Genomic DNA, 72,089 nt, shown 5'->3' with positions numbered 1-72,089 from the left:
TATGACACCACAGGAAGTTACTGAGGGATTAGGTAAAAAAGTAAATCACATCTAGCTATACTCTCATATTAGATAAGTATATAAATCAAAGACTTGTTTTTGAGAGAATAATAGACTCATATGGTAACAGGGCTTTAGGGATAGCTAAACAGTTCTATAATAATTAGACACAGAAAAAAAAGAATGATTGTTAAGACCTGAATCTGAAAAAAAATTATTTACTGACTTCATCAGTTCATATTATCCACAGACCCCAGAAGCAAACTCTCATTTTAAGAAACAGCCCTACCTTTGTCTACTTACATTACCAGTTAAATCTAAACCTCATATAACTACTCTCTTCCCCCTTATCACTTCAATTAACTAGAAATTGCTTTCTGCCAATTAATATTATCACTTCATCTGTTCTATGTTCCCATAATAGATCATTTTAATATAATGCCACTTTATTCATTCAAATTCAATAAATATTTAAATTTTTACTGGATATCAAACACATTGGTACATGCTTGGGACAAAAAAATGAATACACTTGGTCCTTGGTCTCTTTTAGATTTTAAACTATATTAGAAAGACTTTAGTGAAAGGAAAATTAGCAAACATTTGTCTTAAATTCATAAATCCTACTGAAAACTCAAAATGCTCTAATATATATCAAATCCTGGAACACTCAGATCTAGAAAAACCTGTTCTAAAATAATGACATTACTGACTTTAACATAAGGCTTTCCACTTTCTCTTTCTTATTTTTTATGCCATAAATACTTATTGAAAGAAAGGACAAAGCAACTAGCACAGCTACTAGAACATAGTAATTCTTCTCCTTCTTTTCTTACTCCTCCTTATTCACCTCCTCTTCCTTTTCTTTTCACTTTTTTCTTTTTATCTCCAAGTTATAATTATTGTTTATATATTCCATCATTATCATCATCACCATCATAATTATAATCCTCATTAATCATCACCTAATATCACCTCTATAATAGCAGGGAATTTCTAACAGCAGCTAGTAACTGGATGGAAGGCCAACAGAAAAAGCTGAAGGGGCATTGGTAAAAGCGATTCAGAAGACTTTAGGGCAGGGACATCCATGACCCTTTTCAATCACCTCACTTTTTTTTCCAATTTTTTTATGTGGCAAATATGTATAGCATAAAATTTGCTATTGTTAGGGAGGAAGAAATTTTCCTCTACCCTTCTAGGTTCTTCTGGTTGGTCTAAGAATTAAGTTGACATGAAACGAAGTAACAGGAGAAAATTAAACAAAGTTTAAGATCATGTATACATGGGCAAGACCCAGGAAAACTGAGTAACCCACCAAAATGGCTGAAACTATCACCTTAAATACCACCTTCAACATCCAAAAGAGGATGTTGGGGGTAGTGGCTTGGGACCTCAAAGGGGAGGAAGGCAATTGACATGGATACGGAAAAGTATGTGTTTGATGAACAAATGTTTGCTGGGCCTGCAGAGACAATGGGACACAGAGAGGAATTTTAACACACAGACTTTGCTAGGTTCCTCCCTGTCTGCATACCTAGTTCATACTATGGTTATGTGTGGTGATAGCTCTCTCTCTGAAACAGGTCTTCTATCTACATTCTTTAGGCAGTTAGAGGAAAGGTCAAAGTTTCTTCCTGAGTCTTTAGGGTCTTAATTGTTTTCAGCTCAAAAAACCACATGCCAAGGAGCCATTTGGAGGTGGCAAGCCATTTGGGGGTGGCAAGTTTTGTTCCCCTAAACTATCATTTTTAGGTGTACAGTTCAGTGGTATTAAATACGTTCATATTGTTGTGTAAGCATCACCAACATCCATCTCCAGAACTCTTTCATCTTGCAAAATTGAAATTCTGTGCCCATTAAATAATCACTTACCATGACCCCTTCCCCTTGGCCCCTGGCAACCTCCACTGTGCTTTGTATATATTTTTAATCTCCCCTTTCCCACAAGCCCCAGCCTCTTGTAATCAACCTTCTACTCTGTTATTATAAGTTTTTTTTTTTTTTAGATTTCATATGTAAGTGATATCATACAATATGTGTCTTTCTGTGTCTAGGCTATTTCACTTAGTATAATGTCTTCAAGATTCACCCATGTCTCAAATATGTGCATATATATGTGCGTGTGTGTGTGTGTGTGTGTGTATATATATATATATATATATATATATATATAAATATAAAATATAAATTATAAATGTATTTCTTAAACATATACATACACACAAGACACAGATACACAGCTCTAGAACTAAACCTAATAGTTAATTTCAAACAAAAAAAATATGACTTTAGCTAATCATATCTACTGAATAGAATATCTAGAAATATTTCTATTGGAATTGATATCTGTAGCTTAACCTATAAATAAACTCCACTTATTTGATTTGAGAATTGTTGGGTAAAAGGGAAAAGGGAAAAATCAATAGTCTCTTACTAAGGGGCAAACGACAAACCCACAACAATCCTGCTTTGAGTAAGACTTGGATCTGATGATGATGAACAGATCCCTTTTAAATGCTGTGTCAAAAATAAAAGGTAAGATACCTGCCAGAAGACTAAGCATGAGCTATGGAGATCATAGTTATTAAGACAACTGTAGAATTGGTACACCCTAAGTTCCTCCACTTTTTCCTTTTAAAAAAGTTATTGTCTACTCATGCAGTATGCTCAGTTATATGGAGTATATGTGGAGTCCAATGCTAGGTTACTGAGCAATGGCCATTTATCATCATCCAGAAATATTTATTCATTTATTATATATTTACTTCTCAGTAACATGAAGTAAATTATATGACAAACTGCTATATGACAAACCCTTTACTATGCACTGGGAATATAAAATGTTTCCCTACTCTGAGAAGTTCACATGCTGGCAAATAAGATAAAGCAATTATAAAAAGTATTACAGCAGAAATTGGTGGAAAAAATGTAGAAACCCAAGGAAGAAGAAAACAAAGGCAAAGAAAGGTACAAGGGGTCAGAGAAATGCCATGTTGGACAGGTCTTTAAGGACACAGACAATTTCATGAGACTTTAGAAATGTCCCTCATTTTTCCTCTGCTTAATGGATAGGAATAAGCCTTCCTGTCCATAGGAGATTGGAGAGAAAGAATATCTGATCAAAGTTGGGCCAATTATCTTCGCTCTGTTGTCTCTCAAGAATTTAAACTGAAAGATATAGAAATGACACTGGCAACAGGATCAAACTAACCATGAAGGGCCACTATGAATTTCCAGAAATCTCTACCCCTGAAATCCCCTTATTGTTCCCCTTTTTGAAGACTTCTTGTCAATTATGTCAGCATTTCCCTGTACTTCGTGACATCAGAAACCTGAAAATTAACTTTCTTTTATTAGAGATTTTGGATCCTTTCAATCAAACAAGGAGGAGAAAGGTAATTCAAGCAGAATGATATATGATAAAGCAACTTATATTTGTACTGTTAAATTAATTAAACAAGGAGACCATTAGACTGAGGTGGCTCTAAGCTGTGGTGGTCTATGTAAGCAAACCAAAACCTAAGCCTGAAAATGCCTCAAAGTTACAAAACTGAAACCTAAGGACAATCAACAACAAACAGCCAACTACACTTTAATCTATAGCCAATCAATAATTTCTTTACTTTGCTTCAGCCTTTTCTCTGTAAAATTCTCTCCCCAAGCTCCTGTTGGTGGTGCACTCCCAGCCACTTTTGGTTTGGTGCTGCCCAACTTGAACTGATTTTTGCTCAAATAAACTCCTAAAATTTAAATATGCCTCAGTTTATCTTTCAATAATTCATACCAAAACATTATATATAATACACACATATATACATCATGTGTTTATGTATATGACTGCCAACAACATGGGATAAATATATAACAAAACATTTCTGTACTGCAAAGAAAACTCTGTGGTTTTATTTTTCTCTCTCTTTCTGTTTTCTTTTTACTTTTCCCCTTTGGAAATGTATGTTGTTGAGTTATCCATCTAAGCTTAGCTTATTGTCTAAGCACCAACAGCTTTAAATTCAGTATTTTGAGATTCTCATTTAAAGTCTAATTTCTGATTTTTCTTTTTATAATTATATTCATTATTCATAATGCAAACACATAATAAAATTATCACCAGTTTCCTAAACATTTTCAAAAATTTTGATGCTTGTAATGTAACTTGGATTAATAAAAAATGATTGTTTATCAAAAGTGGTCATATTAAATAAAAAGAGAAACAGAAAGTAACCCAAAATTTAGCCATGAGTGTAGCTGTAAAGGAAAAGGGTGGGCAGGAGAGAGAAACGATGCTTTTTTGTGTGATTTTTTTTACTCATTTCTTTAGTACCATAATAAAAGAATTAAGGTTATACCAATGAATATGTTCATTCAAAAATATATTGAACATTAACAATTTTGAAAATTATTAAGAAGGATTCAATAATAGATTCTAATGTGGCAGCCTTTAAAAACTTACTATCGAGCGGAGGAACTATCAAGCATGCTTAAATTTCTCATTAGCTAATTTTAACACAAGTCTAAAAATACTAAGGGCCATACTGGCATAAAGACAGATATAGACCAACAAAACAGAATAGGGAGTTCAGAAATAACCCCACACAAATATAGTTAAATGATCTTCTATAAGGTTGCCAAGACTACACAATGGGGAAGGATGGTCTCTTGAACAAATAGTGCTTGGAAAATTGGATATCTATATGCAAAAGAATGAAATTGGACCCTCATCATGTGCTATACACAAAAAGTCCACTCAACTTAAGACCTGAAACTATAAAACTCCTAGAAGAAAACAGAGAGAAAGCTTTATAACATTGGCCTTGGTAATGATTTCCTGGGTATGACACCAAAAGCACAAGCAACAAAAGTAAAAAAAGAAAATAAAAAGAAAATTGTATTGTATTTAACTAAAAATCTTCTGCACAGCAAAGGAAGCAATCAACAGAGTGAAAAGGCAATCTACAGAATGTGAAAAAAATTTGCAAATCATAATCTGAAAAGGATTTAATGTCCAAAACATATAAGGAATTCATATAACTCAATAGCAAAAAAACCCAACTGAAAAATGGGTAAAAGATTTGAGCAGACATTTTTCCAAAGAATACATACAAGCAGGCAACAGGTGTATGAAAACATGCTCAAAATAATTACTGATCAGGGAAGTGCAAATCAAAACGACAATGATATATCACATCACACCTGTTAAGGATAGGATAGACATTATCAGAACAGGAAAAAAAAAACAACAACAAAAAACCCCCCAGAAAATACCAAGTGTTGGTAAGGATGTGCACTGTTAGTGGGACATAGTTGCAGCTATGGAAAACAGTATGGAGTTTCCTCAAAAAATTAAAAATAAAACTACCATATTATTCAGCAATCCCACTTCTAGGAAAAAGAGCTGAAATCAGAATCTCAAAAAGATATTTACACTCCCATGTTCACTGCAGCATCATTCACAATAGCTAAGAAGTGGAAACAACCTAAGTGTCCAACAACAGATGAATGGATAAAGAAAATGTTGTTTTACACATGCGCTCACCAATACACACACACACACACACACCGTAATCTTATTCAGCCTTAAAAAAGAAGGATATCTTGTCACATGCAACAATATGGATGAACCTTGAGGATGTTAGGCTAAGTGAAATAAACCAGTCAGAGAAGGACAAATACTGCATGATTCCAATTATATGAGGTCTCTAAAGGAGTCAAACTCATGGAAGCACAAAGTATGATAGAACAATGGTTGCTAGGGACTGAGGGGAGAGGAAAATTGGAAGTTGCTGTTCAGCAGGTATAGAGTTAACATCATGCAAGATGAAAAAGTTCTCAAGACCTTCTACACAACAATGTGCATATAATAAACAATACTGAGCTCTTAAAAATTTGTTCAGAGGGTAGATATCATGTTATATGTTTCTTACCACAGTAAAAAAAATTAAAAGGGTCAAATGAAATGGCAAATAGATGATATCTGAATTCAGAAGAGGAAAAGATTACTATGAGTCAAGTTTATGAGAAAAAGCTTCAAGAAAGAGATTGAATAAGTCACAAGCCTTGAAAGATAGGTGAGATTTAGATTGGAGATTATTTACAAGATTGGTCCAGGCCAAGGGAAGATCACAAACAATAACATGGAGGAACTGGGCTTAGAGCATTCAGGAAATAGTTTATTTGGACTTCAGCAAAATGTGTGAGAGAAAGAAAAGTAGGAGAAATGAAAAGCAGCATCAGAATAACCAGGTTCTGATTATGGAATATCTTGGAAAGCAGGCGAAACAATGCAGATTTCACATTTCTATATAATATTAAGAAATGAACATTCTAAACCTTTAATGTATATGAAATGATAGGAATAAAAGTTAAAACCCTCAGGATATTATTCTTGCAGTTGATAGAAACATTGGCAACGGGGGGGCTTTAAAAGGCAAAAAAATTAACATATATTCATAACATTTAAAATTTTTCTTATTTCTTATAGATTCATTTAACATATTAATAATTATAAATCTCAAATATTTACTGTACCCTTAGGTGTTCTAGTTGCTAAGAAAATATGAAAGGAGCAAAAAATACTGCCTTTGCCTTAAACAGCTCCTTTATCTAGTTAAGAATACAAACCTAAGTCATGCAAAGCAATTAGAATATGACCAAATAATTCACGTAAGAATCATATTAACTTGGTAGTTGTGTCTTTCTAGAAATTTGTGCATTTTATCTAAGTTTTCTTATTTGTTGGCATAAAGTTGCTCCTAGTATTATAATTAGTTTAATTTTTATAGGGTCAGTAGTAATTTCTCTGCTTTTCATTCTTGATTTTGGTATTTCTATAAATTTAAATTTTAAAAAACACTGTGCACTTAGAATGGGTGAACTTCATGGTATATGTAGATTATATCTTGTAAAACAGCAAAAAAGAAGAAATTTATCTGTATAAAAAAAAGAATCAAATTAACATGTAGTTTCAGTGAAGGGAAAAATCAGTGGGGGCTGGCTTACAGTAGGTTAGAGAGCCAGTGTAGACTAGTGATTAAGGAAACGTACTCTGGAATTAGAATGAATTGTGTTCAGATCCTGGCTATGGAAATAACTGAGTGATCTTCGGCAAGTAACTTAACTGAAGGGGATGTTTCTTCCTCTATAAAATTGGGAGGATTCTAGGAAAATATATGTGAAGCCCTAAAATTGTACTTAGTACACAGTAGGAACTCAACATCGAGTAATTTCTTTCCCTTCCCTGCCCTTTTCTTAAGGATAAATCAGAAAAATCAGAAAATATACTACACATTTGGGCTAAAACTAATAAATGAATTTTAAGAATTGTTAAAAAGAAACACAAATAAATAATATAATGGAAAAGATCACCTGTAATTCTACCTCACAAAATAAACAAATTTAGATTTTTGTTCCCTGTGGGAGAGAGAAAAAAAAGAGAGATCCTAATTTATCACCTGATAATATAAGGATTGTTTTCCACATATTAATAGACATATTGGAGCTGTACTATTTAATTTTTTTAACATCTTTATTGGCGTATAATTGCTTTACAATGTTGTGTTACTTGCTGCTGTATAACAAAGTGAATCAGCCATACGTATACATATATCCCCATAAACCCTCCCTCTTGCAGCTCCCTCCCACCCTCCCTATCCCACCCCTCCAGGTGGTCACAAAGCACCAAACTGATCTCCCTGTGCTATGCAGCTGCTTCACACTAGCTATCTATTTTATATTAGGTAGTGTATATATGTCCATGCCACACTCTCACTTCATCCCAGCTTATCATTCCCCCACGTCCACAAGTCCATTTTCTTCATCTGTGTCTTTATTCCTGTCCTGCTCCTAGGTTCTTCAGAATCTTTTTTTTTAGATTCCATATATATGTGTTAGCATGTGGTATTTGTTTTGCTCTTTCTGACTTACTTCACTCTGTAGGACAGGCTCTAGGTCCATCCACCTCACTACAAATAACTCAATTTCGTTTCTTTTTATGGCTGAGTAATATTCTATTGTATATATGTGGCACATCTTCTTTATCCATTCATCTGTTGATGGACACTTAGGTAGCTCCCATGTCCTGGCTATTGTAAATAGAGCTGCAATGAACATTGTGGTACATGACTTTTTTTAAATTATGGTTTTCTCAGGGTATATGCCCAGTAGTGGGATTGTTGGGTGTATGGTAGTTCTATTTTTAGTTTTTTAAGGAACCTCCATACTGTTCTCCATAGTGGCTGTATCAGTTTACATTCCAACCAACAGTGCAAGAGGTTTCCTTTTGCTCCACACCCTCTCCAGCATTTATTGTCTATAGATATTTGATGATGGCCATTCTGACTGGTGTGAGGTGATACCTCATTGTAGTTTTGATTTGCATTTCTCTAATGATTAGGAATGTTGAGCATCCTTTCATGTCTTTGCTGTCAATCTGTCTTCTTTGCAGAAATGTCTGTTTACGTCTTCCGCTCATTTTGGAACTGCGTTTTTTTTTTCTTGATATTGAGCTGCATGAGCTGCTTGTATATTTTAGAGATTAATTCACTGTCAGTTGCTTCATTTACAAATATTTTCTCCCATAATGAGGGTTGTCTTTTCATCTTGTTTATGGTTTCTTTGCTGTGCAAAAGCTTTTAAGTTTCATTAGGTCCCATTTGTTTATTTTTGTTTTTATTTCCATTTCTCTAAGAGGAGGGTCAAAAAGGATCTTGCTGTGATTTATGTCTAGAGTGTTCTGCCTATGTTTTCCTCTAAGAGTTTGATAGTGTTTGGCCTTACATTTAGGTCTGTAATCCATTTTGAGTTTATTTTTGTGTATGGTGTTAGGGAGTGTTCTAATTTCATTCTTTTACATGTATCTGTCCAGTTTTCCCAGCACCACTTATTGAAGAGACTGTCTTTTCTCCATTGTATGTTCTTGCCTCCTTTATCAAAGATAAGTTGACCATATGTGCATGGGTTTACCTCTGGGCTTTCTATCCTGTTCCATTGACCTCTATTTCTGTTTTTGTGACAGTACCATACTGTCTTCATTACTGTAGCTTTGTAGTATAGTCTGAAGTCCAGGAGCCTGATTCCTCCAGCTCTGTTTTTCTTTCTGAAGATTGCTTTGGCTATTTGAGGTCTTTTGTGTTTCCATAAATATTGTGAAATTATTTGTTCTAGTTCTGTGAAAAATACCATTGGTAGTTTGATAGGGATTGCATTGAATCTGCAGATTGCTTTGGGTAGTAGAGTCATTTTCACAATGTTGATTGTTCCAATCCAAGAACATGGTATATCTCTCCATCTGTTTGTATCATTTTTAATTTCATTCATCAGTATCTTATAGTTTTCTGCATACAGGTCTTTTGTTTCCTTAGGTAGGTTTATTCTAGGTATTTTATTCTTTTTGTTGCAATGGTAAATGGAGTGTTTCCTTAATTTCTTTTTCAGATTTCTCACCATTAGTGTATAGGAAATGCAAGAGATTTCTATGCATTAATTTTGTATCCTGCTACTTTACCAAATTCATTGATTAGCTCTAGTAGTTTTCTGGTGGCAACTTTAGGATTATCTATGTATAGTATCATGTCATCTTCAAACAGTGACAGTTTTACTTCTTCTTTTCTGATTTCCATTCCTTTTATTTCTTTTTCTTCTCAGATTGCTGTGGCTAAAACTTCCAAAACTATGTTGAATAATACTGGAGAGAGTGGGCAACCTTGTCTTGTTCCTCATTTTAGAGGAAATGGTTTCAGTTTTTCACCATCGAGAACGATGCTGGCTGTGGGTTTATCATATATGGCCTTTATTATGTTGAGGTAAGCTCCCTCTATGCCTACTTTCTGGAGGGGTTTTATCATAAATGGGTGTTGAATTTTGTCAAAAGCTTTTTCTGCATCTATTGAGATTATCAGATGGTTTTTATCCTTCAGTTTCTTAATATGGTGTATCACATTGATTGATTTGCTTATACTGAAGAATCCTTGCATGCCTGGGATAAATCCCACTTGATCATGGTGTATGATCCTTTAAATGTGCTGTTGAATTCTGCTTGCTATTATTTCTTTGAGGATTTTTGCATCTATTTTCCTCAAAGTTGTTGGTCTCTAGTTTTATTTTGTTGTCACCTCTTTGTCTGGTTTTGGTATCAGGGTGATGGTGGCCTCTTAGAATGAGTTTGGGAGTGTTCCTCCCTCTGCTATATTTTGGAAGAGTTTGAGAAGGATAGGTGTTAGCTCTTCTCTAAATGTTTGATAGAATTCACCTATGAAGCTATCTGGTCCTGAGCTTTTGTTTGTTGGAATATTTTTAATCACATTTTCAATTTCAATGCTTGTGATTGGTCTGTTTGTATTTTCTATTTCTTCCTTGTTCATTCTCGGAAGGTTGTGCTTGTCTAGGAATATGTCCGTCTCTTCCAGGTTGTCCATTTATTGGCATATAGTTGCTCGCAGTAATCTCTCATGATCCTTTGTATTTCTGCAGTGTCAGTTTTTACTTCTCCTTTTTCATTTCTAATTCTGCTGATTTGAGTCTTCACCCTTTTTTTTCTTGATGAGTCCGGCTAATGGCTTATAAATTTTGTGTATCTTTTTAAAGAAACAGCTTTTGATTTTATTGATCTTTGCTATTGTTTCCTTCATTTCTTTTTCATTTATTTCTGATCTGATCTTTATGATTTCTTTCATTCTGCTAACTTTGGGGGTTTTTTTGTTCTTTCTCTAATCGCTTTAGGTGTAAGATTAGGTTGTTTACTTGAGATTTTTCTTATTTCTTGAGGTGGGATTGTATTGCTATAAACTTCCCTCTTAAAACTGTTTTTGCTGCATCCCATAGGTTTCGGTTCATCGTGTTTTCATTGTCATTTGTTTCTAGGTATTTTTTGATTTCCTCTTTGATTTCTTCAGTGATCTCTTGATAATTTAGTAGCATGTTGTTTAGCATCCATATGTTTGTATTTTTTACAGATCTTTTCCTATAATTGATATCTAGTCTCATAGCATTATGGTCTGAAAAGACACTTGATATGATTTCAATTTTCATAACTTTACAAAGGCTTGATTTGTGACCCAAGATATGATCCATCCTGGAGAATGTTCCATGAGCACTTGAGAAGAAAATGTATTCTGTTGTTTCTGGATGGAATGCCCTATAAATATGAATTAAGTCGATCTTGTTTAATGTATCATTTAAAGCTTGTGTCCATTTACATTTAAGGTAATTATCACTATGTATATTTCTATTAACATTTTCATAATTGTTTTGGGTTTGTTATTGTAGGTCTTTTCCTTTTCTTGTGTTTCCTGCCTAGAGAAGTTCCTTTAGCGTTTGTTGTAAAGCTGGCTTGGTGCTGCTGAATTCTCTTACCTTTTGCTTGTTTGTAAAGTTTTTAATTTCTCCATCAAATCTGAATGAGATCCTTGCTGGGTAGAGTAATCTTGGTTGTAGGTTTTTCCCTTTCATCGCCTTAAATATGCCCTGCCACTCACTTCTGGCTTGCAGAGTTTCTGCTGAAAGATCAGCTGTTACCCTTATGGAGATTCCCTTGTATGTTATTTGTTGGTTTTCCCTTGCTGCTTGTAATTTTTTTCTTTGTATTTAATTTTTGATAGTTTGATTAATATGTCTTGGCGTGTTTCTCCTTGTATTTAACTTATATGGGACTCTCTGTGCTTCCTGCACTTGACTATTTCCTTTCCCATATTAGGGAAGTTTTCAACTATAATCTCTTCAAATATTTTCTCAGTCTCTTTCTTTTTCTCGGACCCCTATGATTTGAATGTTGGTGCGTTTAATGTTGTCCCAGAGGTCTCTGACACTGTCCTCAATTCTTTTCATTCTTTTTTCTTTATTCTGCTCCGTGGTAGTTATTTCCACTATTTTATCTTCCAGGTCACTTATCTGTTCTTCTGCCTCAGTTATTCTGCTATTGATTCCTTCTAGAGAATTTTTTATTTCATTTATTGTGTTGTTCATCACTGTTTGTTTGCTCTTTAGTTCTTCTAGTTCCTTGTTAATCATTTCTTGTATTTTCTCCATTCTATTTCCAAGATTTTGGATCATCATTACTATCATTACTCTGAATTCTTTTTCAGGTAGACTGCCTATTTGCTCTTCATTTGTTTGGTCTGGTGGGTTTTTACTTTGCTCCTTCATCTGCTGCGTATTTCTCTGTCTTCTCATTTTCCTTAACTTACTGTATTTGGGGTCTCCTTTTCACAGGCTGCAGGTTCTTAGTTCCTGTTGTTTTTGGTGTCTGCCCCCAGTGGCTAAGTTTGGTTCAGTGGGTTGTGTAGGCTTCTTGGGGGACAGGACTGGTGCCTGTGTTCTGGTGGATGAGGCTGGATCTTGTCTTTCTGGTGGGCAGGACCACGTCCAGTGGTGTGTTTTGTGGTGTCTGTGACCTTATTATGATTTTAGGCAGCCTCTCTGCTAATGGCTGGGGTTGTGTTCCTGTCTTGCTAGGTGTTTGCCATAGGGTGTCCAGCAATGGAGCTTGCTGGTTGTTGAGTGGAGCTGGGTCTTAGCATTGAGATGCAGATCTCTGGGAAAGCTTTTGCCATTTGATATTACATGGGGTTGGAAGGTCTCTGGTGGTCCAATGTCCTGAACTTGGCTCTCCCACCTCAGTGGCTCAAGCTTGACACTCCACCGGAGCACAGAGACCCTGTCAGCCACACAGCTGGAGGATGGGCAAGTCAGAAAGGAATCAGGTTCCTGGACCTTGGATGGTGGCCAACTCAGGATTGGGTCTCCACAGCTCCAGAGTTGTACTATATTTAATGATTGACAGTTTGTCCATAATAGTCAACATACATCCATTTAACAAGTGTTCTGAGCACTCAAAATTGAGCAGTTGACAAGTGAAATCCTTGCTAACAGTTTCCAATAGTTTGAAATTATGTTTGTTTCTAATTATTCATTATTATAAACCATACAGCGACAAATGTCTTTGTACATACACTTTTATGAATATCTGCTTTTTTCCTTAAGAAAACGTTCTGAAGATAGAAATAAAAATATAAACTTTGGAAAGATTCCTGAAACACAGTAAACCTGATTTCTAGACAAGCTGAGCCAATTTTACTTTGACCAACGATATATGAAAGTGCCCAATTAATCATGTTCCTACTAGAGAATTTTTAATCAGTTGTGTGTGTGTGTGTGTGTATAATATATTCATATTCCATTATCATCATTATTCAAAAAAAATATCTAGGCTTATATAATTTTACTAAATGTGTCAGTCATGTTAAGCAGGCTAACATCCTGACATCAAAGGCCATGTCACCTATATGTGACCCAACACTACATCCTATCAGAAATAAGGCATGAACACCTTATTGATAAGCTGGCCAGAAGATCTATAGGTGACAGGCATAACGGAATTTAGTCCAAAGCTTAGTCAATTCTTTGGAATCTGAAATTAGAAATACAGAGAGAATACATCAGTTTTCATGACTGAAATTAAAGAGATATGTAAAAAAAGACTATGAGGGTATAAAAGGTTATGCAAAAAACAAGCCTATTTAGGAAGTAAAACCTTTGAGCCAGTAGAACCTATGAAGTAAAAAAAAATAAGTACAGCACGTACATGTACATAAGCAAGAACTGGATATGAGAAGAAAATTAAACAGACTTGCAAAGTGAAGATAGAGATACTGTGAAAGACCAAGAGTGTCAAATGAGAGAGACCAAGAAGAAAGCCCAACCAATCAAACTGATGGTAGAGCTGTTGTTAATTCTTCCTGTTCGCTGGCCCAGTGCCTAGCTGGAGTCCTAATAGTGGAGGTAAACAGAATGTACCAAAGAAGTGTCAGGATGTGACTATAATAGCACTAGAAACACTGGGGAAAGCAGAGAGAATGGCTGTGCAGAGACAAACGCATGAAAACACTTAGCTTAGCCCTGGAGCAAAACTGCAGTTTGCACCCTTTCCATTACCCTATCCTTTGAAGTTACCTGAACATCACTACTCCTTGTAATTCAAAATGAATTAAAATGATAATGCTTTGGCATTTATAAAATATTTTCTCTTAGAGTACCTCATCTAAATTCCCCAAAAGCTCATGTAATGTTCAGAGCAATTATTACTCTTTTTAATTTCTAAAATTTTTTTTTATTTTTCGATTTTGGCTGCACCACACAGCATATGGGATCTTAGTTCCCTGACCAGGGATCAAACCGACGCCTCCTGCATTGGAAGGCAGAGTCTTAATCACTGGATCGCCAGGGAAGTCCCACTCTTTTTTTTTTAATTTCATTTTATAGATAGTGTTCACAACTCATTCCATTAAGTCTTCTGATTCTAAATTATCTCCATTCAGAAAAATGTATTAAGAAATAATAAAGTAGCAGAAATTATACTAACCAATAGGCACACACACACACACACACACACACACACACACACACACACAATACAAAGATACAATTCCTGCCATCAATAAGCTCACAGCTTCACTGGAGAGACAAGATAACGACAAGTTATGCTACAGTTAATTGCAATGATACTTACGTGCATAGGATTTTAATTACAGATGAGAGGACTCACATCCAAATTTCAATGGATGGCAGTGAATACACATGTCTATTCAGTGGATAGTCAGAAACAAGGGGAATGGAAGCCAAGGAAAAATGAACAACGAGATAGGGAAGGCTTCATGAAGGAGAGATAACAGTATCTGGCACATCAAAGGTGGTCAATCAATTTCAATTTAAAGAAGAAATGAGTTAATAATAACCCTAGAATTTATTATTGAAGTATAATTAGGTATTACCCAAGTAGATAGAGAGACAGAAGGTTATATTTAGAGAGATAAAGAGATTATGGAATCTTTGGGGAAGTTACTTGACCTGGTTGGAAGGGTGGGAGCATGTATTAGAATTTGAATATTCAGAGGTAGTCAGGTGTCAAATCGTGCAGGGCTCTCTTTAAATTCCATTTTAAGAAATTTGGTCCTTATCCTGAGGTCCCTGAAGAGTAAGAAGAGTAGTTATACAACCACATTTTCATTTTAGAAATATGTTCCTGGTGGCCATGTGAAAGATGGACAGGAGGAAGAAAAATTAGAGCAAGTATATTTTGGAAATTAATCCTTTGTCCGTTGATTAATTTGTAAATATTTTCTCCCATTCTGTTTATAGTTTCCTTTGCTGTGTAAAAGCTTTTAAGTTTCATTAGGTCCCATTTGTTTATTTTTGCTTTTATTTCCATTACTCTAGGAGGTGGGTCAAAAAAGATCTTGCTGTGATTTATGTCAAAGAGTGTTCTTCCCATGTTTTCCTCTAAGAGTTTTATAGTGTCTGGCCTTACATTTAGGTGTTCAATCTATTTTGAGTTTATTTTTGTGTATGGTGTTAGGGAGTGTTCTAATTTCATTCTTTTACATGTGGCTGTCCAGTTTTCCCAGCACCACTTACTGAAGAGACTGTCTTTTCTCCATTGTATATCCTTGCCTCCTATGTCACAGATTAGTTGACCATAGGTGTGTGGGTTTATCTCTGGGCTTTCTATCCTGTTTCGTTGTTCTATATTTCTGTTTTTGTGCCAATACCATACTGTTTTGATTGCTGTAGCTTTGTAGTATAGTCTGAAGTCAGGGAGTCTGATTCCTCCAGCTCCATTTTCTTTTTTCTCAAGATTGCTTTGGCTATCTGGGGTCTTTTGTGTCTCCATAATAATTAGAAAAATGCAAATCAAAACTACAATGAGGTATCACCTCACACCAGTTAGAATAGCTATCACCAAAAAATCTAGAAACAATAAATGCTGGAGAGGGTGTGGAGAAACGGGAACCCTCTTGCGTTGTTGGTGGAAATGTAAATTGGTACAGCCACTATGGAGAACAGTATGGAGGTTCCTTAAAAAACTAAAAATAGAATTACTATATGACCCAGCAATCCCACTACTGGGCATATACTGTGGGAAAACCATAATTCAAAAAGACACATGCACCCCAATGTTCACTGCAGCACTATTTACAATAGCCAGGTCATGGAAGCAACCTAAATGCCCATTGACAGATGAATGGATAAAGAAGATGTGGTACATATATAAAATGGAATATTACTCAGCCATAAAAGGGAATGAAATCGGGTCATTTGTAGAGACGTGGATGGACCTACAGACTGTCATAGAGAGTGAAGTAAGTCAGAAAAACAAATATATAATAACGCTTATATGTGGAATCTAGAAAAATGGTACAGATGAACAGGTTTGCAAGGCAGACATAGAGACACAGATGTAGAGAACAAACGTATAGACACCAAGGGGAGGAAGGGAGTGGGTGGGATGAACTGGGTGATTGGGATTGACATATATACACTAATATGTATAAAACAGATAACTAATGAGAACCTGCTGTATAGCACAGGGAACTCTACTTCACTTTGCTATACAATAGAAACTAACACAACATTGTAAAACAACTATACCCCAAAAGGTAAAAAAAAAATATAGAGAGAGCAAGTAGAAAAAAGGAAGCTCTCATAGTAGCCAAGGAATAAGTCATTTGGGTTAAAAGAAGCCAGGGAGAATCAAACTGAATAAGAGGGCACAAATCAAAGAAAGGAATTCAACAATTTATTTGCTCAGGAGTTAATCATCAGTTGGATGCATACAGTGATAGACAGAAAGAATGATAAATTGATTTTCAGGTCATTTTTGGCACTTTCAGGTGCCATTAACCAAATATTGAATACAAAAATAGAACAGATTAAGAAGAAGCTGAGAAACAGAAGGGAAACCAGGAGATGGTAGTGTCAGGCGCTGAGAGAATTTAAAGAAAAAGGGAATGACCACAATGTCAAATGGAAAAGTAATGTCAAATAAAATAAGCACCAAAATGTGTCTATGAGATTTGGTAATTAGAGCACTGGTGGCCTGTGCAACAGCTGTTTCAGTAGAATAGTGAAGACAGATGGCAGAGAACAGCTGGAGTAAGGAGTGAGAAAGGGAAACAAGGGAAGGAAAGCAAAAGCCCAGAGACTTTTTCCTTACACCTTGTTAATGGTGTCTTGCAAAAGTTATCCATACTGGGAAAATATTAGGGTATTCAAGATTCAGCTAGTCATTCAGGGGTCATTTAGATACAATCAGAGCAAACTATGCAGCATATAATTGGACTCCTTCACTAGATGAAGTGCATTACATTTTCAGTGTGAATAGTCCCTGCTAGTCTATAAATTCCAAAACATCAGGAATTGTGCCTGTCTTGTTTCCCAGGGTACCAATGTCTGGCAATTGTTAAGTATGCAGTAGGTAACTTTGTCATCTCTCTTTTGGTTTCCTTTTCATGACAGTAGAAATTTCCCACCTATTCTTCAAGGTTCATAGAATAAAATGACACCCCCTGCATGAAGTCTTTTCCAATCCCTAAGTCTCTCTTCCCTCTCTCCCTCCCTCTCTCCTTCCCTCCCTCTCTCTCTCTCTCTCTCTCTCCCCTCCCCCACCACCACCACTGTCCTGCACAGGCACACTTTCCTGTGTTTCCAATATCATACATACGTGTTATATCTAGGTATACTATCTTACAGTTCCTCTTATACACATGTATCTTTCTGACTAGAATATCAATCAGTCTTTTTCCATCAGAGTAGCAGAACCTCTATGGGTAATATAAGGGCTTACTTAGAGATTTATTTATTTCAGCTCCATCTGTTTCCCCTACACGTAGTGCCCGGCATCAAATAAGCTGGGCCAGTGGTCAGGAAGGGAAAATAAATATGAATGGGGGACAGCAAGGATGAACGAATTCATGAGGATGAGTTTTAACCTTAAGGATAACAAAACTACATGTCTCTCACCAGAATCTGCCTTTGTACCATACTTCCTCCAAGCCTCTAACCCCAGCTTCAGTGGTACAGGTTTCCTGCAGACCTAGTGCACTTCACCATGGAGCTGTGTATTAAGCTTTCTCAGAATTTGAAGAAGCTAAAGGAGGAGATCTAGCAAGACCTGGAGATAAGCCTGCAGGTCTACAACAATGCACATGAGGTGCAAGTGTGCCTGTGCCTATACCAACCTTCTCACTGTAAGTATTGTTGCCGTTTCTCTTCTGCTTTCCAAATCTCAAACAAATTTCTCTTGTGGTCAACCCCAGTCCAGAACCATGGAGGGAAAAGAATTCTGGAAAAGCCGTCCTGTATTAGTCAAGTGGACCCATTACAAAGTCACCATGGTCCACCCTTAATTAACTTGGCATCACACACATCTCTTTTAACTGTGTTTATTTTCCAAATAAAAGTAATAGCAAAATCATTTATTCACTTAACATGATGCCACTAACTCTTGTATAACCAAATGTATGCTAACCCTCCTCCCAAGAAAGAATGCAAGTCGCTCTGTTCATCTTTGGATGATGTTCATCTATCATCTAAGTCATGCTTCTCCTTGATACCCTATAACTTAAACACCAAGATACAAAGTTAGCTATTATTATCACGTTCTGTTAGATCATAGGGGAATGAGATAAGGAAAGAAAAAGAGTTAAATATACACAAACACATTTATATCAAAATAAGGAATAAACATTTGTGATTATTGCAGTCTTAATTTCTGCACCTGGGTGCATGATAGGAGCTAGTATTTATAATATCTTTCTTTCACTACCCATTTCATGTATACTTCGCCCTCAGCAGGCACCTTGGTTTGCATAGTAATCCAAATTTTCATTCCTGAGGGGTCAGGGCCATTGGTATGTGATTGTTGTATTCTTTCCCATTGAATTTAACCACAGAAATTGAAAGTATTAATAAGTGTTCTAGAAAATCTCCTACATTCTGGAGAGACTCCTTCTTAACCTATTGGGGAGTAGTAAACAAATTTCCCCATGATAGTCAGGATCAATCACTATATCCAGTACAGCAACTCTTATTTGCCCGTTGATACACTGGTATGAGAAGCCCAGGAGTCAATATCAACTTCCAGTTTAACAGAACCATTCCTGTGCCCCTCGTGGATGCACTTCTCTCATGGGAACTAGGTTCTCTAGACCAGCAGAGTCCAAAGTTAAGTGGAGAAAAGGAAAATTTTCATTAGAAGATCACTGGAAGTAACAGAATGAGAACTCACTCGTTTCCACACCTTGATTCCTGTACCTATGAATCCTGCTATGGGAGAAACACCACCACACACTGATGGCTGATTTAGAGTATATATCACATCCCGCCAGCCATTACCCCAGCCTGCAATGTGTTGCCCAAACTGGCATTAAAACTGAGTCTTCAAAATGCCATTCTACAAACCTATCAAATCAGATACCTCATGGTAATGGAGAGCAGGGTGAGACCAGAGAATTTCACAATCATAAGACCATTGTCATATTTTATTTGATTAGTCCCTTAGTCAGAAAAAATACTGTGGTGCCAAGACAGTGACTAAGTCATCTGTAGGTCCATGTCTGGTGGTTTTGGATGAACAATTGAGTACAGGGAAGACAAATCCATATCCAGAGTAATGTCTATTCCAGTGAGAACAAATCCTGGCCCTTTCCATCAGGGAAGTGATCCAATATAATCAATCTGCCACAGCTGGTTGGTTGATCACTACAGAGAATAGCACCATACTGGGGGCGAGGAGTGTTGGTCTCCACTCTTGACAGACTGGGCACTCAGCATTGGCTGTAGCCCATTCATCCTTGGTGACTGGAAGTCCATTTGTTGAGTCCATGTAAACCTCCATTGCCACCATCATGGAAAGTTTGTGAGCCCATTGAGCAAGGACAAGAATAGCTGGAGATAGAACGCATTATCTTGTCCATCTTATTAGTAAGCTCTTCCTCTGCTGAGGTTGCTCTCTGGTGAGCATTCAGAGGGGATACAAATGACTTCACACTCTGTGCCCATTCAGGGTTTCATCAAGATATGTCTACCCCTTAGCACTTTGTCACCAACTTTCTAATTGTGTTCCTTCTAAGTTCCTGACTATCCAATCTAACCAACAGCCACTGATGAAACAGTGTTCTAGCTATTTCTCCTTCAACGTTTAAAGTTCTGCTGACTGAGATTTCCTTTCACCACTGTCCCTCAGAGTCACCCCAGAGTGGAACTGTAGTACTGCAGCTATCTACTTTTGAGTAGTGTCAGCATATTGTTCAGAGTCAGATTTGAATTTTTTCAAATCCCCTTAAGGCTGATACCAAACATCTAACACAGCATCTTGTTTGTGGAAGTCACTCAACAAATGAATTTTAACATGAACTTAAAATGCTTAATTGTAACTAATAATTTTGATTTTCTCTTGGGAGGATAAAACTAAGCACCTAGGGGGAAATGAATGGGACAGAAAGTTCTCCCGTTTAATTCATTTTAATTTTAATCCATTTGAATATACTGCTTATTTGTAATTATTTTAAATTAGGGGCAATAAGCTCAAAAACTGCTGATTTTCTTAAAAGAATGATTTTAATCCTCATAGTTTAAAATTTTTAATGTACTTTATTTATATTTCAACTGCTTTGTATTAGAATTTTTATATTCAGTATTGATAGAATGGAGGCAGACTTTCATTTCTAATTCTTGAAGAAAATTTGCACTGCTTTAAAGTAAGCCATGCTTACATAATACATGCATTAACCTTTTGAAAAAATGTCATTATGCATGCATGTTCACATAGTGCCAGTGAATATAAGATGTTACTCAAATCCACCCTACCATTCCTAAGCATGTCAAACAAATTCTTCCAGCTTCTTTCGCTCAACAATTAATTGTTTTATAGAAACTCCCACTAAGACTTCAGAGAAGAGCTGTATTGCAAGAGTTTGAAATAGTAGCTTTCTTCCTTCCTACTAAAGAAAATTCTGGAAAATGTGCTGGTCAATTCTCCCACAGACTGTGGGCATTACTTCCACTCATGTCACTTTTTACATCAAACTTCTCTGATAGTGCAGGAACATTCATGAATACACATGTATTCTGAGATTGATTATGAGATTCCCACTTATTTCTTGTTCTGTACATGTTTTCTTCAAATTTGATTTAGAGTTTCCATACCAGTACCTCTCAAGTTTCTCAAGCACACTCTTAGAATGAATGAATGAGTGAGGTTTCATATAAAAATTATGATCAAGCCTCATCTCTCATCATGACCTATTAATAGCATTTAACCAATTTGATCACTTCCTCTTTAGAACACATTTTTCTCTCGGCTCTTTTGGTACTCTATCTACATTACTGCCCACTTCTTCCCCAGCTCCTTTGTTAAATTCTCCTCATCTCTATAACCTCTAAATGTTGAGGTCTCCAAACCTTGGTCTTTTCTTCTTTACTCATTTTTATTCTTAGATGATCTCCTGCCTCATGATTTTAAATACATTAAACACATAAATTCCCTAATTTATACCAACCCAAAACTCTACCCTGAATTTTAGACTCATATTTAACTACCAAATCAACATTTCCACATGGATGTCTGATAGATATCTGAAACTTAACATGTCAAAATTCAACTCCTGATTCCCATACACTCCTAAAATTCACTGATCCCATAGTCTGCCAATTTTTATAAATGACTACTCTATCCATGTATTTAATCAGGCCAGAATCTGTGACACACTTTTTTCACGTCCACAGCAATTATCCATCACTGACCCATCAGCAAATTCTATCAACTACTTCTTTCTAACCTTTCCCACAGCCATCCTGATTTAAACCAACATCACATCTCACATGGGTCATTACAAGAGCTGGTCTTTTATCTTACATTTTAGCTCCCACACAGTTTCCAGAGTGATCATTTACAATTATGTCAAATCCTGTCACTCAGTCCTCAAAATTCTCCAGTGGGACTAATATTATTACCATTATTGTTATCACTATTAAAATGACAAGATTCTTGGCCTTAAGGAATCCATAATGCAACATAAAATGGTGTATGAGAGAGATTAAATAAGTTATCAATTACTATTGTGGTAAAAAGAAAGAAAAGAATGATTCTAGGAGGAAGAGAGGGGCAGGAAAGATGTTAGATAAGGGTGATGCTCAATCTAGATCTTGAATAATGGATAACAGAAGGCTCTCAAAGCAGACCTACAAAGGGAAATAGCATGTGCAAAGGAAAGAGCATAAGAGCAAGATAACTTATTTCAGAAACTGTAAGACATTCACTAAGATTGGGCCTCTGGCTTCAAGGTAAAGAAAAATTAATGAAAAGGGGCAATATGGAGGTAAGAAATGGGAAAGAGATTGAACCAACAGAATGTTTAGGTCATTTTGAGCAAAAGGGAAAATGGATAATTTAGGATGACCCCAGGTTTCCAGGCTAAGTAGAAATATTTTGATACCTTGTAAACTAAAACAGGAATAAGTTGAAAATGAAGTTGAATACATGATTTCGTTCTGAACATACTATATTTAAGCTTAAACCATTTAATATGGCTGTGGGACATTCCAATGGAATACTCAATAAGCTAAGACAGTTCAGAAGAAATCTGAGTTGCAGGTAGACACGTGGAGATCATAAATATATGTGTGCCCATTAAAACTATGAATATAAGTGAGTCCATCCATGAAATTTGGAGACCATAAACATATGAGTCCATGAAAATGATATTGCCCAGGGAAAATACATAGCAGGAGACAGGAATAGCATCAAGATCCAAACCAAGATCCAAAATACTACTCACATTTAAGGATCAGATACAAGAAAAGCAGCCTAAGAGGAAGAATGGAAACAAAAGTCAAGCAGTAAGGAGGAGAATCAGGAGTGTGAAGTACTAAAGAAGTAAAGAAGGAAAGCCAGAAAGTAATTGGTAAAGAGTCACATACAGTGGAAAGTCAAAGAGGTTGAAAGGTAATGTGTGGCAGTTAATAAATTGGTAGCTATAACACAACTGCTTTACACACCCCACCATTTAGTAGAAACTGATCTTCACTAGATACCAATGGGAAAACCAATTTTCTTTCCATTTATTTAATATGCATTTCCATGTCTCTGATATTTTGTGGTTAATACGTAGCCTCTTGAATTAAAATAGATGCCCCCAAACAAAGCCCTTTTCCTTCATCATTGAAAGTCTTTGGTCCCTAGGATCAGTTGAGTTTTGGCCCATTTCTCTTTACCAATACATTCATCCTGCAATTCAGCAAACATGTCAAACTTTCAAACATTAATTTTAATAATCTTTAATTGGACATATATGTATTGTCCTTCAAACAGTCTTTCATCTTTTCTATAGAAATGGCAGCACCTTTATGTTTTACTCTGCAACCTTCATCAAAAGATTTAGACTTTATAGAAGCTTCCATTGGCCACTGTCTGAGTCATGGCCTTTACCCCGCCTTTCTTGCAGCTTACTCATTTTATAAGCCAGAGAAAGCATAAGATGAAAGTGAACGAGATAAAAGAGGATAATAAAAGAAGTGAAGCTGAAAAAAGGTGGCTTCTAGCACTCCTGTGAACAATAAGAGGACCTCATTCATAATAAGGAAGCACTTTGCTGGAAGCATTCTTTCAAGAATGTAGTAAGGGGCATAACCTTGGAAAGATAAGGTGAAGTCAAACTGCTATAGAGAACAGTTATTTTCCTCCAACCCCAGTATATAAGACAAACTTTCCTTCCTTTCTTGCAATACTCAGTGACAACATGTGTTCTCAACTAATGCAAAGGTTCCATTATAAAAATAGAAAAGGATGCAATCTGAATAAAAAAGAGGGAAACTAAGTAAGAACAACGGTTGTGAACTAGGTTTAGATTAGCAGGATACTCAATTCTTTTTAAAAAGGCGAGAACAGCACAACAGCTTTCAGTGATACTTCAACCACATTGTCCTCACACAGAACATCTGGTAACTTTCAGTTGCAAATTCCCAAAGGATTTCACACTTATTAAATTCTTATTAAAATAAATAGCAGGCCTGCAAGGCATGGCAATATAAGAACAGCCCTTTATCAGGAAAATAAAATCAACTGAGATAATAAAGCTACTTTCTACTGTAAGAAAATCAAGGCCAAATATTATATACAGGAAATCAGTTAAATTTGTTCCTGAAGAATGTTATTCCTTTCCACACCATATTCATACACTGATTATTTACTCATAATGCAATGTCACAGATATTAAAGAGGAATACCTCTGTGTGACTCTAACAGATATTCTCACAAGTCCCAAATTCCAATTATTTCATTTATTCTCTTATTCTACAATTAAATGGCTTAAGTGACTGAAATATTGTTTTACACATTGTCATTGCCACAGTCTAATAAATGTCACCTTTAAAAAAGGTCACCGTTCATATAGCCTAAGTCTCCTTTTGGGACATGTCAATTCTGCCTAATTATGTGACTTATTTACAAATTGAGGTTCTTGTTTACCTTGATTTCATTAATTTTCCATATAATCTTTTTGTACTCCCACTTCAACTCTGATGCCTGTCTTTTACTTTCCGTCTCTCTGTGTATGTCTATGACTATGTATCTCTCTTGTTCTCTGTATATGTTTCTATGGATAAGTTTTTCTTCCGTGTGTATTGTATGTAGCTACTGTATTTATGTCTCTCTCTCTCTCTCTCTCTAATGTTTGTACGTGTGTGTAGTGAGGGGTGTTTAAGACTTTCTCTTTTTTTTTTAAGAAATAAAATTCATGTAGCATAAATTTGCCATTTTAACCATTTTAATGTAGTGGATTTTAGTATATTCACAAAGTTATGCAACCATTATAACTATGTAAATCCAGAACATTTTCAATATTCCAAAAAGAAAGATTACCCATGAAGCAACCAATTCCCATTTCTCCCTCCCACAAGCCCCTGGCAACCGCTAATCTTCTTTCTGTCTCTATGGATTTGCCTCTTCTGGACATTCATATAAATGGGATCATACAATAAGTGGTCTTTTGTGTCTGGCTTCTTTCATTTAGCATAATATTTTCAAGGTTTATCAATGTTGTAGAATGTATCAGTACTTCATTCCTTTTTACTTTTAAACAAGACTGAGCTAGGTTCTTTGTTTTGCCCAGTGTTATGCGTCTGCGTATGTGTGTGTTCTGCTCTGTAGGTGTCTTTGTAGGTCTCTCGCTCTCTGTACATGTTTGTGGTGTCTTCTTACATCTCTATTAAATAAACACTGGCTAGGTTCATCATTTCTGAATGTATTTGTATGTATGTGTTTCTTGCACATATATTGGATTGGCCAAAAATTTCATTCAGGTTACGCAGTAGGATGTTATGTGAAAACCCAAACGAACTTTTTGGCCAACCCAATACACAAACATATACTGCACTAGAGATTCAAATAATTTATTTTTCTTAAATTTAATTGCAGGGTAATTGTCTTCAATAGCTATTGGTTCTTTTGGATTTTTTTTTTTTTTTTTTTGAGAACATTGATTGGCTATCAAGGATAACTGAAGATCCTCTGAAGTGGTCAGTCCTAGAAGACGAATCACACTTCATACCCAGATCCCCTCTGTCATGGACAGTCTCATATAACTGGACACAAAGGGCCTGCCCATTAACACAAAATCACCTGGGCAGGAAACTGCAAAATTAAAATAACAGCTACATGTCAGAAAAGGTGGAATTAAAAAGGTACATTTGCAAATGTTCAAATTAAACTATTTTCAACATATTATATCAGGATCCCTTTTCAAACTATTCTTCACACTCTTCAAAATCACAATCGTAAGTCACAGGTCATATCATGTCATCAACTTCACAATCTCCTTTCGTTCCCAATGGACTACCAAAAAATTACAAACTCCTTACTCCGGCTTGCAGCAGATACATAGTGTATCCATGGTTTACAACTTTAAGATCATCTGGTTTTCTTCCACTCCACCCTAGCCTCTAGTTACTCACCTTGAATACATCCTGTCCCCTGCTGGCTCTAGTTCCTCTACTTGGGAGATTTTTCCATTTCTGGTCTGCATGAACTCCTTTAAATATCAGATCAAATATAACCACCATGCTGCGTTTTTTCCCTATACTCTCACTGCCGAATGAAATTAATCTCACTCATTGATAGGCCCACATTTTAAAAACAACTCTATCATGGCACTAATTATATTTTTCTATATCTATTCCTTCTGAAGTATCAGATTCTTGAGTATTTTACTCAGTTGTGCATATCCAGTGCTTAATACAATGCCTAGCACACACTAGCTTCTGAATAGGTTTTGGTAGAATTAGATAATTTTAAAATTTCTTTTAGGTACTGTGAAATTCAACACTGCTTTATGAGAGCTGAAACTAAGAGGAAGAAAAAGAGGAAATGAAACAGAATCTAAATAAGAACTAAGCCTAACCATAGAGAAAGAATGCCTGGATCATGGCCCATCCATTATCTCTGTGACTGGCGGGCCAAGCAAAGAACTCTTGTGTGTTCAGTTGGCGAACGACGGCACATTAGCGATGACAGTGGATGGGCACCTGGGGAAACTTGCTGAGTAACGTGGACCACTGAAGCAGCAATCCTTCTCAAATCAATTTCAGTTTCTCAAATGCTGAGTATGTAGTGATAGTTCAAAGCAATCTCCAGAGACACACTCAAGCAGCAGCAGGAGATCCTAAGCTATAGTTTCACTTGTTCAGATGATCCAGACCCAAATGTGACTATACCAGCTTTAGGTGTTGTTTTTTATGATTTTTTTAAAAAGAGAACAAGAACCTTCAGAGAAGGTGTAAATTGAGACTTTTTGGTCAAGTACAATTTCCCCCCTGTTCCTTTTGAGCCCTCCACAACTTACTGCCCCCAATATTCAATTCTGAACACCCAAACAACTTAACCCACTAAGACTGCCTGATTATGAGATGTTTTGGGGTTACTGTACTTAATATTTCTGTGCATATGGATTAAATAGCTATAGATATATTTTTTAGATAAGTGAGGAATGTCTCTTTCCCCCAAGGTGAGAAGGAATCTAACAGTAGAAAATAATCATATGTGTTAAGTTTTATTCTTATACTTTTCTATTGTTAAAGAGCTCAGATATTTATATAAGTTGGAAAAAGAGGAACTGTGTCTCATGCAGTGAAATCTGGACATTAAAAACATGCAACCTTCTAAGGTAGGCAAGGAGAAGACAGACTAAAGTAGTAGAAGAGGAGGATGAAGTGGAGGAAGAGGAGGAGTGAGAAAAACAAACTTTCCAGCAAGATAGACAAAGAGAGCCTGCACCAAAAATACTGCTCTGTCCAATATAATAGCGAAGTACTGAGCACTTGAAATGTGGCAACTCAAACTGAGATAAAACTGCACACTGGATATCAAAAATGTAAGTATGAAAAAGGAATATAAAACAGCCTGTTAATAATTTTATATTGACTACATGTTGAAATGATATTTTGAATATGTTGAGTTAAATAGATTATTAAAATTAATATCACCTGTTTCCTTTACTGTTTTCCATGTCCTACTAGAAAATTTCAAATTATATATGTGGCTGGCATTCCATTTTGATTGGACATGTCAATTTTTTTAAAAAATCCAGATTTGGGTAAGAAGAGAATTTATTTGAAAGAATTGCTATAACAAAGGAAAAGGAAAGGAATATTGCAATAGGGAGACTGCTCTGACAACAAGATTTGCAAGCATCTCAAAGGTTAGGCAGAAAGGCATTTTCTTTTATACAGAGAGGTAAACAAGACTAGAAAAAATTGAGTGCGGGGGACTTGGTGGCATGATCGACCAGTTGATCAAGGAATGTATTTCCTTGCAGTCAGCTGACTCTAGGGAAGAACAGGTGAGGATGGCTTGTATACTGGTTCAGGCTGAGGGCAAGTCAGAGGTCAGGGGCCCAGGGGATGGAGAGAAGTTTGACTGAAGTTGGTCAAGTCAGTTAATAAGCACTTTGTTCTGAGTGATCAATTGGGGCAAACAGTTCAGCTCACCTTTTATAAGTCAAAGAAATGGGAATGTGGAAGTTGTTTGTCTAGCCTTGGCATAGGTAAACAAGGAGGACATCCATGAGTCTTAATGGAAATCATATGAGGAAAGGTGGTTCTTTGTGGTAAGCTAATTTCTAGAAACCAAGGGTGGCAATTTCTTCAACTGTCCCTGTTTTGCAGGGTCACAGGGCTCTAATCAAGTTCAACTTTCTTGAATAGTGCAGTTCTTGAACCTCTAGAATTTTGCACTATTTCTGGAGTGGTGGCAAAACAAGCTATAAAGTCAGACAGAGTGGTTTCAGATCTCAGCTCTGCTATTACCAGCGCTGTGAAATGGATGATGTACATAACCTCTGTTTCAGTATTTTCATTAGTTGAAAGTACTTACTTCACAGAGTTCTTATGATTGTGAGACGAAGACCACGCACATGAGAACAAACAGGCTATTTGTGTAGAGGTTGCTATAGCGAGGGAGCTGGCCACCAGCACTTGCATTTGGCAGAAACACAAGGCAGCTAGGGGAATGAAAAACCTTCACAGCAGAAAATAAGGGAAGGCTCTGGTAGGCTCTGATGGCAGGTTGTTGGCATGAGGAAGCTGGAGGCACACTGACCAGAAGCAGAGCATTTTCTGCCATTTGTTTGGGAAGCATATTTGCTTCCTTCTGTTGGTCCTGAGTGGGAAGGTGGGGGATTATGAAGTTGTGGAATAGGGAATCTGGATGTCATTGATCAAGTGCTGGTCTTTCTGGGCTGATTAGTGCAGAGATAGAGATTTGGTTTCCCAGTGTGATTGCTGTGGAGGATGTGGGTTAGAGTTCTATTGTCAGGTTTGGCTATGTCAACTTGTATATTCAGTCTCTCATGATGAAATAGTACATATAAAGTGCTTAGCAAATGACTTGGCCCATAGTGAGGTTCAGCTTTAATTTTACATCACTTCTTTTTTTAGTAGGTAATACACAACTACTTACACTGGGGCCAGTTTTCTTAACTGTAATAGGAAGTAATTTACCATATGGCAAAAAGCTGGCTCCCCAAACATTATTAACATAATCCGTTGATAAGACAAAGCTGAGTTATTGTTTACCAAATACATGGGAGGATATCACCTTGCAAAGCTTTTATGGCATTTCAAAGAGGGAAGTACAGTCAGAATTGATTGAGAACTGGAAGTTTGGCTTAAGGTGGGTCTTTCAATTTGGGGTCATGATTAGGATTGAGCAGGAATCATAATACAAGCATCAAAGGCTAGTATTTTGAGGGATTCAAAGACTCTTTAAGCAGAAAATGTCTGTTGATATTGTCCATTGAAGAGCTGATGTGTCTTTTGAGAAGTTCCTGTAATAAACAATCACACTATCTGCTTAAGCAGGACAGCCCTGGAAGAGTAAAGAAGTGTTAATGAATTGCAAAGTCATATTAACGTAGACAGTAAGTTATGATTTCAGTTTTCAGTGCCCAGGCTGAGCATGAGGGAAGAAGGTTCTGGTTCTCACATAGATGGTACCTAATTATGTCTATAAATTTTTAAAGATAGTTACAGAAAGCTTAATCTAGTTTAGAAAATTTTAATCTCTCATGGAGGTGTTTTTCTCCAAATGATTCTCTAAATTTTTTCTAAAGAACCCTCATTTCTTCAAGATATGAAAAGGAATTGGTGAAAAAGATGCTATGGTTGAATGAGATTGACAAGTTCTTCTAGAGCTTCTGCTTGTTGATACACAGTACCCTTGAACACAATAGAACATGAGAAGTGCAGCATTCAAGACTCCTCTTTAACTTTGTTTAACTCAGCAGGTTTGAGTGTAAGTGGTTTACTTGGAAGGTTAGGAATTGATCCTAAGAAGCACCATTACAGTGATGGAGAAGTGAAAAAAGAAGGGAAAAAAGCCAAATAGGGCATATGAGTGAGCAGGGTGCTACTGCAGACACCTGGGGCTCAGTCCTGCTGAAAACCCTGGAAGACAGTGCAAAAGGAGCTTCAGAGTTGTCCCATCTAGGGGGGTTATAACCTACAGGTATTTATGCCTAAATTTCCATTCCTCATTGGCTGAGAGCTGTTCTTAGAAACAACTATCCCAGCACTTCTGGCTTGCCTTGGGCAAGGGCCAATGGAAAGCCCTCAGGTAGAGAGCTGTAAGATTTTTAAACAAATCACCATCAATATATTCTTGTACAGAAACAGTGAGTGCTACTGCAACAGTGACTGTTGAAGGGGATATGCTTGGGGCTCCAATAACATCTGCTAAATCCTGCCACTTGCTATGCACAGATTCATTCATCTCCCAAGATAAGTTCAGTTCATCCCATCACTGCTTCTTCAAGTTGGTGGTCCATAATAACTTCTAAAAAACAAATAAGATTTACAATGAGAAGGTTAATGGGAACTTAACACAGGAAATATACTGGGGAAAGCTACAGTCCTCACTATTACAGTTATGACATTGGGGTTATAATTGACATTGTACATCTCCTGATACCACTTACTGTATTCACTCTAAATACCTTAGCCCGTACTTCTGCTTGTCCCTGAGAGGCCCAAGTCCACTTATTATACCTTTGTGTTGTTATGAAAGCCTCAAGAAGATTCCTAGAGAATTTGTGGGTTTCATATATACTCCTCCCTATCTTTATTATATAGCAGCCACCTCATCTTGTTTTAATGAGGGCTGATTACTTGTCAGTACAGTAACTCCTTTCTTTCCCTGTTAATCTAATAGCACAAAGAGTGCCAAATGACCTGGCAGCAGCTATTTAGTGGGACCATTACTGTATCCCCTGGTAGAAATGCCCAATCTCTCCCCTGGAAATCAGGACCTCTAATCCAGCAGAGGACAAGGAAGTAAAATTTCCCCAAGGTCATTGGGAATAGTGACAAGGGCCTCTCCAAACTTCACCCCTGTTCCTGGATCCATGTATTCTGTCACAAATACAGCAACATATGGTGGCCATTGGTTTAAAGTTATACCACATCTTGAAGGATAATACCACAATTCTACAGGGCTGTGCTTCACTATGCTTTTAAAAGGCTATCCCAAAGTTCCATTAGGCCAGTTACTTCAAGGTTAAGAGATATATATGGTAGGACCAGTGAATTTCATGATGATGTGCCTCCTTTGCCAAAAAAGTGGGTCTCTTGGTTCAAACAGTATCATATGGGATGTCATATCTGTGAGTTCTCAGATAGTGGTGCCAATCAAGAAGGTGGCAGAGAAAGGAAACCAGGATACATATAAATCCTAGCGAGGAAAAATCACTGCCCCCTCCAGAGTTCAGGGCTACCTTCTGGTTATTATTGCACAATAAATACATACAGTTCATCTCTGTACTTTTAGTCCACAGTTCTACACAATAGATCATGCTGCCTCGTATTTAAAACTTCTCATGCTAAAAAATTATTTTTCAGTTATTTTCAAAAGAGCAAACCTAGCATGAAACTCAAGCCAATACCATATGGAACACAGAATAAAATGAATTAGCATAGTATTAATTGCATGTCGTTAATTTTCAAGGACAATTGAAAATTAGACCAATTCACTCATTTCTAAAATGTAGCTTATGTATGGGGAATATCTTCATGTTTCAGACAAGTTACCCATTTGTTAAAACTAAAATATTTCCCTTCAATCTCAGTTCTCTAAAGATGCCATAAAAGGGTGACAGATGTTGAATGGGAAAAGTGAGAGCTTGTGAGCCATAAGCCTAACAGCATAAATCAGGGAGAAAAATAGCAGGCAAGAAGCAGAAAGGACCAAGGAAAGCCCTTCTGCAGTAGCCCAAATACCCAGTCCAGAAACTTGCAGAAAAGGAAAAACAAATTTAATGTTATCAGTCAAGAGAAACTAAGAACCTTACAGTAAGACTCTATTTTTGTCTCTTTGCTATTGCCTTCATTATTCAGCTGATGTCAGTAAGGCAAGACTCTGCAAAGTTTTACTCCTAATCATTTGCAACACACTGACAGTGTGCTCTGCTCTGTACTGACTTAGAAGAGGACTTGGTCTCTGCTCCAGGCTCTTACAATCAGGCTGAAGTAGCCACAGCAATTCAAACAGAAAAATGCCAGCTGAGAAGGGGATTAAATCTCAAGAGGTGCAAGGGTGCATGTAACATTATTAGCCATAACACCGCATAGATGGTAATTAAGCAGAGAGCACTTCCATTTTGCCACCCTCGGCAGCCCATATCAAAAGGCCACTGTTTAAATTAAGTCAACCTATGACCTTGATGTGACTTATGATTTGCCAAACTCATAACACTGCACATCAGTAATTCAAATAAATTTAAATAGTGAGTTGTAAGCTACAGACTTACATGATCTCTTAATATTTTAGAATCAAAACACACGGTGATTTTTAGACTCTGAAACCATCTATCAAGTCATCCCAACGCAGGAATACAGCAGTGTAGAAACTAAATTGTGTTTTGATACACTCATCTGACATGATCGTCAGCTAAGTCTCACTGCAATGGGTAAATTTACGAAGACTCATTGAGTAATTCAACAATATAGTCATGATATTATATAACTGTAGCAGATTCAGTCTATACTTTTACATCAGTGAAGCTGGTTCCACTCTGCCCAAGTCAAGTAAAATCAGTGTTAATTATTATTTAACTGAATTATATTCCACATCATATAGCATTGTGATTAATCAAGTAGTGAGAATGATCATAATGTCCTTAGCTCATAATGTCCTCAAACAGGCTCCATTATTCTGCATATATACGTTATGCTAAAGCCCTATTTCAGTCCCATGAAGTTGGTATATCTTAAGATGATATGACGCTACTTCTTTTTTCCAAAATCTTTGTTTTTTTCCCCAGACTTTTCTCAACTCTCTGTAACATAAATGAAAATTAAGGTATTAATTTTCAGGATTCTGCCAAGAAAGATAAGGCAATCCTGAGGATTTCTTGAGCAAAGGGAGTTTGAAGTAGATGTAAGAGAATCTTAAGCAAGCGATGGTGGAACACCCAGGAACTAACAACAGGAAGCCATTACAATCCCTGGAATTTAAGGAACTAGGGGAAGGAAAGGTATTAGTGAAGCCCAGAGAGGTCTTAAGTTTGTAAAAGAGGAGACATTGACAGAAGCTGTAACTGTAGGACCAGTCACTGACAGAACCACAGCAAGGCAGGGAGGAGGATGGGGAATGGGGGTATGTACTCTGACCTCTCTCTTCTCCTGCCATCTAATCTCCTACTTGTGCTTCCCATTGGCTGAAATCAGTCAGAAGGCAAAAAAATCAGGGTTATGGAAACTAGTTGTCAGCCTCCTGGGGCATAAGCAGGGCAGAAAAGAGTGAAGAATATACAACACAATGATTAAATATAGATATAGTTAGATAGGTATTTTGTTTTTCATATTACCAATAAATATTTGTCTATTAAAAATATAGTCTGTGGCCCTATCTAATAAAACAATGAAATTTATTTTCTATCTCGTCTGGGTTTTTTTTTCTTGCAGTAATTCATTTCTATTTCAAGAGTAAATAATTTGAAAACAGATTTTAAACTACAATTAAGTATCTCCACTAAATGTTATTTATCCAAAGGAGGGACTCATCTATTGAATACTAGATGTACTTTAAAATTCACTTCCTTACCTACTAGCAATGAGTTCAACCATAACATTGCCCCTAGGATCCCAATATGGATAAGCACTGATAAGACACTTAAAATGGTCCATCTGCCATATCGACCCAAGTTCTATTTATTCAGTTCCATGAATCCTCATCTGAAAATGTTATTTACAATCCAAAAACTGCCACTCAGGTTGACATGGATGTAATTAATAACTTCATTCTTAAAAGTTAATGCTTTCATTATATAGCACTGAATGTGTGATTCAATATGTACCATTTTCAGGAAATATATACTCAAATGAAATATTCTCACATTTAAAAGGGACTGTTACCGATGCTCAAAAAAACCCACCTCTAATTGTATCTTTGACTAAGCAAAACAATCCAAGAAGGGAACTTGAGTGTGGAGAGAGAGAGTGAGCCCAGCATGAAGTATGTAGATTAATAAGAGTGAAGATATGTAAGGAGATTGTAGACAAAGGAGGAGTGGCAGAGTCTAGATTTCAGAGGTGGGGCGTGCCTTCTAATGACTAAGTTCATACTGGTGTTTCATAGAGGTGGAATAGAAATAGAGGTTAATGATTCAAGGAAGGAGAGAATCTATTCAGTTAAGAGATTTAATGAACCATTGCCAAGAATAAAAGTGGGAGTGAGTTATCAAGGGAAAGACATAATGCATGCTTGGATCCTCCTCTGCTATTTTTTCTTAATCAATTAATGTCAAACTGTTAACCTTACACATTCATTGGGATGCTTTTTTTTTCTGTTTTCAATATATGCTTCTCAAATATATGTAGGCATGTTAATTAGTCCACTTATGTAACTCCCCCAAACTGTAATTGGAAATGTTTCTGTAATTGGCCAACTGATCAAGCCCAAACATGATAAAAATTTTCATAATTTCTCAAAATTATTAGAAATGTTCAATCTACTTGCCTAAGCACAATAAACATATATCCGTCCAAATGGAAATAAGTCATACTCACTCTAGTCTTCAACATGTTTTTGAACAAAATTGGACTCCAGAGCCTTTGTTATTTCTGCCACCATTGCTTTTCTCTTCATGAAGATGAATACTGTTTCCCAAATTAAGAGAAACACTAAACACTAAACTAAATTAGAAACACTAGACTTGTGAATCCTGAGAGCATATAGCTCACAGTGCAGAGCAAATTGTTGAAACACAACACATTTTTGTTGAATTGAAATTAATTCATTTTCCTACCTATCAATTTTCACAACTGAAAGGCTCATGCCTTTTGTTTTCTCCTCTAACTTTACAACGAATGCCCTAAAGCAGAGTGCATTCTAAATTCATGCTGCCTATTCACTCTGTCATAAAATTTCTGGAATTCAATCACTCAAAGCTAAGTTGTTTTTAATCCACTTAAAAGCATCTACATGAAGTGTAAATATAAATTGAAATTTTCATATAAACATGAAAATAAAATCTAACAAATGACAAGCTGCTGTGAATTATTTTGATCACTATTCTTTGGGCTTTTAAGGCATTCTAACAGGCTTTAAAATACTTCTAAAGCCATAATTTCATTTTGTATTAGCTTTATGAACATAATATGGATTGATTATCATTTTTGTTTCTTCACATAAAATAAATCCTCACCATATGTTTTTACCATGCCAGAACTATTCTTCTTATGCACATTTAATATATAATAAAATATTCTCCTTAGACCATAAAAAGCCAAAACTAAAGATGATAACCTTCACCACAGTTGTAACAGGGTTCTGTTACAATTTAAAATAGAAATTAAACTTAAACTTAAAATAGAAGTTTAAAACTTAAAATAGTAATTTCCTGGATAAACTGCATATTTTTCCAAAGACAGCACAAATTCAAAGAATCAAATTTGTGGACTAGGCAGGACATTAAAAGACACTCACATATGTTCTCGTCTGCTATCCCACCCGCCTCAGAATGGGCCAGAATTCAGTAATCCCAGCTAACAGATGAGGATTTAATATAGATTTTAAGTCCTCTAGAGAAAGAGATTTTGTAACCTTATAATATGCCTTTAGCATTTTTGCTATTAGCTTTATTTATTTATTATATATCCAGCCTATATCCTCCATATATCTTATAGCTTCTATATCTTTGCCCCTTTTATTCTGCTTTGAATTCCATAAACATGTAACAGATATTTTGGAGAACAAGCCTTTATATAGTGTTAGATTCTAATTTCAATGCTTTAAACTAAGAATAGGAAAGAGTCTTAACATCACCTAGATAAATGACCTCCCAAAGTCTCTTTCACGACCTCCTTGATATGTCTGCCTTTCTTTGCTTGAACACTCTGAGTGACAGGGAGTTTACACCTTGTGAGGATACCTCTGTGGGCAAGTCTTTTCTGCACTAGGTTAATTATCTGTTTCCTTCTACTATTTATCCTTGGCCATAGTATCAGCCTTTCAACAATTTGAAGGCAGTCATTGTGCTTTTCTCAGGATATTCTCTTCTAAAATAAATATCTGATATTCTTTCATGGGATGAAATTAAAGATATTTATCCCCAACAAAGGAAACATCCATGTCAAAAAAGGGAACATCCACATCTAACAATGCATAAATCTGATATCCCCCAGACCCTGGGCATCCCCCAGTTTTCTGACTCTGGCAGCAAATTTAAAGGATTCTTTGTAAGAAAGAATGGGTATATTCCCAAAAATCAACCTCAAAAACAAATATAAATGTATAGACTCCAACATTTGTTTAATGATTATATATTTACCATCACAGAATTTAGAAGACCTTTTGAACTTATAATCCAATCTCAACCTTCTTTGGCAGTAACAACCATTCTAAGTCTACAGTTACCCACAATAATAAAGAATACTTCTTTTACTAATCTTAAGTTTAACCTCATTAAGCTTTGAAGTAGCTCCCTAGTTCTAGTTTTCCAGAATATAATGAACAATTCAGCATTGTAGACTATTTTTCTATCCCTATTTTCCAAGACTATTTACTCTTAATCCTTCTTGTCTGCTCTCATATATCTCTTTGCAACCTTTTCTTCTACCTCTTTACCCTAGGTTTTTCTAATTACTAATCTGGAGCATTTCCTGATTTTTTTTTTCTTAAGATATAGTGCTAAAGTGTCACACATAAAGTTTTAATGTATATAGAGTAGATGTTTTAATTTGTGAGTCATCTGGATTTTCAGAGAAGTTAAGAGTGTAAAGTGTTGCTGAGGAGTCAGATTTGTGAAAGGAAAAGATAGGAAGCAGGATTGAGTAGGGGAGCCATTAGTCTGAATTGCAGATTTGACAAAGTCTTGGATAAGCCAAAGGGGAGTTCCAAACGGAAGAATGCCTATAAAGGAGTTTTGCACTGGGCAAAAATGGCTAGATCTTTGTGTAAGAGTCTTTCTTGGTCATTGTCTGGGGGCAGGCGCCATTATCTTCACTCAAAACTGGAAATGGACCTGAAGATGTTAACAGCTAGAGGTTGTTGGTTTAAGCACAGTTTTCAAAGCAGGGCAATGAGCCCTTTCTTGAGGAGGGATCTGAGCACTGTATCTCTATGTCTACCACAGTCTACCCTCTGCACCATGTGGATCCACTTCTCCGTATATGTGCAGCAAGCTCCAGGACTCTGAGCTCTCTTCCAAAGTGAACACTTAGAAAAGTCATTCTGGTTGGTTCCAAGGCTGAAATCATCTTCATCTTCCCCTTTCCATTCTAAATTTTCCTTGCCTTCAGCTATCATCTTTGGTGGTTACAGTGGCTTACTTGGAAGTATGACCTAAATCATCACTTCTGAGAGATCTGAGCCCTGATAAAAATACCTTTCTTACATAAGGGTTGCTGAACTTGTCTATTTACAATCACAGCTGGTTGAGTGATTACCAATAGGCAGCCAAGCAGGTGCAGAGTTCCACGTGTATTATTATTCCTTGTTCCCATAGTAACAGCAACCCTACCTCCTCTAGATCATCAGATCAATTATCCTTACCAATACCGTGATTTCTCTTCTTGACTCCTGGTTCCTGGACATAAAGAGTCCAAAGTGCTCAGGTAGTAACTGTAGCTTATAGTTCAAATAAATCCTTGCTGCATCCCCTGACAAGAGTGAAGTTCCTTTGGGGACAAATACCTCTAACTTACAGAGCACAGAGTTGCAGGGACAGCAAAAACAGTTCCCCAGTGGATCACTGGGAATAATGGTAAATGGAGGCATTCCTGTTTCCAACCCTTTGTACCTTGACCAATTAATTCTCCCTATTCGGCTCAGAGAATCATACAGGTTCTTTAGTTCGATGGGTATGCTACAACCTGGAGTATGGCCCCTCATTCTCACAAACTATTACTTTTGCTCTAATGCTTCAGCTATGCCTTCCATAGACTACTGCAGTGATCTGTCAGTCTGGCTGCTTCTGGATGGTAAGGTGTATAATTCAACCAATGGATCCTATGGTCATGAGTCCACCTCATCACCTCCTTCACTAAGTGGGTCCCTTGGTCAGGTGCCATATTGTAGGGATTCAATGCCAGGGGAGCAAGTATTCCCTAAGCCTTAGGTCGTGATTTTGACTGAGGCTCTGTGGGAATGAAAGACAGTATCCAGGATAAGTGACTATTCCTATGAGAAGGAACTGACAGTGTTTCCAGGATAGAGGGGGCCCAAGATGAGGGGTCTGAGGAGTCAGAGAAATTTATGGAGCGAAAAGCTAGAGCAGCACCCACATAGATGTGTCAGGGTGCCGTTTTTCCAAGCAGGGTGCTGACTTCAGCATAATAGTCCTGCCTTGGCTGAGCAGTCAATCATCTTTGGAGTCTGGTAATTGTTAAATCCTGAGTTTGGTCATCAGCATTTTGTACTCTCCCACTGTGTCTCCTTTCTTAGAAAATTCTCCAGGGGCTTCCCTGGTGGCGCAGTGGTTAAGAATCCGCCTGCCAATGCAGGGGACACGGGTTTGAGCCCTGGTCCAGGAAGATCCCACATGCCACGGAGCAACTAAGCCCGTGAGCCACAACTACTGAGCCCACGTGCCGCAACTAATGAAGCCCACACACCTAGAGCCCATGCTCCGCAACAAGAGAAGCCACCACAATGAGAAGCCGGAGCACTGCAACGAAGAGTAGCCCCCGCTTGTTGCAACTAGAGAAAGCCCGCGCGCAGCCACGAAGACCCAATGCAGCCAAAAATAATTAATTAATTAATTAATTAATCAAATTTTTAAAAAAGCACAGAGTCTTTAAAAATAAGAAAGAAAGAAAAAGAAAATTCTCCAAAGTCACTATCAATGAAAAATTTAGCAACTAGGCCACCACTTTGTGCCAAGAGTAAGGTATTTTGCCAGGGATACTACCTGGGATAGGATCCTATTGCCAACGAGATGGTGAGCAATCCAGACCACAAATTCCAGCTCATTGGCTGTTTTATTAGACCTCTGCTAGTACCACTGTGTTAACTGAGTTCTCCAGGAAGCAGATCCTGAGACAGAGCTAAGGTACAGAAGTTTTACTGGCACGCAACACCCACGAAAGGCAAAAAGGAAAAAGTGAACTGAGCAGGAGGTTCTGACAAAGTCTCCATCAGCCAACAGGGAGCTCTGGTGTAAAACTTGCCTGTTAGAGCAGTCCCATGTTGGGTGAAAGCAGCCTGCCCTCATAGCACAGTCTGGATTAGTCATTGATTAAGGACACCCCAAGAAGCATGTGATATTGACTCAAAGGGTAAGGTGGAAATGAAAGAGTTAACAGCCAGAGGCTGTCTACTCACCATACTAGTTCAAAGGTACATATCATTGTCCCAGTTTTACTTCTAAGACCTTGTCAAAAAGCACTCAAGATTGTGAAGTTTGGACACTCTGGGATATTGACCTGATGCCCCTGAGTAATAACATTGCTAAAATAACCTCTGTTGAAGGTCAAATCCTTAGCTAAAATAAAAAGGTAATTCTTGGCCAATCTGGTCCTCTATTACAGATAGTGAACAAGTAAGTGTGACAGGTCTTTTTCCTTAGTAAAGTATGGTGATTGTTCCTTAGAAACTTGCTTTCATGAAGGCGTTTGCAAATTGATTTTCTTATAGTTGTTCTTGATGCTTCTTTTGCAGCAAGTCTTATCTGAGTTAATCTATTACCTTTTATATTGCTACGACCATAACTCAGATAAAACATAACACATTTTCATTTTGTCACTCCATTATTTTTGCAGTAAGTCAATATAATCTGAGGTGAAGCATGCCTTGCTCAGCATTTATTGATCTGTTGGCTTGTTCATTGTTTACATCAAAATACCACTTGTCAGTTCTGGCCCTATTACAATTATCTTCTCATAGGGGAAATGACAGCTTCAAAGCCCAAATATGAGTCAATTTCCAAGGTGAGTTACTCTCAAGATGCTGGTACAGAATGTATACCCCACTTCCTCCCTCTAGACATGAATGATGGATAACTTTCATTTTCTAGCTCAAAAAGAGAGAAGCATATATCTATACTAACAAGATACCACTTTCTCCAATATAAGAAAAAGTTATTTTCATTTGCATCACAGTGTATGAGCATACAGTAGATGTTCAATAAATGATAATCATTATTAATATTGGTTCAAACAATCATGAACGTGTCTGGTCATTAGCAGGAATCAATTTTGGTGAGGTGGGATGGAGAATGATAAGGCAGGTTGGAGCAACTTTTCTAACACCCACAGAAATTAAATCGGTCTTTCAAACTTCTCACTAGGCAGACAACAAACAATGCTAAGCTTGACTTCTCAGGTACCTAAGATTCTTCCTCTTTATTTTAGAAGTATTCTGCAACCACATTAACTCTCAAAAATCATGGAAATATTAGAACTTTACTTTTTACTTGCTAACTTACTGTACTAATATTTTCCAACTTTTGTTTTTTTTTTACTATCTACTCTTATTTCTAAAAAGCAATTTAACCACTAATTCAGTCACTCACTCTATGGACCCAAGCATACATTTACCACATTCCTAACTATGGAGAATTTTGCTTCCAATATCCCTTTTCATAAAAATGTCCTTAGTCTTTCCCCTTGCATGTGAAAGTTATATTAAACCATTCCTGGGCTCAGCTAAAAGCCTCCTTTCTTCATGGATTCTCATATATAAGGACTACCTACATATATCTGTATCTCCTATAACTTTTTTTTATTATTTCATATGTTTTGGAGAACTGCTTTTCGTATCGCTGTCATTCATTGAATCTCTTTTATAACAACATTGCGGCCTATCAGGCTAACAGAGTTTGTGTGATCTTCGGTAAGTCCCTCTGACTCTCTGAGCCTTGATATAGAAATTCTAAAGTCATTCCCAGCTCTACAATTTTGTAATTTTATGAGTTGGCTTAAATTCTTAGCCTGGCATTATGTTCTAAGCAATTTTTATTATCCTCTCAGCACCCACCAAACTAGTTAACTTAGTACACATAGGATCATAATAAGTATATTCTGAATCAATGAATGAATGAATTCATTAATTTAAAGCTTCATCGACTTAGAAAGTGTACTTTGGGTAGAGAAATGTAGTTATAACCTCCACTGACTGTTTATGCTATTGAAAGCCTTAGCCACTACTCTACTTAGATTTAAAAGTGACCCACTAACTTTTTTTTTATTTCAAAAGAGTTTTTCTAGACAACAGTGTCACAGTTAGCTATATACACAAAAACCTGAGTGACAGATTTGTTTGAGTTGAACAATCACTTTTATAGGCAATAATATTTTAATAAGTTGATCATTTGTATTTTTTCTTTTTAATATTCTTTTTGGTCAAACTGTTGTAAAGGCAACTTATACTAATCATGTTCAAAACGATGATAAAAGCTATAGAAGCTTAAAATATGCACGTGTGCATATGTATATAAATTATTGAAAATGGCTGAAAAAGAAAAAAGCAATAGCATAAATCTATCCAAATTTTTAAATAGTGCCCAAAAATTGCCACTCTTTTAAAGTTTGTTTAGGAAAATAAAAGTGAAATTAGGTTGGATCTAGAGACTGTCATACAGAGTGAAGTAAGTCAGAGAGAGAAAAATGAATATCGTATATTAACGCATATATGTGGAACCTAGAAAAATAGTACAGATGAACCGGTTTGCAGGGCAGAAATAGAGACACAGATGTAGAGAACAAACATATGGACACCAAGGGTGGAAAGTGGCTTGGGGTGGGGTAGTGGTGGTGTGATGAATTGGGAGATTAGGATTGACATATATACACTAATATGTATAAAATAGATAAGTAATAAGAACCTGCTGTATAAAAAATAAATAAAATAAAATTCAAGAATTCAAAAAAAAAAGTGAAATTAGGTTAATGATAAGGACTTTAAGCCTGATTCAAATCCAGCAGCATATGGTGTTTGTTCTTATTCTATAAGGATAGAAATGAGATGCTTCTGATTACCTCCTACTCACCCCATTGGTGAAAAAGCTATCTCCCACCCTAAATATTACAAGATACCCAACACTGGACACATGAGAATGACAGAAGTTTGTTAGTCACATATACTCCTGCACTACACACCATGTAGGTCAACACAGGGGTTGCATTCAGGAGCAAAGTGAACCAACACTGGCTGTGGGTGGAAAGTCTGTAGTAACAAGAGGGTAAGGTGCCCCCTGGTTCTTGCTGTAGGATGTGAACGGCTTGTTGTACAATTTTATGGGCTGAAAGGGAAGTGTAATCCATTAGGTTGAGGACCAGCTAGAGTAAAGCTAGTCCAGTTGATAGGGGAACTATCTGGGTGGGGAGCCTTTCCTGCCTGTGGGAAGTACTGATATATCTGACAAGGGCAGGGGAACTCACAGGCCCTGTGAAGCTCAAAGATGTCAAGAAGCCCTTGAAGTTTTAGGTCTTACAATACTTGAGATCAAGATCAGTTTTAAAAAGGAGAGGAGACTGTTAGGCATTTATAATTTTTTAAAAGTTTTACCATGAATCAGTCCTCTATTAAGCACCTTATGTATGTGGCCACTCATATATACCAACAAGGGATAATATCCTAATGGGTGTGAGTGACACCTGAAATTGACTGAATGTCTGGCATCAATAGATGTATAATGCTGTAATTTTATTAATTCATGGAGCAATGGAGTCTGAAAGATTATTTATACTGAATATTTAATTTAGCTAACATATAAGTTAGAAAAGAAAATGATTAATAAGAGGTAGAAATGAGAAGAGGAAAGATCACTTACTTATCCTCCCTGCTACTAAGCCCAGAAGTGTGAATATAGAGATCTCACCAGAGTCTTTCAAGACAGAAATGGTCCCCCAAAATTAAAATTGCAATTTAAATTAACAAGAGCTGTTAAGCTGTTACGGAAAAACCCAAATGAACTTTTTGGCCAACCCAATATTAAGAACCCATACGATTTAGCATGAATATATCCACCAAACTGTCAGAGCCATAGAATAGCTTTTATCCTGACTTTCAATTGTAAGTATTTCAGAGACTATGAACATCAAGCTTTCCCCCAGGAATTATATTTGCCATTCAATGAGTCCTGAGGAAAATGTTTCAGACAGATACTGGCTATGTCCCTGTCAACATTAGACTGGGCCAGGGACAAATCCTAACAATTATACTGCATCTTGTAAAACATCCCTATATTCTTTTAGGAAATAAATAATTTCATGCTCATCCATTTTTATCATGACGTGTGCAATACTACTTATTCCCTAGAAAATAAAGTATAGCCATACTTTCCCCAAAAAGCTTGCAGTGTCTTGTCCATCAGTCCCCAAAGCAAAGAGCGCTATAAGCTATTAAGGAGATTCTGGAAATGCTTTTGGATAGGAGGATCAGGAGACTCTGATGCTTAGAGGTGTAGAGCAGAGCAGGACATGCATAAATGAATATAATCAGTAAAGCTTTGTTTAAAGGATGAATCACTGACTCACAAGAATGAAAAATTTCCAGCATCACCTAGATTTTGGCCTGGGTATCTTAAAAGAATTTTATAAATTCAAGTAGAATTACCCTATAAATCTGAATGAAGTAGATGGAAACATAACAGAATTTTTTAAACCAAATTTAGTTTTTCAGACTGAGGGTTTACGTAAGAAACTGTATCAAATCGCTACATTCTAAAATGAAGCTATAAAATTGAGTTGAAGATTGGTTCCAAAATGTGAATATTTTTAAAAGACATTTACCTTTGTTTAGAACTGCAAATTCTCCCAGCTCTGGACATGCACCCCATCTGCTTCTTCTTCCCCCCTGTTGAAGCACAGGTCCTATCAAGATTCCAATCTACCCCCATTTTCTCTCCTTCCCCTTCTTAGAGACTATATTCTGGTCATTCTCTCTCTCTGGCATCTTCAGTCTTCTTCCTCTCTACTGAATCACCTCTTTCAATGTTCTAATGGGCTTTAATTCCATCTGTATCTTAAAGAGATAAAACCTTAAATTCATATCCCCCACCCTGAGTATTCACACTATTTCTCTGCTCCACTCCACAAAGATTCTTGAGTTTACACTATCTCCAATTCCTCATCTCCCATTCACTCTTCACGTAATTTCACATTGCTATCTACTCCTACCATACTTCTGTTAATACTCTTTCAAATGTTACCAAATACCTGTGTTGCTAAATCCAAAGTCCTCTGTTTTGCTAGTATCTTACTTGGTTTATCATTCAAAATAGGCTAGATTTTTCCTTCAGTAAAAAAAGACCCAAACCACAACAACGACTACCAATGGCTGATTTTTCATTCATGTTATGGGTCCATCACAGACCAGCTATGGCTATGCTCCACGTTGCCTTCACTCTAGAAGCCAGGCTGATGCTGGTGGAGTATCCTCTACCTGGAGCATTGCTTGTGCCATGGCTAAAGGAAAAAGGGTAAGTGAGGTATGTGCTAGCGGGAAATGACTCAAGTCTCCTCTAGTGAAAGCAAGTCCATTGCTATGTGTGACTTTAACAGGGAGGGGCAGTGAATATTGGTGAAGAGTATGTCAACTTGGCATGTCAACTATTTTTCCACAGTTGAATACTCTTTCATTTGTGTAACATTCTCAGCGCTTAGCTTCCATGACACTGTCCTTTCCAGATATTCCTTCTACCCCTCTGACTGTTCTTTTCAGCCACTTTTGTTGACTACTTTTCTTATCTAACCTCGGAAGTTTGGAATTCCTCAGGGTTTAGTGTAAGGCCTTTCATTGCCATACACTCTTTCCTTAAATGTTCTTATTCACCTCCATGACTTAAAATATTACCTATGTATTCATAATTCTTAAATGTGTATCTCTAGCTTTTCTAAATTCCAGGCTTATCTATCTCTTAGAAACATACTCACTTATATATATCTCACAAGTATCCCACATTTAGAAGGTCCAAGACGAAATCTGATCTCCTTCCAAACCTGTTTCTCCCTCAGTCTTATCATCACAGCTAATAGAATTTTCAACCATCCAATTGTTTGTGCCAGAAACCTGGGAGTTGCTCTTAATATCTTCCTCTCTTTCGCCTGACATCCAACCCATACCAAGTTCTGTTGAATTTACCTCCAAAAATGTTCTCAAATAAGTCTGCCTCTCACCATTTCTCCACCCTAGTTTAAGCCAGGATGTCTGTCACTTGAATTACTACAATAGTTACCCTCTTAACTTCTCCTAATTTTCTTTTTTGCCCATTCTCCTGTATTCCTATGATTCCTTATAGAGAAGTTAGGCTGATCAATTGAAAATCCAAATCCAATTTGATCACATCAATCTCTTGCTCAAAACCGTAAAATGGCTTTCCATGACATTTAAAATAAAATTCAAACTCCTTAATGTGTCCTAAAAGGCATGCTCTGAATCCAGTCTCTCTTTCCAATCTCATCTCTGCTCTTCCCTCTCTAGTCTCCAGCAAGCTGCCTTCTCTCCAAGTCTAGAAACATGGCAAGATCTTTCCAGACTCAGAGACTTTGTAAATGCTGCTTTTTCTTTTTTTGTTTGTTAATTTTTTGCCTGGGTACCCTTCTCTTCCTCAATGCCCTCATCTTCATCTTGCTAACTGCTACTTACCTCCATCTGAACTAGAGATCATTTCATTAATAGATGTTCCTTAGGAATCCAAACTAGCATTATTTTAGCTCTTCCATAGCACCATAATATTTTCTTGCATCACACATTAAAAATTGAGTATTACATCAGTCTGCCAGAGCTGCTGTAAGAAGTGTCACAAACTGGGTGGCTTATAACAAAAGAAATGAATTTTCTCACAGATTTGAAGGCTAGGAGTCTGACATCAAAGTGTTGAAAGGGCCATGCTCTCATTGAAAGTTTTAGGAGAAGAGACTCTCTTGCTTCTTCCTTGCTTTTTGGTGGCATTCCTTAGCTTATAGATAAATCACTTCAGTCTCTGCCTCTGTCTTCACATGGCTGTCTTCCTTATGTCTCACATTGTCTGCCTTCTGTGCATGTCTCTATGTCCAAATATCCCTCTTCTTATAAAAACACCGGTCATTGGATTAGGGCCCACCATAACTCAGTATGACCTCATCTTAACCTACAAGTAGAATTACTACATCATATAGAATTTCTATGTTTAATAATATAAGAAAATATCAAATAGTTTCTCAAAGTGGTTGTAATATTTTACACTCCTCTCAGCAGTGTATGAAAGTTCTAGTTGCTACACATCTTCACCAACATTTTGTCTTTTTCAGTCTTTTTAAATTTTAGCTATTCTAATGGATATGCAATAGGCTCTCATTGTAGTTTTAGCTTATATTTCCTTGACTAAGAATGATGTTGAGCACCTTTCCATGTGCTTACCAACCATTTATATATCTTCTTTTGTGACTATTTGTTCAAACCTTTTACAAATTTTATACTGGGTTATTTGTCTTACTGAATTGTAAGAGTTCATGATATATTCTACATACCAATCCATTTTTCATTCTCGCAATCTGTGGTTTGCCATTTCATTTGTGTAAGTCTTTTATAGAATAGACTTGTTAATTTTGATGAAATCTGTTAATTTTTGTCATTGATAATTCATGTTTTTTGTGGTCTATCTAAGAAAAGATCAAGAAGATTTAATTCTATGTTTTCTTCTAGAATTATGGGTTTTGCTTTTACCTAAATGTATAAGGGGTGAAATAAGAGTAACGGTTCACTTTTTTCCATGTGAATAAAAAGTTTTCCAATACCATTTGCTTTAATGACTATCCTTTCCTTATTGAGTTTTTTTGGCACTCTAATTAAATATCATTTAACCATATGCGTGTCTCTATATTTTTATGGACACTCCATCTGGTCATTGATTTATATGCCTTTTCTTATACCAATACCACACTGTCTTGATTTCTGTGGTTTATAGTAAGTCTTGAAATCAGGTAGTGTACATTCTCCAAATTTCTCAAGTTTTTCTTTTTCAAAATTGTTTTAGCTTTTATATACCCTTTTAAATTTTATAAAGTTCTTGCTAATTTCTACCACCAAAAAAAATAGTCCACTGATATTGTGACTGGGATTGTTTTGTATATATATGTACATATATATCTAAATGTGGGAACAATTTATATTTTTAAATGTTGTCTTCTAATTCATGGCCATAGTATATCTTTCCATTTACTTACATTTTTAATTTCTCTCAATAATAGATTGTAGTTTTCAGTATGTAGGATTTACATAAATATTTTTTTCTTGTAATTTCTCTCCATTTTCTTTTTCTTTTTTTTTTTATTGGAGTATAGTTGCTTTACAATGTTGTGTTAGTTTCTACTGTACAGCAAAGTGAATCAGTTATACATGTACATATATCCACTCTTTTTTAGATTTCTTTCCCATTTAGGTCACCACAGATCACTGAGTAGAGTTCCCTGTGCTATACAATAGGTTCTTCATTAGTTATCTATTTTATACATAGTAGTGTATATATAGCTAACCCAATCTCTCATTTGTCCCACCCCAAACTTGATAACCATAAGTTTGCTCTCCACATCTGTGACTCTAATTCTGCTTTGCAAGTAAGTTCATCTATACCATTACATATTTTTTTTTAAAGGTTATCCCCAAATATTTTGTTTTGATACCCTTGTAAATGGTACCTTTATTCATTTTCAATTGTTTGTTTCATGGTAATAAAACTGGGTTTTGTATACCGACCTTGCATCCTACAACCTGTTTAAATTCAATTATTAGCTCTAGTAACTTTTTTATAGATTCCTTGGGACTTTGTACATACACAAACATGCCTCTGTGAATAAAAGTAATAGTTTTACTCCTTTCTATTAAATCTGTTAATCTTTTTAAAATTTTCTTTACATTATTACACTGGCTAGGGCATATACTACAATGCTGAATAGAAGTGGTGAAAAAAATATTCCTATCTTGTTCCCAATTTTAAGGGGAAAGTAACAACATTAATAATAACCTTCACTTTAGGGTTTTCATAGATGTCCTTTATCAGATTGAGAGTGTTTACTTCTATTCCTAGTTTGTTGAGAGTTTTTATTAATGAATGGTTATTTAATTTTGTCAAATGCTTTTTCTGCATCTTTTGAGATGATCATATTGTTAATATTCATTTTTCTATTAACTTAGTGAATTGCATTTATTAATTTTCAAATGTTTAAACAAACTTGCATTCCTGGGAAAATCTCAACTTGTCATGATGTATTTCCTTTTCATATATTGTTTGATTTGATTTTGTTAAGGATTTTTTTTTCCATTTATGATCACAAGAGATTCTCTCCTGTAGTTATTTGTTTTTTTGTAATGTATCAGTCTGGTTTTAGAGTCAGGATAATTTTAACCTTATAAACGAGTTTAGACAGTGTTCCTTTCTAGAAACTGAGAATGACCTCTGGGCAAAGGCTAGTGAAGAAATGAGGACTTCAGTCCTACAGCCACACAGAATTGAATTTTGCTAACAACCTAATGAGCCTGAAAATGGACTTTCCCTCAGTCTCCCGTTAAGGGCCGAGAACAGCTGACACCTTGATTTTGGCCTTCTGAGACCCTAAGCACTGTACCCAGCCAAGTCTGCCAGACTTCTGTCCTGGAAAATGGTTATAGAAATTATAACTTTTCCTTAGTATATAAATTTAAAGCTTACATTGCCCACTAAGCACTACTTTGGCTTAATGAAAAAAATAATATATTATTTTCATTATCAATCAGTTCAAAAGATTGCCTAATTTTCCTTGTGTTTTTTTCTATTTGAGGATGTTTATAAATATGTGAAGAAATTTCCTTTTCATTGTTGAAGAATTTTAATTTATATTCTTTGTGCTCAAAAAACATACTATGTATAACTTCATTTATAAGTGTATTAACATTCCTGTTATGCTTAGTATATGATTTATTTTAGTGAATGTTCCATGTACACTTGGGAAAAATGTGTATTCTGCTGTCAACAAGTACAGTATTCCATAATTGTCAATTAAGTTGAGTTTCTTGATAGTATGGTTCAAATGCTCTAGCTCCTTAGTAATTTTCTGCCCTCCTATTCTATTGATTACTCAAAGAACAGTACTGAAATCTCCAACTATAATTGTGGATTTATCTATTTCTTATTTCACACCTTTAGTTTTTGCTTCATGTATTTCAAAATTTTGTTATAAGCTGCATATAGCTTTAAGATTTTTATGTCTGTTTGATAAATTGACATTTTCATTGCTATAAATAAACATTAGAAATATTTTTGTGCTTAAAGTCTATTTTATCTATTATTAATATAGACATTTCAGTTTTCTTATGATGAGGGTTTGCACAGTGTAAATTTTCCATCATTTACTTTGACTTACCTGGGTCTTTAAATATAAAGTACATTTTTCTTTTTTTTTTGGTAAAAACATGTAGTTTTTTTTTTTTAATCCAATCTGATCACCTATGACTTTTAATTGGAGTATTTAGACTACCTATGTTTAATATAATTTTCAGTATAGTTGAGTTTAAGTCCACCACCTTCCTGTGTTTTCTGTTTAGGCCATCTGTTCTTTGTTCCCTTTTTGCCTTTTCCTGCCCTAATTGTATTAATTGAGGTTTTTTAAATACATTTTATCTTCACTGTTATATTATTATTTATACTGTTTCATTTTATATGATTAATGGTTGCTCTATATTTATATGTTTAATGGTTGCTCTATAATGGTTGCTCTATAATGGTTGTTTATATTTGCATCATTAACTTATCACAATCTACTTTCAAACAATATTGTATCATTTTGAATAATGTAAGAACTCAGTAACAGTATACTCTCATTGCTCCCTCCCCTAGTCCTTTGTGCCATTGGGTTGTAAAATTTTACTTCTATAACTTATCTTACATCTTCCTCCTTCTGTACTTATACCTTTCCATCAAGACTCATTTTTCTAATTGAAGATGATTCAAAGAAATGTAAATATATCCCATGCTCTTGGATTGTTAAAATGGCCATACTACCCAAAGCAATCTACAGATTTAATGCAATCTCTATCAAACTACACATGACATTTTTCACAGAACTAAAACAAATTGTCCTAAAATTTATATGGAATCACAAAAGACCCAGAATTGCCAAAGCAATCCTGAGGGAAAAGAACAAAGCAGGAGGCAAATGTGCCCAGATTCCAGACAATAATACAAAGCTACAGTAATCAAAATAGTGTGGTATTGGCACAAAAATAGACATATGGATCAATGGAACAGAAAAGAGAGCCCAGAAATAAGCCCACATACCTACGGTCAATTAATCTTTGACAAAGAAGGCAAGAAAATACAATGGAGAAAAGACGGCCTCTTCAGCAGTGGTGTTGGGAATGTTGGACAGCTGCATGTAAATCAATGAAGTTAGAGCACACCCTCACACCATCACAAAAATAAACTCAAAATGGTCTAAAGACTTAAATATAAGACATGACACCATAAAGCTCCTAGAAGAGAACATAGGCAACACCTACTCTGACATAAATTGTACCAATGTTTTCTTAGGTCAGTCTCCCAACACAATACAAATAAAAACAAAAATAAACAAATGGAACCTAATTAAATTTAAAAGCTTTTGCACAGCAAAGGAAACCATCAACAAAACGAAAACACAACCCTCAGAATGGGACAAAATATTTGCAAATAATGCAACTGACAAGGGATTAATTTCCAAAATATACAAACAGCTCATACAGCTCAATATCAAAAAGCAAACAAACAAACAACCCAATCAAAAAATGGGCAGAAGACTAAATAGACATTTCTCCGAAGAAGACATACATATGGCCAATAGGCACATGAAAAGATGCTCAACAATGCTAATTATTAGAGAAATGCAAATCAAAACTACAATAAGGTACCACCTCACAGTGATTAGAATGGCCCTCATTAAAATGTCTACAAATAACAAATGCTGGAGAGGGTGCGGAGAAAAGGGAACCCTCTTACACTGTTGGTGGGAATGTAAATTGGTGCAGCTACTATGGAATACAATATGGAAGTTCCTCAAAAAACTAAAAATAGAATTACCATATGATCCAGAAATCCCACTCTTCTGCATATATTCAGAAAAAATTATAATTGGAAAAGATGCATGCATGCCTATGTTCATGGCAGCACTATTTACAATAGCCAAGGCATGGAAACAACCTAAATGTCCATCAACAGATGAAGGGATAAAGAAGATATGATTGAGATAGATAAATAGATAGATAGATAGATAGATAGATAGATAGATAGATAGATAGATAGATAGATAGATAGATATAAAATGCACACACACACACACACACACACACACACACACTGGAATACTATTCAGCCATAAAAAAGAATGAAATAATTCCATTTGCAGCAACATGGATGGATCTAGAGATTATACTAAGTGAAGTAAGTCAGAAAGAGAAAGACAAATACCATATGATATCACTTATATGCAGAACCTAAAATATGACACAAATGACCTTATCTATGAAACAGAAACAGACTCACAGACACAGTGAACAGACTTATGGTTGCCAAGGGGTGGGGGGGGGCGGGGGATGGATGGATTGTGAGTTTGGGACTAGCAAATGCAAACTATTATATATATGTGTGTGTGTGTGTGTGTGTGTGTGTGTATACAAAATCACTTTGCTGTACACCAGAAACTAACACAACATTGTAAATCAACTATACATCAAGAAAATAAACTTTTAAAATAAATAGATAAATAAATAATAAATATGAGATCTTTTTTTTTTAACATCTTTATTGGAGTATAACTGCTTTACAATGGTGTGTTAGTTTCTGCTTTATAACAAAGTGAATCATATACATATACATATATATATATACATATATCCCCATATCTCCTCCCTCTTGCATCTCCCTCCCACCATCCCTATCCCACCCCTCTAGGTGGTCACAAAGCACAGAGCTGATCTCCCTGTGCTATGCGGCTGCTTCCCACTAGCTATCTATTTTACATTTGGTAGTGCATATTCCTTTTAAAAAAAAGGATTCATTCCTCTTTATCAATGTTGTTTTCAAATCATAATTGCCCAGTAACATTCCCTAAGAAGAACAATTGCTTTAGAGATTAACCTCCTAATGCTGGCCATATGAAACTCAGAGGGATTTGTTGGGATAAAATAATATGGTCAAAAACACATTATAATCTTTAAAAAGAATTACATATGAGGCCTGCATGTTTCCACGAGTATTTTCACAAGTAAACTATACAGTCCTTAATAGGAACATAGCAAGGTTCAGTACTTTGAAATGTTTGATATATGAATGGGCATGAATGCAATTCAGGCTGTTGAGCTAGAATTTATTTTTGTGTTTCCTGTAAAATAGAATTTGATAAGCAAAGCATACTGTAAACACGGCAAATACTTAGCATACTTAACAGTGAAGAGCAGCAAACTATTTTTAAAGCACCACAATATCAATAGCTTTTTATTAAAAGAATTAATACGGGTAATATTGGTTTGAAAAGCACAAATGGACACTTTTAAATAAATGCTCTGCTCCATCCTCCCCTTTCTTAGTCAGCATTAACTCATTACAGCCCAAAGTTGTAAAGCTATATTTCTCTTGAAATATACTATAATTCAGATTTTACATCAAGTTGTAATGGCCTTCCTTTCAGTTAGTGTGGTTTTAAACTATTTTTTATCACATAAATACTGTAAATAGCAGTTGGACCTACAGCTATCCCTCCACACTACAGAATCGGTTGCTGGAGGGTTCTAGATAGAGAGGAATTAATTTCATTGTATCAACTTTGCAATGCTTGAATTTTTTTCTATGAATATAAATGACTCTCAATTTAAAAAAAAAAGCTGCTGGTTAATAAAACCATTAAGTAACATAATTTTGTAATTTTATTTTGCATGGTCTTATTGATTATAAACTGCAGTAAGTATGCACACCTAGCTTTTATTAGCATTATATCTGAAAAGGTATTTGTTGTGCATAATTGACTACCATTTACTACACTTCATGATTATAAATGTGAAGCATTCATATACTAAATACAAATAATTAGTGACTAATAAAAACATTTTTTTCTTGACAGTGTTAAACAGCTAATAAAATATCAAAATTTCATTAATTTCCATTAAAATTAAAATTCATTTAATGGGCTCATGGTTAAGGCCACTACGCAGTTGCTTCAAAGGGTCTCTGGAAGTCAGATAAGGATGCAGTGAAATCTTCTTTCAAATGCCATATGTCCCATGTTTTCTGTAGAATGTTAAAAACAGCAAACAGTGTTGTAATAAAGTGAAACCTGCCATTATCTCAGCATGGTTCATCATTATATCACTGAAACAAGGACACTGCCTTATAAAATCTACTAGCTCCGTCCAGTTTACATTTAGAATTATAGAAAATTAAGTAAGAGATGTAATTAGGTTGTTCTTGTGAAAAAAAATTGAAGAAGTACTGTCTTTCCAAGGCCTCCCTTTGCAAACATTAATGCTTTATCATTCAAATGTGTTGTCCCTGTCAACACTGGATTGGGAGCTGGGAGAATCTGACAAATTGGCACTAAGGTAGACGTTTCAGAAATGAGATCACCTCTGAGAACCTAGCAAACTAAAGAGAAAATTCCATTTTCTTCTAACCTATTTCTTTCCATTTAATTTTGGAGACTATTCTAGAATACCAGTTCTTATAAAACTGCTAAGGAGAAAATTATTCATATCCTATATAGGTTCTTGTCATGCCCGAAGAGCAGCTCTGTCTTCAGTAAGGATTTCTTTAATTGGAAGATAGTTGTGTGTCAGTTGATTATTGATGTAGAGATTTAAAGCAATTCCTATCAAAATCCCAGCAAGGCTTTTTATAGGTATAGACAAGGTTATTCCAAAAATTATATGTAGAAGCAAAGAAAGTAAAATAACTAAAATAATTTTGAAGAAGAAGAAGAAAATGGGAAGAATCAGTCTATCCCATTTCGAGACTTATAACTACTGTAATCAAAACTGTGTGGTACTAGTAGAGAGACAGACACAGAGAGATCATTACAAAAAATGAAGAACTGATTGATAAACAGGGTCAGAAATTGGGGGAAGAGCACAGAGAAGAGGTCCCACCGAGGCATGCGAGGCTGGCCCAGGGGCAGCAGATGGGGCTGAGGGCGCAGGGCCAGCCCGAGGGGGAGGCCTGATGGCTGCTCATCCTACCTCTCCTATGGAGCCTTGACAGACACACTTGCCTGACACAAAGGCCTCCTTCCCCCAATGTTTACAAAATCTTCCACAAATATTGTTGTTTCTGACTCCCACTTTGAAGAGGATGAAACTTAAGTTTCAGGAGTAGAGTTTGCCTGGGGCCACAGGCCCAGGGAGAGAAAGAGCCAAGCCAAGATTGTGACTACAGATTGACTTGGGGAATCCTCAGCCACGTGCAGATTCCATATTGAGGGTAGGAAAAGCCTGCTTGCTTTTGGGTTTGCATGTGCATGTCTCAGTGTATTTTGGGGGTTGGATGAAGTGAATTACTTGAATGGTGATTATATTTTCTATTAAAATTATTCATAAACTGAAAACAATGTGTCCTCTAGATTTTTCATTTAAACTCTAACTCTCGGATCTCCAAAACAAGTTAGCTCTTAAGTGATATTCTGTTAGTGAAATTCAATTTATACCAGTTGGAATGAAAAGTTCCAAATAAGAGTCCCAAAGCTATACAACTCATAAAATGTTTCTCCATATCTTACACCTTAAGTGATAGAAAAAGTGTAAGTTTCGCAAGGTAACCAGCTCTCCTCTTCACTTTCAGGAGGGTGTGCTGTGTTGAGCACAACTGACTTGAATTTAGCAGCATGAACGGGTGCAGCCCTATGTTCATCAGCAGATTCTTTATACATCTCCTTATGTTGTTTGCTTCTCAAACAGCTCAAATGGCTCTACACTGGCTCTAAAATTCAAACAAAACTCCTAGCCTCAAGTTTGAAGACTTAACCACAATGGACACATTACCAATTCTCATTTTAGTTACAGATTCCTATTCATTCTATCAAACCACATCCCTCACCTTCAGTCTTTGGGACAGGATTAAGCTATCTACTCCAGGGTGTACACAATCTCTAGCCATTCTGTTATTTACCAACACTGTCACTTAAAACATGTCTCTCTCTCTATATATATATAGATAGATAGATATAAAATATCTATCTATCTATATATATAAAATATATATTAGGTTTTAATACTACTACTACTATGGATACTACTCAGCCATAAAAAGATGAAATTTTGCCATTTGCAACAATACTCTAAATACCTTGAGAGCATTAAGCTAAGTAACTAAGTTAGATGAAGAAGGACAAATACTGTATGATTTCACTCATGTGTGGAATATAAAAAACAAGCAAACAAACAAAGAAAATAAATGAACAAACCAAACAAAAAGAAACACATAGATACAGAGAGCAGAGTAGTGGTTACCAGAGGGGAAGAAGGGGTTGGGAGAAAAGGGTAAAGGGAGTTAACTGTATGGTGATGGACGGAAACCTAACTTTTGGGGTGAGCACACTGTAGTGGATACAGAAGTCAAAATATAAAGTTGTTCCTGTGGGGGGGGGGGGGAAAAACTTTCAGAGCTGCCCACTAATTTTAGAATAAAGGACAAATCTTGAACATGATCTCCAAGACCATAAAGGATCTGGCTTCCAATTCCTTCCCCGGTCTCAACTCCCCGCTAATTTATTCCTCGCTCTAGACGTGCGACTAGACGGGGTTTCTTTCCATTTCTTGAGCACACCATGGTTTCTATTCTCTCTGGTTTTCCCATCTGCTCTGAGCTCTGTCTGAAAAGTTTTTCTCTCCTTTTGTCACTTAAACCTCATTTCCTCAGGAAAGCCTTTCCTGGTGCCTTTATGGCAGGACTGCCAAATTGGGAAATAATACAAATAACAATAGCAACAGCAACAACAATAGCAGCCACAACCACAATAATAACATGTAGCATTTATTGGATGTTCCTGTTGTAGCAGATTCTGTTCTAGATATTTTGCACATATTTATCAATTTATCTTTAAAATAACCTAAGGAGACAGATACCGTTATTGTTCCATTTTACAGATAAGGACTCCTGTAGCCAATGAAAAATTCAACCAAGGTCTCAATGCTAGGAATTGAGGAGTGGAGCTTCAAACTACAGGCAGCCTGATCCAGGTCCCATGCTCTTAACCAGTGACACACCATGATACCTCATCTTTCTAAGGTAGAAAATATAGCATTTTTTTATTTCAATGAGAAATGGAAATTCCAGGACACTAAAAGATAAATATTCCTCAGACTTCCTAGGCCCTTACCCCTGTTAAGCAATATCAAATCCAAATACTATTTGCACTGCTTACAGACTCTACCTGAAAGTGAGAATCTTCAATTACCCAGTTTCATAGGTTCCCAAAGTTGGTGTGATTCACTGGTTCTTAGGGTGAATCACAGAGGGGTTCTTAGGGTCTTGAAAAGCACAAGACAATACTTCCAAAAAAGGTCAAGGGGTACTATGATCACATTATTACTTTCCTTGGAGCAGAAATTATGAGCCAAAGTTGAAATCCAATCTAAAAGTTTTTTGGCCTATTTGAGATTCAGAGGAACAAGTTTGTTTCAATTTGTACATATCATAAAAGGCAAGCAAGCAGGATTTTATACAAGTTTTATGTAAACTGGCTTTAAGCAGAGTGGAGAATAATGCAGACACTACTTCTCTTTCAGTGTAAATGTCCATAGGTCATAGCAATATGTATATATCATATCATAAAATCATGATAATTGTACTTTAGTCTCATTTAGTCTCTTAAGAAGGAAAGATACTTCTACAGCTGTGCCTCTGGCTTCAGACCCATTCAGGGAATTTTCCTAAGAATGCACCACTGTGCCCTGCACTTCCTGAGGACCCTCCCCCATCTTCTCTTGTTTCACCCTGCACGTCTCTTTTTCTTCAATAGTCTGTACTCTTGTCTTTATTTTCCTTTCTTCCTCACAGGCCCATGAGAGCAGGGACCATTTCAGTCTAGTTCACACTTTGTGCGCTGGTCCAGAAAGTTTGTTGACTGATGATCAGCTACACTGTGACAGGCTGATTCAACAAGTAATTCATTTATTATTTCAATTTATTTTTTTCAACAAATATTCTCTAACATGTAGGAGGATATAAAAAATTGACAAGACACAGATCTTGTCAAGAGTTCTACAATCTAATGAGGAAAAGAGATGAGGTCACAGGCCATTTCAGTAGTTGTACGCTTCAAAAGGGGTAAGCATGGGATGCTATCAGAACACTCGGTGTGGGGGGGGGGGACCCACAGTCTTGAGGGATTGAAAGATATTGCCCAGAGGAAGAGTCACTTATTTTGATAACTAAAGGAGGATTTGAAGCTAAGGAGGGAGAAGGTACTCCCATGAAAAGGCCCAGAGGTAAAAACATGGTGGTTCATGGACCACTGAACATGAACCACAGACTGGGAAAGATGAATCTCAGAGGTAAGCAGAGGCCAAACAATGAAGGGGTTGGCCTGCTACCCTAAGAAATTGGATTTCATTCTGTGGGCAATAGAGAGACAGTAAAGGATTCTCAGGGAAAAAGGAGTATGATCAAATGTGCACTTTAGAAATCTCCTCCAAAATATACACACTACTGTATATGAAATAGATAACCAACAAAGACCTACTGTATAGCACAGGGAACTATACTCAATATCTTGTAATAACCTATAATGGAAGAGAATGTTAAAAAAAAAGAAAAAAATATATATGTACACACATATATATATCTGAATCACTTTGCTGTACACCTGAAACTAACATAACATTGTAAATCAACTATATTTCAATAAAAATTAAAAAAAAAAAAGGAAAGCCCCTCCAGCTGCAGTGTGCAGAAGGGGCTGGAGGGAGGGTTGCTAGCTGGCAGGAGTGAGGAGATTATTACAGTCATCCCCGAGAGGAATGTTGGCACCCCAATCTAAAAGAACTTCAGCTAAGACTAGAGAGAAGTAGAAATGACTTTTAAAACTATTGAAGGAATAGAATCAAGAATATTTCAGGATTGATTAGATGTGACTCCAAGGTCTCTGACGAAGACTTCTTGGGTCCCTGCCTAAGTAGCCGTATGTACAGGATTTAGATGGTGTGTGTACACATGCATAGGATCATTTTTCATGCCCTCTAATTCCCTTTTGTTTAACTTCTTATAATTAGATATTAAAATGTCCAAAACCAGAATTCTTTTCTCCAAATAATACCCAATATCAAGATGTCTACCCAAGGATTCATTCAATATATAGTGCACTGCCTTTCTTCCTCAAGGTTGCACAGCAAGTTCCTATCAGAATCTTGGGCCTCCTCACGGAGTTCTGACCCTTAAAAACCTTCCTCGGGAAAGTTCAGTTTAGTACTTTTTAATGATCCAGTTACAAAGCTCGGATCTGGCCTTTCTCCCGCACTTGCCTCCTGTGCTTTTTAGTTGCTTCCAGTACCTCACCTTCATCTTTAGGGAAATGGAATAAATCCCAGCATCACTGGTCCATATCACCTGAAAATATAGGTCAAACATAAAGAGAAGTCCTCTGAAATTAAATTTACCTCAAAAAACAATTATCTTTCCCCTTGCTATCAACATTTAATATTGCTTTCAGAAAAGGATTCTACTTGCTTCCTTATTATTTTGGTATTCCACTATTTCTTGAAAATAATAGTCAGACGTTCCATATACTGTATGGCCACAGGGGGAATTTAGCTAGAGTTCAGACTTTCATGCATGAGCACCAAAGGAAGCAGGAGGGGATTCAGCAGAGTGAAGGCCAGTCCTTTACAAATTAAGAGCCATAAATCGAGATTAGGTAAAGTAAGTTTCCACTAGCCCCATGAACAGTACTGCCATGCTCTGTAACATTCAGATCGCTGAACGCTGAAAGGAACAGAGCCCTGAATTATTACTGATGAAATGATTATGAAAAAGAACTGCCTAGTGGGATCTGTATTTTTGTTCTTGTCTCCCCATGTTCTGCACGACTTCCATTACGAGAGCTCTCAAACGCAAGGTACAAAAACCCAATCTGATGAGGAAACAGCTTCTGATTCCCCCACCACACCACTTTCCCTGATTTATCTGATAGGCGGTTGATTTCCACATATAGAGTTTTCAAGATGCTCCTTTCACAGAATAATGAATCACACACTGTGCTTCTAGTATGATAGTTTTGCAGAAAGCCATGCACCAGTCATTGTTTCCCTAACCATATTCTAGTTTCAAAGTATAATTTAGTAGTCCAAGGATATAAATGGTACAAAATCAGTCTCAGCTTTTAAGAATTTGTGTTAATTTTTAGAATTATTTTTAACTTAAATGTTCCCTTTTATTGTACAGTTTCTTTTCTGTGGTTGGAAACATTTAAAATATCTTCTTATTACATAGAATATAAATGGTACGAAAGTTGAATACAGTCTACACAATATTAGAAATGAAGTGGTTAATGAGAAATAACATGCATTATCTTAAAACGCAAGGATACATTGAATTGATGCAACCAAAAGAGTAACATTAATGGTTTAATCTGGAAGCATTATGGAGTCCAAACTTCTATGGGAGGAAGTGGGAGAGTGATGATTGGTTTTTCACATGAAAACCTCAATTAGGAAGTTACTCATTCTCTCCAAGAGGTATCTTAAGTACCCTTCCTTTTGTTGTAATACAGCAGAGAACAAAAGAACTGAACATATAGGCAAACAGCCAGGGAGCTTAAATAACAGAACTGAAGCTTAGGAAAAAACTCACAAACAAAATAAAATGGTGGGAACTTCCCTGGTGGTACAGTGGTTAAGACTGCACTCCCAGTTCAGGAGGCCTGGGTTCAATCCCTAGTCAGGGAACTAGATCCCACATGCATGCCGCAACTAAGAGGTCGCATGCCTCAGCTAAGAGGTCACATGCCGCAACTAAGGAGCTCGCCTGCCACAACTAAGACCTGGTGCAACCAAATAAATAAATTAAATTAAATGGTGAAACAGCATCCATTTTGTGGGAAGCGATTCTCCTTATTAATACAATCGATAAATACCTTACTTAAGAGAAACACTGAGTGTATGTAAAAGTAAAGACCAAATTGTAGTAATGGCTCTAATCTAAATTGCAGCAAATCAGCACAGGCCAGTTTTATATAAGAGCCATTAAAAGACTCAGTAAAACTTGGAAAATTTTAAAATAATTAAAAATATAAATAATCATAGAAATAAAAGTTATCATATATTGATTATTTACCATTTTCAAGACACCATGCTAAATATTTTATGTATTGCATTATTTAATCTTCACAATAAACCTATGGGACACATGCTTATTTAATGCCCATTTTATAAATGAAGAAATTGATGCTTAGAGTGGTCAAAGAATTTGCCAAGTATAAGTAAGTGGTAAAAACAAGATTTTGACCCAATCAGAATGACTCCGGTTATCAGGCTCTTTATCACTACTCTAAGGAGAACTAGTGTCCAGTAAAGCAGATTATTCTCCTGATGGCTTTCACCAACTTTTTTTTTTTTTTTTTCACCAGCTTCTTAATAAGAATAAGTTTAATTAATTAATTAATAAGAATGATTCCAGCTTACATTGCAATCTCAGTAAATAATATTCATAATTTTTGTGTAACCTTATGCTTAACTTTCTAGAAAATGTGTGTAGTCTAATTATAGAGTAATAGTTTAGTTATTCTCAAACATTATTTCATAATTTTCTTAGAGTTTCAAATTAGTGTTAATTTCATTCCCAGATCCCATGTGGAAACAGCATACCTTATAGGATATTTTTACAAGACATAATTCAATCCGGGAGTGTTCCATGTTACAGAAATACTGAACATAGCTACAACTGATGTCATTTTTATTGGTGGCAAATTTGCATGAGCTTTATAGGCAATTTTTACTAATAATTCCTCTATCTTCTATCTAGGTATTTGTGCTTTCTTTGTGTATGACCATCATTTTTCTCATCTAAATATTTATACAAAAGACTTACTTATACACACATGCATAAATGCATACACTCACAACGTGCTTGCTTCACATATGTAAACAAGAACACACAGCTACAGGGCTTTTTGGGTTTTTTTTTTTAATTTCAAGGCTATTGTGGTTGAACAGCTACTTTGATAGCTTAGCAATTATATTCATGCAGTGTCAGCAACTGCCCAGGCTATGATATAAGGGTGCTAATGATATTATATTCACTGAACTGCCATAATAAGCTTCCAGAGAAAGATAACTTAATTGGCAGCCTATTATCAGAGTACGTATATGGGTGCTCTGGAGTTTGGAATGTGTTCACTGAAGCCAGGGTAATTGAGGCATCAGGTGATTTGAGGAGCAGTGATTAGGATCATCTGTGTGCAATGTGCAGTGAGTAAGAACATGTGTAGGAAAGAATCCTTTTTATGAGACATTTAACTGTTGGGACCTCTGAATAACCTTGCTATTCTTTTACCCTCCTCACTTCTTCTAAACGCAAGTTGGAAATAGTTTAGACAAATATTCCTGAGATCAATTTTTATAACAATCCTCAGACAGTAGGGTAAAAAACTAAATTTATTTTTAAGGTAAACTTTACTTAATACATATTCTCATAAGTGTACATTTACACTCAGCCAACAGTCTGTACCACAGTTAATGGGATCACAAATGATTTTTACCGTGTTTTAAAATATAACATGATGATAGCTTCTAAGAGAATCGAAACAGAATTCGAGCTTTTGTTAATGTTGAAAAATATATATATCAATATAAAGTCTGTGAAGTACATAGAAAACTCATAAATAACTGAATGAATAACCAATAACAACTTCCTACTTATTAATAAAAATAATTCTGATTATAAATATTAAAGAACACACTCATTTATTCTGGATTAGATTGTATAAATTCAAATTTTTATTAGGTCTGGGGTGCATAATATTGGTGGGAAAAAATATCATAATACTCAAAGAAAGCATGAATCTTTAGGATTTGCTGCATAAGCTATAAGTAAAAAATATTATTCTAAATAGAAAAAGTCAGAGATAAAATTCTCTTCAATGTATTTTATTGTCTAATAGATGCTGACAGATGTTTGTTGAATGAACGAATATATATTTGGCGATCAGAGTTTGGTAATCTGATTATGGGGTTATAGTAACTTCCTTTGGGATAATTTTCCATAGTACCTCAACCACATTTACCACCAAACAGTACTGAATTTTAAACACTATGTCACATTACTTAAAAACTGTAAAATATATTATTCCAAATATTAACTGGTAAATTTTACTAAATCAGAGTCTGTACGGTCATGACTATATTATCATTGAGTGCTTATGTAAATAATAATTCCCCAAAATGTAAGGAAACTGAAAACTTAGCACTACATATGAATGAAATGCTAATGAAGCCTTGGAAATAGCCATGACCACATCTTAAATAGACTATGTAGAAGCATTAGAACCGACTCTATGACAGGTTGCTGGAAACATGGAGATCCTTCTCTTTCTGGATCCCACAGAATCTAGGTCATAGGCCCTGACTATGGTCTTTCTATATTATTTTTCTCTTAAAAAAAATAAATTGTGTGAGTAATCTTTAAACTTGAACAAAATAGTCTTGGTCAAAAAGTAGCATTACCTACTCACTAATGAAAGATTTAAACTTGGAGACAACCTTTCATTTCCTTTAAGTCTCTAGTTTTCCTATGTCAGAGTTTAGCATAGCCACTTTAACAAAAAACCTTTCATGCTGTTAGAGTCTAATTAGGTAGTGACATTATGGGTAAACTCTGAAGAACAGATGTTTGAAAAAGTAGAGAAAGAGGTCATGTCTGCTGAGCACATCTCGGTGCAATAAAACTCCTCTAATATGTCCTAATAACTGGCATCAGAATAACCCGCCTAATAGGTTAATTAATGCTGTCAATAGAGAAAGAAAAACAAAATCGTCACCTAACATGACTTCTTTCAACTAATATTTTCTATGATAGATCTGATAAAAAGAGGTTAGAAGCTACAAGGCAGACACTGATTACACAAAAAGACTTGCCTTGTCCATGAGTCATCTACCTTACTGAAGAAAGGAATAATTAACAACCTATAAAGCTTTTATTAGATTTTAATGAAGAGGTACAGTGGCTAAAATTTATCTATCTCACAGCTAGCATGGTGTCCTTTATAACTTTCTCAATATTCACAGTTATTTGTAACCATCTTCCCTGAAAAATGAACTCACTTTCCTGATTCCCCTATTTCTGTCAATATTACAATCATCCTTCTACTCATTCAGGAAGACAAATCTAGACATAATATCCAGAACCATTCAGTCATCAAATCCTATCATTGTTTCCCTTGGGATATTTCTCAGATCCAGGCTCTGCCTTTGAATTTGTTAAAATCAACAATAGCATGGTTTGATCTAGGAATTCCTGGAACCGAGAGACCAGACACACATTGATGAACAAGATAAAAGTTGTAAGGAAATCTGTTGTGTTTTGGCTGCTCAGTGTACATTTGTCTTTCTTCTAGTATTTTCTTCTTCCACAATGAATATATTCTTGAGGGTCTCAGAGTATTATGAAAGCTTATTGGATTTGATCTTTTTAAGGAAGTCGGGGGAGACTTCCCCAGGAAATCTAATTTGAAGCTGAGCTATGTAATATGAGTAGGAAAAAAACTAAGCAATGAAGAGAAGGAAGGGTGATCCAGGCTGAGGGAACATCATGTACAAAGGCTCTGTGATGGCGAATACAGAGATGAAAAGAAGGTGCTCGCTGCTCCATCAGAGGGAAATGGGGAAGATGGTCACGTGAACGAGCCTGGAATGGAAGGGGGGGGGGACAAAACCATGCAGTCTTGAGGGCCATGTTAAAGAATTTTGTCTTTATCCAAAAATCACTGGATATTCCATAAAATTTCAAAAGCAATATGTTGCAAAAAGAAACTGTCTTCACCTTGGACTCTGATTTCTCCTTCCTTATTTCTTATTTTTTTCATGAATGATGTCACCCATCCAGAATCTAAAACAGAAACATGGAAACTTCCATCTTTTACCACATTCAATTGGTCACTATGGTCAGTCAATTCTACCTCCTATATATGCCTCAAATGTATGCCATTTCTATCACTGCTGTTTAATTCAGACCTCATCATTTTTTAGTGATTTACATCATTAGAATTCTCCCTGTTCTCTTAGCTCAGCCTCCCTCTAATCCATCCTCCTCACTGTTCCCAATGTAACCTTTTAACATGATTAATATAATCACAAAAATCCCCTGCTTAGAATCCTTTATAGTAACACTGACTTTTGGTTCAGATTTCTTAGGAATAAGAAATCGTGGCTTTACTGCACAAGCCACTACCTAAATCTTTATTCTCAGTATTGCAACCTCTTTAAAAGCCTTTTTGATTTCGATACTGAGCTTCTTACAACATGAATGAGATGTACTGTTTCAAATACATGCCTTTGAGCATGATGTTCTTAATTTGGGCTCCCTTCTCAGCCTTACCAAAGTAACACCTTGACTTCTACACTCAACTAAAGCATCATCTCCTCAGGTGAGACTCTGACTCACTCACTCCTCCTCTGCTTCTGTCAACTTTTAATAGAGTATCTATAAAAGGTTTAGTAATCCTTGGTTTTCAGGTTTGTTGCCTCAAACAGATTACAATAGAATTGAGTGCAGGGCTATCCTATCTATCACAATATCTCCAGCACCTAGAGCAATGCCTGACTCTCAAGTAACTCAATAACTTTCTGTTGAACTAGATTTTACATGACAATTCATTTAATTTGTATAATAATCTTGTGCAGTAAGCAATTTTAAAGCTATTAAAGTTGAAACTACCATGCAGAGAAGGTAAGTAACTACCTTGCTCAAGTAACGGTTCTTCAACTAATAAGGGAATCTCTGCCCCTTGCAATGAAAAGCCAATATTTACCGTATAGATAGCTCTTTAGTTTCTGAGACATGATTTAGCCTCACAGTTTATTGTCTACTCGTGGACCATTATTAACATTAAATGTAACTCAGTCAAGAGACTCCAGTTGAGGATTTCATTGTGAAGAGTCCATATATATAATATATTCTTTTACAATTGTAATAGTCTAAGAGCAATAATAATGATAGTAGTAATCTAAGAAATTCCCGCAACTTCAAAAATAAGGCCAATATCATCTCTCTATAATAGAGACACATGCTCCTAACATCACTGAATGATTTTGTGACGTTTGGAATGAAAGTGAGAAATGTAACTTTACTAATCTCTTGGCTTCCAAGAGTTTTCAGGGAAGAAGGAGTTAGCAATTTTGTATCAGTTAGTCAGGGAAGACCTCACTGAAAAAGTGCTCATTTAGCAACCTAAAAAAGAGAAATCAGACCAGCTGAGATTGCCATTCCAAGAGAAACTGAGAGCCACACAGGTCAAGGGTGAAGAAAGTCTGAAGAAGGAAGGAGGATGAACAGTGACAAATGCTACAGAATGGTCACGTAAGATCAAGACTGAGGAAACACATGATGGTTTTCAAGATTTTTATAGCAGTTTCAGGGGAAAGGCAGGGGCAAATAAAAACAGAAACGAAACAAAACCCCAAACTGCAGCAAGTTGGAGAGTGATTAGAGGTGAGAAGGAAATTCAGCATATATAAACCACTTTTTCCAATAAAATGGCCCTTGCACCCTCCACACTGAAGCCATCAAGAAACCATCTGTTTGTTCTTCCTTGAAAATGTATCCACATTTACCATTACTCCTCCCCTCCAATGCTATCCCTAATCTAAGCCACCACCATCTCTTTTCTGGAGAGTTAGTGTAGCCTCCCAACTGGCCATTCCACTTACACTCTTGTCTGCCTAGAGTCTATATGCCACAAAGAGCAAGACTATTTTAATTAAAATATCACTTCTCAAATCAAAACTCACCAAGAGCTTCCCTTTCAATCAGCAATAATACGGTTAGATCTAGGGATTCCTGGAATCGTCACAAGAACCTATGTGATCTGTCCCCTGCTACCACCTCCTCGACCTCAAATTCTACAACTGCCCACTTCCTTCACTCAGTTTCAGCTACAGTAGCCTCATTATATTCCTCAAATAAGTCAGATATTATTTTGCCCCAGGGCCTTTGTGCATGCTCTTCCTGCTGCTTGAAATACTGTTCCCTTCAGGTATCTCTGTAATTTATTCCTTCCTTTCTTTCAGGTCTTTGCACAAATAGTACTCCTCAGTAAAGTCTTCCCTGAGCATCTAATATAAAATTGCAAACTCCTCCCCCAGACCTCTCTCTACATCTCTTCCCTGCTTTTCTCTTTTTCCATAGTACTTATTATCATATAACATTCTACCTATTTTATTTACTCCTTGGTTTATCTCCACACACTATAAGATTAGCTTCATCGGAGCAGGGATTTGTATCTGCTTTATGAACCATTGTATCTGCAGCACCTAGGACATGCCAGTCACATAAAAAGTATTGAATTAATATTTGTTGAATAAATGAAAGAGTGGATGTCAAGAGAAAGAAAGAGATTAGATGGAGGAAGTAAAGGTTCATGGAAGGATTGTATAAATATGGACAATACCAGAACCTGTGTATGTACTGATGGAAAAGAGACAAAAGAAAGTAAAATGTTGAAGACATAGGAAAATAAGGAAATTATTGACAGAACAATGTCCCTGAAGCAGCAAGAAAGCACATGAGTTTTAGCACAAATATAAAATTAAAAGTGCATAGAATGGTGCCAAATCTGTGTTCACTGGGATTTGGTGTTTGCTGCTCTTAATTCTCAGAAATGAATTTAAATGCAAAAATGGAGGTTAAAACAACTTGTGGTATGTCAAAAATAAAGATGTTTTCCATTGTATTTTCATGAAAAGAAACATTGTCATACAAACTAATAATATTCATGATTCTTAAGAATTATAGTAATCATTATTGGTATCACTGTGACTTGTTTAAATGTGCAGTACAGTTTCTATAAAAATGCATTTTATTCATGATTTTAGGGAAACCTACCAAAGAATTCACGTCACCATCAAACCATATCCAAGTCATTGAGCCATTAAGAAAGCCCAACTGTTAGACATGATCAACACATTTTTAAAGATATTCTAGGTTAATGGGAGATAAAAGGAGACCCCTTGTTTTTCCATCTGGATCCAGCATTGCACAAATTAATGTTAAAGCTAAAATAAAAGCGATTTTCTTTTTTACTATCCAGGAAATTAAATCAAAGAAGAACTCAAATATCACATCAAACAAAATGTCCTCAAATCAATTTCACATGCCCAATGGCCCTGATTGTTTTGACAGCATATAAAGAAAGGACTTATTGAGGGGTTCAAACACTTGGCATCGGATTTGGCTCTTCTGCCTACTTTGTCTATTTCCAATTCCTAATCGTACTTCCAAGAATGTTACATTCCTCCTCTGAAAGTATATCAACTTATCTAATGTCACTTCCACTGTTCTATATCAAGCTCTCAAGACCTCTCTTAGGGACCACCACAGCAGCCTCCTTACCAAACCCTCACTTTTCAGTACTTAGGACCAAGTGGTTGCCTACAAGTGACTAAGTGATTACACTACCGATCTCACACAATTATGCTATTTTCTGTGGATGTTTTAATGACAATAGAGCTCCAAGCTGGTCAAACTCCACAAGTGTCATGCAGAATCACAAACTAACCTTAAGTTGGCTCTGGATGGAATGTCCTGTAGAGACACCCTTAGATTAATTAAAGTAACTAATAAGCCATAAATCAGTCATTTGATCAGGTATTTTCTATAAGATGAAGTAACACTATTCCAGAAGGTACACTTGTGACATCTTTTCCACCAAAACTATTTTGCTTCAATACTCCCATAGAGTATAACACCACATCGGATTGATTAATAAGAAATCTGAGAGTTATTATATCCCCTAAGATGCCAGTGGCTGAAACTAATAGAAATCTTGAGTAAAACTGGCTTACGCAATAAATGTATCTAACATAACACTTCTCTTTAGCACTAGTTCCTCTTCTCTGTTATATTCTTGGAAGTCTTCCCTCACATGTTGGCATCACCCCCAGACTGGCAGGAAGGTGGTGGCAGCAGGTTCAAGCATCAGTTCCATACATGACGATACCCAGAAAAGGAAAACGGACTATGGCTCCTGCTTCTCCTACTTAGGAGTGTGAAAAATGTTCAGAAGCCCCCTGGTGTATGTTGAATTGTGTCCCCTGTGATTGGGATCTTATTTGGAAATGGGATCTTTGCAGATGTAATTAGTTAAAACGGTGTCATGTTCGATCCATGATGAACAAAATATCAATAGTTTAATTAAAGCCAGGCTCTTTACTGTCTTTAAATAAAGACAGTATTATTGATTAGTATGGGCCCCAAATCTAATGACTAGTGTTCTTATAAAAACGTCATGTAAACACAGAGAGACAGAGAACACACACAGTAGAGAAGGTCATGTGAAGACAGAGGCAGAGATTGGAGTGATCTAGCTGCAAGCCAAGGAACGCCAAAGATTGTGGGCAGCGACCAGAAGCAAGGAGAGAGGCATGGAACAGATTCTCCCTCGGAGCGTCCAGAAGAAACCAACCCTGCAGGCACTTTGATTTTATACTCTAGCCTCCAGAACTGTGAAAGAACACATTTCTGTTGTTTTAAGCCACACAGTTTGTGGTAATTTGTTACAGCAGCCTTAGGAAAGGAATACAATCCTGAAGCCTACTTCCTTGTGGGTCATGTTTCCAGGATGGGTCACAAGTCTCTTCCCAAACAAATCACTGGCATGGAAAATGGATTACAACCATTGGTTTAGACCAGTCATTTGTGGTGGAATGGACTGTGGAGACTCAACCACAATGACCACTATATAGTTACATTTTACTTCTCCCTCTTCCTTACCACTCTCACATTCAATCACCAAGTTCTGTAGACTGTGGTTTGTGAATATCTCTTGTCTGCATGCCTTTCTTTTTATTTTGTATTTCATCTTTTGAGTCCAAAAAGCATTCACATGGTTCAAAAATCAAAATATATCACAAAAACCAAAATATACACCCACAAGTTTCCTTCTCACCTATGCCTCGATCATTCTGTTCCCCAACCATCACCTGAGACTCAGGTAACCACTTTTATTAATTTCTTATATACAGTATCTTTCCAATGTTTCCATGTGCAAATATAAAAAAAAGGATAAAATATATTGCCCTTACACAAAAGGTAGCACTTTTTTTTTCTGCACTATATCCTGGAGATCTTTCCTCTAAAAATTTTGAATATCCTTCTACATTTTCTATCCCTTTCAGCACTCTTTCACATTAAGCCACAGTATTTCTCTCCTGGGGGACTACAACTATCTCTAAATGGTAATGGTGCATTCAATGTTGGCCCAGACCAAACAGCAACAATAATAATCTTTATAAATTTTAATCTGTTCCTGTCACTTCACTTGAGAGGCCCTGATGATAAAGTCTACGTAAGACCAGCTATATAATTTTTAGGTCCAAGTACAAAGTGAAAATGTGGGGCTCCTTGTTCAAAACTTATTAAGAATTTCAAATGGTGAAAACGGAGCATGGAAACAAGCATGGGATTCTTCTAAACAAGAAGCACTGTGCAACTGCACAAGTCTCACACCCATGAAGCCATCTCTAAGTCTGCATATTATTTGTAAACTACCATTAATCTGGCCGTAAATACTCTTCCTAATCCTATACTCAAGTTCCCCGGACATTCTATGCCATCGCCATACTAGATTATGTCAACTTCTCATGTCCTAGATTATCATACTAGATTATGTCCTTCTCATGTCCTACCACTTTCGTGCACTATTCTCTCCTTATCTTTCCTGCTTCTTCACCTGTTAAACTCGGCATATCCTTCAGGTCTTGGCTAGTATTTCACTTCCTCTGGGAGACCTCCTGTGAATCGTTATACTAGGTAAGAGTCCCCCTACTGTACGTTCACAGAGCCCCCTGTAATCTGACTCATAACCCATCATTCTTGGAAATAACCTGTGTCTGCTTGGCCAAATATTAATGTTACCTAATATTTACTGAGTGCTTATTATGAGCACCCCCAAGGCGGGGACTAAGGTAAGGTGAGTGAGGCACTCGCCTTGAGAACAAAATTTAAGGGGGGTGCCAAAAAAACTATGTAATTAAGATCTATAGTATTTTAATGCAATAGTTCAAAAAAATCAAAATTCTTGCAAAAAATCCATGATGAACAAAATACTAACATTTTAAAGAAAAGCTCTTTTCTCTCTACAACTAAAGACATATTACTGATTTTTCTTTTTGCTTCAGGCTACGATATGGCTCCTACTGGTGCCCAGCATTGTGTTAAGCCCTCTACATACTTCAACTAAATTAATTCTCAGAGCAGTTCTGTTGCAAAGAGATCATTATCCTCCTTTTACAAATGAGATGTCCTTAGGTGTAAAGAAGTTAAGCAGTTCTGCTCAGTGCCACAGCTAAGGAGTGGTGCTGAGATTCACACTCTAGCCAGCCTGCCCCCGCAGTCCCTGCTCTTAATTACTGCTAAATTACCTCCTGGTAGGTGGATAATTGGAAATTTTACCATATACTTTCTATTTTGAATACATGTTTAGACAAAGCATAAATTACCTGACCCAAAACATGTCTTCGGGAGGAGGGGAGAAATGACATGAGAGAACAACGTTTATAAAAATAAAAACATAAAAACATTTGGCTACTTAATATGCGTCAAAGACTAGCAAATTTAGTCATTTGCTAAATTTCAAATACCAACTTGTTCATTCTTAAGGCATTATTTCTTTAAATCTTAAAAATCTTTATGTAAGAAATATTCACTTAATAAAGACATGTCTATTAGAAAAAAATGTATCCATTCCAGTTAACATATCAGTCAAATCGTATCCATATGCTAATTTGCCCTTGGGGGCTATTATGTTAAATAGGTTTTCTCCTATACTGTATGTATGATCATCCTTCTATTAGAACCAGTAATATGATTTTACGAAAAGAGATAATACAAATGAGATTTTTGCAACATTGAGGACAAACAATGTTCCTAATTTTTTGTGATTTTTTTCATCTCCTCGTTCATCAGGTAATTGTATTCTTCTTCATTTTTGTTGTTTTCTTAATGCTGCAAAATAAATATAAGAATAACAATAATTTTATCCATGATGTACATACTCCAAAGTTTTAAAAAATGACTCTTTTGGTGACTGTTTCATTCTTTTTAAAAATCATTATGGAATAAGGAAAGAACAAATGTTTCCATTGCATTTTAGACTTGAGGAAATAGAGATGCAAATAGGCTCAGTGACTTACCCCAGATGACTCAGAAACTGACATTCATTATATTTGGATATGATGGTCAAATTTTCATATTGTAGTCTAATTCTGAACCTTAGGTAGGTGAAGAAGAGAAAGGGTTTCTGATTAAGAGGAAACAGAAAATGTGACAAACTGGGGGTGAGAGGAGACAGGGTAAACCTGGGACACTTAGAGTCATGTAAATTCTATAAACAAACCTACAGTTGACCCTTGAACGACCTGGGGGTTAGGGGTGCCAAGCTTGTGGCTGTTGAAAAATCCATGTATAACTTTACAGTTGCCCCTTTGTATCCACTGTTCCACATCCATGGATTCAACCAACTGCAGATGGTATAGTACTACAGTATGTATTTATTGAAAAAAACCTGCATATAAGCAGACCCATGCAGTTCAAAACCACGTTGTTCAAGGTTCAACTGAATTTGCATAGTAACATTATATGCAATGGGTTCATATATGCTATTTTTGCTACCATACATTTGAATAGGTGATATACATAGGAATAAACTGAAATCAATATCACACAATAATAAATGATGGAACTAGAATTCATATCCATGTCTTTTGACCCTGAGATTCTTTTCTTTTTAGTATCATAAAACTAAAGAAAGAATTATTTGCAATGTTTCTTAGAAATTGATAGTCTCTAGATACTGCAAATCAACTTACCTAAATTTTTTAATCATTTAGATATTAATATTAAAAATGAATGAAATGTTTAAAATTTAATAGAAATACATATATTAAAATTTAGCTTTAAGATATTTAGGTAATTTGTATCTATTTGAATGGTAGGTGAAGTGTAAATTATTAAGCAAATGTGCATATTTACTCTAATTTTTGTTACTTTTTTGACATCAGAATGCTTACCAATCAATAAAGTAGCCAATGGAGCATAATTCTGAGGAAAACATAGACTAAACCTAAAAGCTCTAAATGTTTCTTAGTTCAA

This window comes from Balaenoptera musculus, chromosome 5 (genome assembly GCF_009873245.2).
Source record: "Balaenoptera musculus isolate JJ_BM4_2016_0621 chromosome 5, mBalMus1.pri.v3, whole genome shotgun sequence".
NCBI lineage: Eukaryota > Metazoa > Chordata > Mammalia > Artiodactyla > Balaenopteridae > Balaenoptera > Balaenoptera musculus.
The sequence above is the reverse complement of the archived record's forward strand: the minus strand, read 5'-3'. Positions refer to the sequence as shown.